Source organism: Vigna radiata, chromosome 1 (assembly GCF_000741045.1).
Source record: "Vigna radiata var. radiata cultivar VC1973A chromosome 1, Vradiata_ver6, whole genome shotgun sequence".
Taxonomy (NCBI): Eukaryota; Viridiplantae; Streptophyta; class Magnoliopsida; order Fabales; family Fabaceae; genus Vigna; species Vigna radiata.
Window position 1 is genome coordinate 36,183,698 of NC_028351.1, and position 62,625 is coordinate 36,246,322.

At 30.2% G+C, this 62,625-nt stretch overlaps 3 protein-coding genes across 4 annotated transcripts; 1 reads left to right on the plus strand and 2 right to left on the minus strand.

The window, feature by feature from the left end:
- The first annotated feature begins 23,523 nt into the window (after nucleotides 1-23,523).
- Nucleotides 23,524-25,024, plus strand: LOC106763447 (CEN-like protein 1). The gene is made up of 4 exons (XM_014647637.2): nucleotides 23,524-23,955; nucleotides 24,060-24,121; nucleotides 24,209-24,249; nucleotides 24,472-25,024. The coding sequence occupies exons 1-4, from the start codon at nucleotides 23,683-23,685 to the stop codon at nucleotides 24,687-24,689; spliced, it is 594 nt and encodes a 197-aa protein (XP_014503123.1). The 5' UTR covers nucleotides 23,524-23,682; the 3' UTR covers nucleotides 24,690-25,024.
- Nucleotides 25,025-29,643: 4,619 nt separating this feature from the next.
- LOC106774001 (E3 ubiquitin-protein ligase XBAT33-like) lies at nucleotides 29,644-42,925 on the minus strand. Of its 2 annotated transcripts, XM_014660784.2 has the most exons (10): nucleotides 42,328-42,923; nucleotides 42,117-42,176; nucleotides 41,745-41,816; nucleotides 41,296-41,477; nucleotides 40,421-40,581; nucleotides 40,276-40,334; nucleotides 40,149-40,195; nucleotides 39,910-40,053; nucleotides 31,274-31,365; nucleotides 29,645-30,734 (listed from the first exon to the last, which is right to left on the minus strand). In XM_014660784.2, exons 1-10 carry the CDS (start codon nucleotides 42,502-42,504, stop codon nucleotides 30,190-30,192), a joined length of 1,539 nt encoding a protein of 512 aa, XP_014516270.1. In that variant the 5' UTR covers nucleotides 42,505-42,923; the 3' UTR covers nucleotides 29,645-30,189. The 2 variants fall into 2 exon arrangements, with proteins under 2 accessions (XP_014516279.1, XP_014516270.1); XM_014660793.2 differs by lacking the exon at nucleotides 41,745-41,816 and having other exon boundaries at nucleotides 29,644-30,734; nucleotides 42,328-42,925.
- A 14,948-nt stretch (nucleotides 42,926-57,873) lies between these two features.
- LOC106774641 (protein ROOT PRIMORDIUM DEFECTIVE 1) lies at nucleotides 57,874-59,534 on the minus strand. Its single transcript, XM_022784405.1, has one exon. The coding sequence runs from the start codon at nucleotides 59,362-59,364 to the stop codon at nucleotides 57,982-57,984; it is 1,383 nt and encodes a 460-aa protein (XP_022640126.1). The 5' UTR covers nucleotides 59,365-59,534; the 3' UTR covers nucleotides 57,874-57,981.
- Between the last annotated feature and the right edge of the window lie 3,091 nt (nucleotides 59,535-62,625).

Here is a 62,625-nt window from a genome sequence, read left to right on the forward strand (position 1 = left end):
ACAGGGACCTTGTAATCGCTTACCAGTGAAAAAATCTCATTTTGTACCAAAATTTCAGTAACGCTCCCTAGACATGGCTTAAGTGCTCCCCATGAGTCCTTACCTGTGTTTTTCCAAAGTTTTCTTGATTGATCAACCATGTTGGCCATGGTTGGCCATGGTTGAAGGTGTTCCTTTTTTACACAACTTCCATGCAATCAACAACAACCAATTTAGTAAACCTATTGTTTTAGTCCTAGTCCTCACCAGTACAAGGACAAATCAATTCTCAAAAAGAGACCCAACAAGGTGATCAGTAAACTTACTCAACCAAAAACACAGACAATGAAAATGAATATTAAGAATAATTAATGAGGAATATTATAGTCGTATTGATTTTTTGTCTCAGAAGTTGACATGTACATACAACCAAACAATACACTTTGAATAGTATAATTTTGTACAATGTTTATTCATTTCATATAAAAGAAGAATCTAAATTAAGAATACTTTTCTAATGCTATAGTAATCCAAAATGTTGCAGTGTTTGAATTCTTCGAACGTTGGAGAACAGTTCATTACTTGTAACTGGTGGCGAGTGTGGAGGGGATGGCGATGGGCGACTTCGAGGTCCCCCCTGTCGAAGACAAAGCCGTAAGTTTCTTGTGAGCGCGATCTGCCATTTAGGGTTATTAAGGTTTTGAAAAGGGGTAGAAGGTTAAATGGGTTGGAGGTTATTAGATCTTTGAAATGGGGAAGTAGGTCACATGGGTATTTATTTCGAAGGGGTAGTGGGTGATAGCAGAAACTGTCAGCGAAACTCACGAAGGAACAACGGCGACAACGAAAAAGCGAAACCTTTCGAGAAAAGACGCCAACGGTAGACCCAAGCGAGACTTCCTCCGAGCACTTCAATGGCGGACAGTGATATACGACTTCCTCCAAAGACAACGGTGACCCAAGCTCGAACGAACAACGGTAGACAAAGAGCACTTCGGTGATGGAGCGAGAGTTTCAAATGGAGAATGAAAAAACTGATGAGAGATCTTCGTAGGGATGAAAGACGCCAACAAGGTTTCAACAATTTTCTTTCCAAAAACGCCCTTAAAAACAAAATTAAACATTTTTAAAAAATCATTTCAAACACCCAATGACAAAACAACACATGTCGTTGTTAAATTGTTGTTAAATTTACGTTGTTGAAAAAACGATTCCCTTAGAAAATATAGCACAAAGCAACTTATCAAATATTGTAAGTTTCTATTATATGACCATTTTCCATTTTAAAGTAAAACAAGTTTTTATTTACTTTCTTTGGAAATGTCAATCTGAATACCACGAATTTGGAGGAAATTATTTATATATGCTTAAATGCCTCAACAGGTGAAATCATATCTTGGTTGCAGTAGAACTGTCGTACTTTAGCAGTTATTATTTTTTTTTTTGGGTTAAATATGTTTTTATTCCCTATACTTTGAGGAGATTTTGGTTTTAGTCCCTCTTTCAAATTAAGGTACAATTTAGTCCTCTAACTTTGGGAAACTTTGGTTTTAGTCCTCCAAAACTAACTCCGTTAAAAATTTGCTGATGTGTCTAACGGAAGCTGACACCATTTTTCATTTCCCACATTTTCTCCCTCTCTCTCTCTCTCTCTCATTTGCATGTGCACGTAATCCTAAGTATGCTACCTTCTAAGTGATAATATTTATGGTCATCAATTTATGGTTTGGCCCATGAACTTGACCCAAGGGTTTTGCCTTCCTCCAACTCAGAAATAATAGGGGTCTACCAATGATGCTCTCATTCTACACGAGCCAGCCTAACCAGCCTTCCAGAAACCTAGGATCTCCTGCGAAAATGGCAACCCAGGGAGGGGTTTGCCTCTGTTGCGCACCACCACGTCTTCGAACCAGCCATCGCGCCACCTCCTTCTACCAGTCTCGGCGTCATCGGCGACACCACGCCTCACCGGATTCATCTATAAGAGCTAAGAAAGTATCCAAATCCATAATCGCAGAAAGAAGAAAAGGAAGAATCAATGTATCAAGTTACTCTTCGTGCACGAGTTCCGCATTGCTATTTTCATTATTGTTGCTACATCTGCTTCCCAATATCTCTATCACAATCATATCTCCATCCCCTCTGCATGGGCACGCCCTGCATAATAAAGCTGTAAAAGTTTCCTATTCGGTCTTTCTACTTCGAAGTCACAAAGCAACACGAGCCTCTGATTTTCTATAGCACTCGACACCTCTGTTCATCTCCTCAACCTGCACCCAGAAAAGAAACAATACAAAACACAAAATTAAATAAGCTTTACCAATCGAATTCCAATTCCAATAACCTTCATTAAGGCTCAAGTTCTTTCATTTCTTAGCATCCATCGGGTCACCATCATCAACTCTAACTTATACCATCACCAAACCAAACCAATTTCTCGCAGCCACCAATCCCCTGTTCACCCCAAATCACCAATGAAATCGAATCGAAAATCTCACACAGAGAACACCACAGTGTATTCCATCCACCCCTCACTTGCGGCAAACAAAAATCAAATTAACACCTTAATGTTTGTTTCGTTATTATGAGTTACGAGAGTCGCATGAGTGTGCTTAGAGCACAGAAACTGAACAGAAGAGGGAGTAAGGTTTGCCCTTGCCGGCAACGAGGAACCCCCTTAGACCTAGATTCGGTCCGCGAGAGGAGGCAAGGATGAGTGTCTAAGTCAGAGTGGTTGGGCGCGTTTCTTCTCGGCTTGGTACTGTGAAGGATGTTGGCGTGGGAGGGAAACCCTTCATTGCGGAGAGCGAACCAGGACTTGAAGCCATCGAGGAAAAGGTGGATGCCATCAAAGTGGTTGACGGTGGCGAGTTTGGTGACGGTGAGGGAGAAAGCACAACCCGGGTCGAACAACGGCGGTGACGTCCAGTTTCTCTAACGGTAGCGGTTTCGAATTCGAAGAAGAAGAAGGAGGGTTCGTGCTCGACGCTTCCGGTGAGGGTTGGCGTCGCCGACGATGATGCGAGATGAACCTCGACGACGGTGTAGAGTGGCGATTTAATGGCTGGCTCTGGTTGCGAAACATTGTAAATAACGTTTTTGAAGGTTGAGGAGGTTGGGTTGGAAGATGGAAGAAAGACGAAGGAGAGAGAAGGAGAAAAGGTGAGAGAAAAAAATGGTCTCAGTTTCCGTTAGACACATCAGCAAATATTTAACGAAGTTAGTTTTGGAAGACTAAAACCAAAGTTTCCCAAAGTTAGAGGACTAAATTGTACCTTAATTTGAAAGAGAGACTAAAACCAAAATCGCCTCAAAGTATAGGGACTAAAAACATATTTAACCCTTTTGTTTTTTGTGCAAAACCTGTATTGATAGGAAGATGTCGAGATTCAACACGAGTTTGGTTCCTCATGGTTTTATGGTTTTATGGGATGTCACTTGACCTCACATTGGACGTCAAAATATTTCGGTTAAAATGGGACGAGGATAACCGCTTGTGTGTTGACTCTACTGAACGTTCTCCATGCTCCAAGCTCCAATCAATCAATCGGTCCAAAAAAGGAGGTGACCTGCTAGATACACTTCGACGCTCAAGTCAGAAATTTTTTCTATAGGTTTTTTGGAAATCAACGATGAGTAAAAGTAAGTTTACCTCAAAAGTAAAAAGTAAAACCTTAGTTTATAAGAATATGAACAATTAATTTACTTCTTAATGATCATTAAGACAAATCTTAACCATTTGACGTAATCGTACATTAATTACATAGTTAATTCTGTTCAATGATTGTCGAGACCAAACAATGAGATGCTTTCTATTTTAGATTTGAAAATATAATTGAGAATACATTTTTAATTTGTAAACATATGTCAGAATAAAATATAATTTAAAATACCTTTTTAGATTCATAAATATATTTCAGATTACGTATTTTAAAAATGTACATTAATTGAACCACTTTATCTAAAGGTTTTCTATCATGGTATTTTTTTTAAAAATTTTAATTTGGAGGTGTTTATTATAATTAGTCAAAACACATCATTATGTATGTATTTTAATTTTTTATTTTTATAATAACAGAAAATAATATAATTATAATTACAAAATTAAGTAAAATTAATTTTTACAATTTTATTATAAATATTTTTATTTATTTTTCAGATAAGTTTTTATTATAAATAGTTCTTTTATTTTAAAAATTATTTAATTTAAAAACAATAGTTAAGTTTAAAAAATTTAATTAAATAATAAAATTATTAAGGCCATTATTTTAGTTTTAAAAAATGGTTATTTTTTTAAGAATAAAATTAGATAAAAAAATATGTACATAAAAAAGGATAAACTCCATTTATATAAACAAAAATAAATTAAAATCATAATCATAAACGTAAATATAAATTAATTTTATAATTTTATAATATATACTTTTTATTTATTTTTAAGTAATTTTTTTATTATTATAAAAAGTTATTTTAATTTAACATGTTAAATAGGAAAGATGTTAAAATTAAAATATCATGTTAAAATATAAAGAAAAAAGAAATATATAAGTTTAAAAGTATTTAGATGCTTCTTAACATTCGTTTCAAGATTATAATGAATTTGTTTTATACATTAATAAATATTACAACAAATACAATGACACATTTAAAAAATATTAAATCAATAATAATTTAAATTTAAACAAAAACATTTGATTTTTTCATGATATTAAATTATTATATTATAATTAATTAAATATATTTATGATAAAATTACATTTACAAAAGCAAGTTAGAAAATGAAAGTTATTATATAAAAAATAATTATAATAATATTTTACGTTATAAAAAATAACAGATAAAAATATTAAAAAATAAAAATATCAAATGTGTGTTTTAGAAAGAATTTGATATACTATTAAATAAAATTTTACAAAATTAAAAAAATGTATACTTAACAATATTATAATATATAAATTACCTTGAAAATTTAAAAAGAAAAAATAGATATTAAATTAGTCAAAAATTTCTATATATTGGACTAGTCTAATCGTAGAAAAATAAAAAAAGTTGCGCAAAACAAAAAGTTTTTATAATAAAAACAAAGTAAAGAATAAAATAAAATTAAAAAAAAAGATAAGTTTTTATATTAATTAAAAAAAATTATTTATATGATTGAATGCAACTTAATAGTCAAATATTCTCATATGAAAAAAATAAACAATAAATAAAAATATTAAGATGAAGTAAAAATAAATGAATGTGATTCCGAAAACATATTTGATTCCCTTAAATTAGTAATACAATATTTAACATAACTACAAAAAGGAAAAATGTATCATCAAGATTATAATATGTAAAAAAAAATATATATCTAAAAAATGTGAGTAGATTTTGTAAATATATAACAAGCCAAACAATTAAATGAAAGAGAAAAAAGTATATAAAAAATGTTAGAGACAATTATACATTCATACATACATATATATATATATGATAATTTTAAATTATCTAATATATTATTAATAAATATTGGAATGAATACGAGAATAGAACAAATATGTAAATATTTATTTTCATTCTTATACTCAATTGAAAATCAAAATCTAATATTACTTATATTCATATCTATATCTAATTAAGACAAAGATTTTCCGATAAAACGAGAATAATTTAAAAGAAAACCTATAGAAACATATTTATTTATCATTTCAAATAAAAAAGATGACTTTCTTTTATATAATGGTATATACTACAAATTATACTATTTAAAATGTTATCCTTAAATTGTATGATATATAATTTTATTATATAAAATTTTTATTTCAGATTGTACTATGGAAAAATAACACGAAAATTAGTGTGACATTTCCAAGTGATAAATATTTTTTTATAAAAAAGAAAAACTTATAACCAAAAAACTTAACTAACTTTATCACCTATATAACAATTTTTTTTTCCGAATTCAATGTTAGAAAAAATAGCAGGACAACAGTGAAACTTGATTGAATAATAACATCAGAAGGGTGAAATGGGCATTAAACAAATGGGAACTGTAGAAAAACAATATGGGGTGCAAGAAGACATTGTCTTAATACTTTTGAGTTTCGGGGCAAGGATGATAACCTAACCCAAACGGAAAGTAATTTCCATCAAATTTTAGTTGCTAGAAATTGTTTTCATTTACAAAAAGGACTTTTATCGGAAAAAAAGTAGTTGATAAATACTGAAAAAAAAACTGTAACTGACTTAATAAAATATTATTACATTGATGTTATATTAATAGTGGTTAGTGTACTAAAAATAAATAAAATAACGTCCAAATAAGTAATTTTTATGGCACTTAATTATCTCTTTAAAACAATCTACATCACAGTTAACAGCCTGTAAAATAAAAAATATAAAGAATGAAAATGGGTCAACTTATGTGTAAAGTTGGTAGGTAATTTATATGTAACCATCTATGTGTAAAGTTGGTAGGTAATTTATATGTAACCAATTTTCCGTATGTAACCAATTACATACAAATTTTATATACGGAAAATTGGTAGCTAAACATCTACGTGTAAAGTCTCTATGTAATTTATAAATTTGTATGTTGAGTTTATATGTGATATGTACATTATTTATATATTGAAATCTATATGTAAATATAAGTAGATAATTCACATTTTTTTTATAATGATTTTGATGATAATTTTAGATATATATGTCATACATGATTATTTTATTTATATTTATATGATAATATTATTAATACAATTATGTGCTAAGTTAAGAAAATTAGACATCGCTTTAATTATATATTGCATATAATAGTGATGTAAATTTAAGTTATGTGGTTGTGTGATAATATGGAATGAAATATTTGTTATTATAAATGTAAAGCATACATATGTGATGTAATGGTAATCTTTGGTGGGGAAACTTTGGAAATTGATCCTCATAGCACTTTAACGCTGTGTTTGTTTGAACAAATTGTACTGTTCAAGCGAATTTGCGAGCGATGAATTCAAACGATTTCGTGTTCGCTTGTGCTGAAATGCAGCGATGGAAAAGCGCTGATTTGCGGGATTGCACTGTGCAGACCATCCTCGTTGTTGGGAGAAAATTTGCACTAATTTAGGTGTTAAAGACTGAAATACCCTGTACGATTATTAAAATTACAACCCAATATCTTCAGCCCTGCATAACATTTGAAAATGATATTTGATTCTTAACTTCATAAACCGATTCCAAGAAGGAACTGAAAAGCAGAATATAAAAATGTCATGCAGTATGCTTGAAGCAAGGAGGTGTATCCGGTTACAGCCTCGCGTATCCAGATACAACTTTCAGAAGATCTGCGAAGGGAGAAGTATCCGGTTACAGCGTCACGTATCCAGTTCTAGGTTTGAGAAGGATCTGCGAAGGAGATGTATCCGGTTACAGCCCTCGCGTATCCGGTTCAACCTTTCAGAAGATCTGGCGAAGGAGGTGTATTCGGTGCCTCGCGTATAGGGCTCCATCTTTCAGACGAAGGTGTGTTCGGTTACAGCCTCCTCTATCCGGTTCCAGGCGACGTTGAAGCGTACTCGCGTTCCTTGCTCTGGCGCAACAAGTGGTTATCATCTTCTTCGCTTGGCTGTCAAAGTTGCACACATGGTAGTAGACGCCGATGCGGGAGTTGGGGTTGTGGGCAGAGAGGGTGACCTGCATGGTGAGAGAGAGAGAGTGTTGGGGATATGGGAAGAGAGGTGCTTGCAGAAGAAAGGGGAATGCATTCCAATGTTGAGCCAAATGTAAAGAGGCTTTTGCATGGGAAGACACGTGCAAAATTTGAGGCTTCACAGGTTCACATTGAATCAGAAATGCATTTTGGTAAAGCAAAGTGGTTAAATACTGGGAGGTTATTTTAAAACATCTCCACATTTATAAAGCCAAATATTTCCCGTCACATTAATCTCCAATTCTTTTCCATGGCTTTAGGGAATGATTGGCTTTGACTATTATTAAATTACAATAAAAAATAAATTCATTTTACTAAAATAATATTTTTACAATATTAAAATTAAGGCTTAAACCCTCCCTTTATCCTAATATTGTGTGAAAAATCTCAGTTTGGTCCTCAAGTTTTGAACTGTCGCAATTAGGTCATAATTTTTGGAAAAGTGCACATATTTTACCCCAACCGTTAACTGGTTTCAGACGGCGTTATTTGATGTTGAGATGTATTTTTTATTTTAGGCTTAATCCCTCCCCTGGTTCTTATGTTTGTGTGAAAATCTCAGTTCGGTCCTCAAGTTTTTTCTTAAGACCTTATGAAATGCAAACATTTTACAACATACATTTTATCCCAACCGTTAAGTGTATTGAGACGGCGTTAACTTTGAACTGAGTTGTAACTTTTTTTTTATGATTTAAAATCATTAAATCCACGTGGCTATGTTTTTTTTTCTTTCCCATCACTAATCACATTTCATTCATTCCTCCACCCCCAAACCCTCAAAGCCCTCGACTGACACCTTTTCTCCCTCTCAAACTAAAAAATGTCGCCGTTGTCGACAATTCAAAAATTATGACCCAATTGAGACAGTTCAAAACTTGAGGACCGAACTGAGATTTTCACACAAACATAAGGACCAAGAGAGGGATTAAGCCTAAAATAAAAAATACATCTCAACATCAATTAACGCCGTTTGAGACAACTTAACGGTTAGGGTAAAATGTGTGCATTTTTACAAAAATTATGACCTAATTGAGACAGTTCAAAACTTGAGGACCGAACTGAGATTTTCACACAAATATTAGAACCAAGGGAGGGTTTAAGCCTAAAATTAATTTTAATAATTAATATTAATTTTTTACTCTTTATAAACTATTTTACAATTAAATATAACATTAACAATTATCATTTTATATTACTTTAATAACTAAAGATATTTTGGTAATCTTCAATTTCTACCAATTAAACTAATTTTTTAAATCTATCACATCAATCAAATTCTACACTAATTCTCACAAACTTTACCCTCAAATCTACTCTCAATTACCCACAATCCACTCAAAAAAACAACAAAAAAATTACTCTCAAATCCACTCAAATCACCTCTCCCAAATCATCTCCTCCAAATCAGTTTAAAATAACACAACCTAAGAGCTAGCCTTTAAGAGATTGTGAAAAATTATTCACTATTAACATTAATTTATAAATACTTTTTCCAATATATATATTTTGAAATATTTTAAAATAACGAGACTTATTAAACCTTATTAAATCATATTTCTTTTTACATATATTGCTTCTAGGTAAAAAATGAATTTTACATATTTATATATAGATATTAAATGAGTAATTAAACTTACTTTTTTTAAAATTATCTAGAACTTTGCTTACACACTTTTTGAGGTTTAGAAAACGTTGATTATAAATTGATTTTTACAGTACTTTCAAAAATTAATATAAACAAATAAATTAAAATTCAAACATATCGTTGTATTTTTTCAATTTTTTAAATACTAAATTGTGTATTTTTAGAACAATTAATTTTTCAGAAATGTCTATTTATTTTAAAAAGAATTATTAAAATATTAAAAAATATAATTATTGTTTCGTCAGTAAATAATTGTTTGAAAGCAAAATAAATTAAATATAGGCATAAGATGATTAATAAACACATTTTCCATAGATATTAACAATAGAAAAAAAATACAAAAATACATTCAGGCAAAACAAAATACTACCTTAAAATTGATTTGATGGATGAAAGTACTAATGAACAATCATACATGTTAGTTAGTTTATGTGGAAAAACAATTATAATAATTTTCATTTTCTTTTTTAAATTAATGATGAATTTAGTTTCTAAAATTATGCCTTTAACCGTCCTAAAATTAGTTAAATGAAATTATATTTTAAATTAGAAGATTATATTTACGAATTTAAAAATATAGAATAAAATCAAAATTTGATAATAAAAAATTATTGAGATTGAAACATGTTTTTTCCTGTATCATTTGCATATGAGATGGTGACAGCCATTTCATGTCTGAAGAAACAGACAGAACAATGTAATAAAAAAAATATTACGAGGAAAAATAGAAAGCAGAAAATATGATAAATTATTGGTAGTGGTTAATGAATTTTTCTTGCTGTTCGTTTGTGCTTATTCCTTTTCTTTTTCTTTGCGTGTTCTTCTGTGTGTTTCTGAAGAATATATACATCAACCCATTAATTTGTGATAAAGCTTTTTTCTTCTTCTGACAACTAATACAACAGTCGCAGAAATAGCATCTCTGATTATGGAAATAAAATTCCATAATTTTATATGATAATTGTACATGCACTTAAAATTATTCTTACACGTCTCTCCTATACAATCGTTTATTTCTCCTTTATTTCTATTTCTTTTATTAATATATATATATATATATATATATATATATATATATTATGAATCATTGAAGTAGTGAATAACAAATTAATTTCTGTGCTAGAAATTTGGATTCTAGGTTAGATATTTAGTGTTCTCTGTATGTTGGAAGTAATGTACTTTGAAAACATGTAAGATGAATAACAACAAAAATTCAACAAATAATCTAGATTCGATCGTGTGTAATTAGAATAAAATTTTAATGTTTTGGATTAGTAAATGTTTTAAGATGCATAGCTGTCACAACCAGGATCGCGACGGGACGGCGAACCGAAAAACAAACGGTTTTAGAAAATATTTTGGGAGTCGTCACCATAGTTTATTATGGAAAAACTATGAAAAACCCCTAAAATAAAAGTATGGTCTACGAAAACAGATTTTTAGGTTCGGGAATCGGTTACGCGTAAGAAAGGTATTAGCACCCTAGCACACCTGCCCAAAGGCAGTACCTTTAATTAAATGTATAAAATCAACGTGGTTTTCCAAAATAAATAATTTTCCCCAAAAAAATAAAAATGAAATTAAACTAAAATAAAATTATTAGGAAACAAAAAAATATTTTTTGTTTTATGAACCCGACAAGATTGACCTTGGTCCTACGTATATCCATTAATGGACAATCAGGGATGACGTAGTTCTTTATGTAGAAAAAGGTTTGTGAGTTTGTTAAAAAAAATGGATTGATTTATATTTTTGAAAAGCCTAGAAATAAGGGATCACGTAATTTTGATAAAAAGATTTAGTTTAACAAAAATTAACCTTTTTTTTTGTTTTAAATAATTTTGTATTTTTCGTGTTAAAAATATGGTGGAAAAAGAAGAAAAGAAACTGGCCATAGGTCGACGCGTACTTATATTTAAAAAATCATGATTTTAAGAAAACATTGTCTGTGATTTGGAAGAAAACTTTAAAGTATAATAAAAGGAGAAGAATAGGAGTGTAGACATACCTTTTTAGCTTCTGGAATTCCCTTAGTGCTTCCTCAGTGATTGTTGTTCACAAAACCTTTACGTGTGAGAACATATTTTTTCTCTATACTCTCTCCTTCAATCTCTAATATTTCTAAGTGTTTTTCTCTATTTTTTCCGTCCCTTTTCCCTTCCACAGTGTGTATTTATAGGTACATATTGTAATATTAATGTGATCTTACCTTAATGGCGAATTAATTGACAATGGACAAAATAGGGAAAAAATGGTCTTGATTGCAATCAAATAAATGACAAAGATTGTAATTATTGTCAGACAATATAATTCAAATTATTACCATATTAAACTAATATTTCAAAAACATTCTAAAGTGAAGTGTCCTGCATTAAGGAATATTATTTTATTATTTTCTTTTTCCTTTTTTTTCTTTACCCACCATTAATTATTATTCTCTTATTATTTAATTTTGATTATTTACTTTTCCGGACGAAATTGGGTGTTGACAATAGCAATACTATTTTTTAAATTATTTTATTTGTGTAATGTGAAACCCCAATTACAATAAAAAATACCCTTTTTCAATTTAAAAAAAAAAATACGCATAGACCCTCTTTTCCTTTTTTTTTTTTTTTTCAAGTTCATTTTCAACTTTCTTTTTAACCCTCTCCTTAGCCCTAACTCTTCCTTCTCTTCTTGCTTAGAGTTCTTCCTAATAAAGTTTTGGAAAACCCAACACCCCAACATCATCAAGAGTTGTAGGGGTAAGGAGAAATTTCTATTTTTCTTTTTCTCCTTCTTGTTTCAGTTTGGGGTTCACATGCAATTGCTTCTTGTTCCCTTGCATGATAGAATACTTCCTTAGGATTTTCTTTTAATCCTGCCTCCAAAGGACCTGTAGATTTCTAATAGATTTCTAATGTGGTTCTCTTATTTCTCATTCTAGTAACTCTATTAAGGGTTGAGTGTTGGTGTCATAAGAGGAAGAGCTAGTAAGAAGGTAAGACACTACAAGAAAATTATGATTTACTTACAAATAGATACACTTATAGGTAAATTAGTTGTTATGTACAGATTTTATTTACATATATAAAATATTGAGTTATATATGAATTTTTCTGTAAGTAATGTCAAAATATTTTTTTGCCGATTTTTTGTATATAAAATCTATATATAATTTTAGGGTGTTAGAGTAGGAAATTTTTGGAAAGATATTATTCGTAGGTAATGATATAGATTCATAGGTGAGTGAGAAAAAATTACTTATTAATTTTACATATGGATTTAGAAATAATTAATTATTAGAAATTAAAACTCAAAACATGTTTATTCTCTCTTGCGCTCACCACTCTCACACTCACAATTCTCGTCATTCACTCACTCACAAAGAAGAACATCTTCATTCACTATTACACTAACTCATTGTCATCGTCACTCATTCTCACTCACCATTGTTCATCTTCATTCTTTGTAAGTTTCTTAATCTTCTTTGTTCAACCTTACTTTCTCTTGTGCTCACCATTTTCGTCTAGTGTTGAATTACAAAGAAGAAGTTCATTTTTCTTGTGCTCACTCATTAATCGTTCTTCTAGAATTCATTCGTTCTTCATTTAGTTGTTAAGTAATCTTCTTCGTTCATATCTAAATTCCTAAAACCTTAAATCCCTTTCTTCTTTTATACAATGGCCACATAACGCTCTATTGTGTAGTTTGCATGTTATGTGTGAAAAATGTTGTTGCATTATTACGAGATTTTGATTGATGTAGGGATGTTGTGTTTTGGGAAGACTAAGAGTATTATGAAGGTATGTTTCGTTGTTTTAGTGTTTTTTATTTGTCATTGTTTAGTTGCAAAGAAAAATTGTTCATTCATTGAAAATTGTTGATAAGAATGAGGGTAGGAAGCTTAAATGGATTGTGAATCAAAACTCTATGAAGAGAAGTGATTTATTGTTTGTTTTACCACTTTATTGGGTGGCTTGAATAAATTAATTCAACGTTCACGATGTTGAATAGTCAAAGGTTTGTAGTGCTTGATGTCACAAGAAGGGTAATGCTTGAAATGGTGAAGTCATTTATGTCATTTTTTATGTGGACTGTAATGTATGGATTCAAAAGTAATGTTTGTAAGATTTATGATGAGGTAGTGAACAAAGGACGATAAGTGATTGGATATATTGCAACCAAGTCATTGGTTATTTTTACCTTGTACCTTGCTTTGTATTTGCATATTGTGGGTAGTAGTAGGATTGTTTTGTCTATTTAGAATGATGTTTCAGCCTAGGTCTTAATTGTAATGTAGTTGGCATATAATGTAGAAAAATCGAATCTTTTAGTTAGATAACATATATATGTTACCAAGTATTAAATTTTAGTTCATATTTCACTAGGTGAACAAGAAAAAGAATCAGGTTGTAATGTTCAATGTCACGCCCCATTTAATGTTCCACTTTAGTGGAGTACACGTGTCGCGTCCCTTCAGTTTTCTCATGTAAGGGGGAGACAAGCCTTCCAGCCCATTTAATTCCTCGCCCTCGGTAGACGTGTGGCAGTAGAAAGAATATGAGTTTCCAGAAAGTGGAAGCCAAGTGGCAAGTAGGGAGTAGACCGAACGTTTTTAGTGGAGGCAGTATTTAAGGTGAAATTTTAAATCTGATGTCACTTTCTGCATGCAACCCTTCCTCTTCATCCTCCAGAAACTCCATTTCTCCTCCTTCTCTCTAAAACCTTAGAACTTCTCTCTAGATTTCTGATCATCCTATTCCTCTGATCACCAACCTGTCTTCAGATTAATTCTTCCCGGAGACAAGAGCTTCCATTTGCACCGATCAGATTTTCGTTCTGAACCGGTAAGTGTTTTTTGGCCTTTGAAGCTTCTTTGTATTCTTGCATGCACATACACTTTAAGCTTGCATGTGATTGTTAAGCCATTTCTCTGAATCCAATTTTCGTGTAATCAGACCTTGGACTTTAAAAAAAAAACCATAGAAGTAGCTGTTGTCAAAGACTTAGAAGCCTAGCTGGAATTAGAGGTAAAGGAAGCTTATAAGATTTAATTATGATTACTTTGTATGTATGGATGCATGATTTAATGTGTGTATATGTTTGATGATTTTAATGTTATGTTGAAATACTGTATACTACTATATGATATGTTTGATCTTGGTTCTGTACTTAGTATAAATGTAATAAACTTAGTGAAATTCTGGAGTCTGTGACCGAAGGTCATTAGACCATTCGGTCCTCCCCTAAATCATTCGGTCTTGATTGAATACTCTTCTATAGAGAATCAGTTGATGACCGATCGACCTTGTGATGCTCATCTTGAGTGATACTTATTTTTCTTAATCTGGTCTTTTAATAAGTCAAGGAGGTCTTTCCTCTCGGTTTTAATAGATATCGTATGTTTCAAAACGTTCGGTCATAAACCAAGCGTCCGGTCATACAAGTGCTCGGTCTTAGATTGGCACTTAACTTAAGAAGTATTCGGTTTCATGTTATTATTATTCATCTAAAGAACGTTCGGTCATGTGAAGCACTCGATCATAGATCTAGTGCTCGGTCTTATGAGATGTCCAGTCATAAACTAGTATTGCTATGATTTAAAAGTACTCGGTCTTACACCAAGTACTCGGTCTTGAAGTGCTCGGTCATAGACTAGCCTTTGGTCATTTTAGTGGTCAGTCTTATACTAGCGCTTGATCTTTAAAATACTCGGTTTATAATATTATTTAATTAGAAAAGTGCTCAGTCTTATACTGACATTTGTTTTCCCCAAAGAGTGTTCGGTTTTGCACTGGCACTCGATATATTGAAGAGAACTCTTTTGATCTTAAAGACATTTGGTCTGAACTATATAATACATGGCTTCATTAAAGTTTAAATCAGTTGTTGAGCGTTCGGTCATCTTCATAAATCATTTATAAGTTTTGCTTGGCTTTGGATAGTACTCGGTTCTTCTCAATGTTAGACCGTTCGGTCACTTACTAAAGTAGTCTTTGATAATCAGTTTTCCCTCAATGTTAGACCGTTCGGTCATTCCCTTAATAGTTTCTATTCTTCTGAATGTGATAGTATGTACTCTTTTAAATTGGTTGAATTTGGTTAAGTAAGAGAATTCCAAGGGAGGAATGTCTCATAATTGGTGATGATTGGTAAAGTATGAACATGGTCAGACTCTACTGTCGCTTTGTTCCTGATATTCTGTGATGACGCTTTCTCATGTAGAGAAAGGTTATTCATGCGTGGAAATGACAAGAGGTCTGTGGTCATAAGACCAGATGATTATTTGAGGACTAACCTCGGGTGGCAGCTGATGAGTTATGCCAGCTACTACACCACACCGGGTGCTAGAAACGTCGAGCTACATGGTTCATACAGTCTGGACAGTGTCTAAGTGGTCGGTTATGATAGTTTGAACGTTTGGTTTATACAGATATGCAAGTATGAGGATTTTATGAATGTAATGTTGTTTGTACTATTTGGTTTTCATGTTTATATGTACGCTGGAAATGATTAATTAAATTTATATAAGCTTACCCTTATCTTTTTTGTCATTGTCTTATTGTCGTTCAGTATTTGGTCGTTCGGTTGTTCTCTTCACTGCGATGATCATCCCTTGGGTGTGAGCAGAAAGCGTTATTTAAGATTCGTTAGAGGCTGTTTCATAGACCGCTCAGCTCGAAGATAGCGTGCCTAAGGATAGTGTAGGACCATCTGGTCCTTAGTTAGATTTCTCTTCTTGTAATGTTTAGAACACCGTTCGGTTGTTTATATTTTGTAAAACCGTTCGGCATAGCATTTTGTATCACCGTTCGGTCTTAGTGAACCCTTGACCGTTCGGTATCATGTGTACATTTTGTTCTTGTAAAAAGTTTTAATTCAATATGATATTTCATATTTCTTATTCATCTAAGTGTTTATTCCTTACCGTTCTCCTTTATTATTTATGTTAACTCCTAGAATAAATTATAGCTTTTGTTATATATTTATTGGGATGTTACATTCAAGTTATTGCTTTTAGTCTATTCTCCATATCCAAAAATAATGGTAGTGATTTGATTCAATTTGCTCAAATTTACTTTGCTTCAATGTTGGATAAATATAAATGTAACACCTAAAAAAACTTGAATGATTATTTTATACTTCTTTCTTGAACGGAAAACTAAGTTAGTTGTTTCAGCCTACCTAAAAAAACTTAATATATATTGTTATAGTTAAAACGTATTCATCTACAATAATACATGAATAATGATTTTGTTGGCACTAGTTAGTACTATAATAAGTAATATTCTTCCATCTATTTTTTGTGATTTGTAAATAATAGTCCTCTAATTAGCCTTCAATCCTTGGTTTGTCAATAATATGTGGTTTATCAATATAATAAGACGATTGTTTTCTCTGTTTGGGAGAGATAAAGCTTGTTTCGCGTAAGAAGTCGGGAAATTGAGTTTGTTCCAAGTTAGAACTCGGGAAACCAAGCTTGTTCCGAGTTAAAACTCAGGAAACCGAGTTTCTATTAGCAAGAAACGTAAAAGAGTGGATGATTGAAATTGTTTTCTTCTTGTTTAGTTGTTTTCAAGAATGGATAAGTTTAGTTTAGAATCTCTCAAGAGGTCGTAGCTTGTGTCACTAGTGCAAAAACCGCTTATAACGTCACGCATTTAACGTCGAACCACTCAATAGCCAACATTAAAAATGACCGATGGTATTTTTGTAAATAAATGCAATTATTAAACGTCGTTTAGAATTGTAATTCGACGTAAAAGAATATAAAACGTCGAACGCCCCAGCGTTAGATGTTAAAAGGTTACTGAGTTAAAAAAAATTGAGCGGGAGATTGAAAATTCATTCACTTTATCTTAGCGTGCAGGACCCTTTTCTCTGCTTAAACTTTTTTCGGACGAAGTTTGACGACCATCACATATAATCTTTCTTTCATTTGATACAAATGCATGTTAATTAACTACTTTAGGTATGATTTTCATTTGTTTTCACTGATTATTTCCGTGTTTTTGTCCTTCATAAGTGTATTATGTTTTCTCTCTCACTGGTGGCAACACTTTATTCTAATTAGTTTTCGTTTTCGTTTTCATTATCGTTTTGAAGAACTTATTTGTTAATAACTTGTTTGTTATTTTTTTGTTGAACTTTGTTTGATGTTGTTGTTGTTTAGTTGAACTTGTTTGTTATTATTGTTTGATGTTTGATTGAACTTCTTTGTTATTTGTTATTGTTCTTTGATTGATCCTATATTATTGGTCATAGTTCATGCTTTATAAAATACCAAAAACTGAAAATTGTTGTTTTTTCTGCTTTTGAGGTCTCGTAGAGCTGTAAAAAAGGATCACAATTATTTAAAAAATAAATAAATAAAAAATTGATTAACGTCATATATTGATAAAATTCGACGTCATTTAACATCGTATATTGTCAAAATTTGACATTAAATAACGTCGTATATTGACAAAATATTCGACGTGAAAGACCAAAAATATTTGACGTTATATGTTGTTTTTGTACTAATGTGTTATTAATGGTAGGTCTTGTTGGAAGTCCCACGTCGACTAGAGATAAGGCCAATTTATAATATATAAGTGGGGTGCAGACCTCACCTTACAAGCCGATTTTGTGGGATGAGTTAGGCCTAAAACTCACTTCTAACACGGTATCAGAGCTATGGTTAGAACCTATCCTAGCGATATTTGTTGGGCAGATTGTTCCACCCGCTATTGGGCCGTTATCGGACCACCCATTAATATCTAGTCTCACGCTCGATATGTATATACATCGGCGTGAGGAGGTGTGTTGGAAGTCCCACATCGACTAGAGATAAGGCCAATTTATAATATATAAGTGGGGTGCAAACCTCACCTTACAAGCCGGTTTTGTGGGATGAGTTAGGCCTAAAACCCACTTCTAACAAGTCTTTCGAGGTTGTTTATTATCCAAGAGCTAGTTCCCCGGCAAAAAAAATTTATTGGATATTCTCACGAATCACAGCTTCAGTGTCTAAGCAATTACATCAATTCGGATATTGAGTTTAGAAATCTTTGAATCTTGCGTATATAAATGTGTGATGATATGATCATGTAATAACTTGACAGTTCAATTACATAAATTATGGTTAGTTAGAGCTCATAATATTAGCTTATTATTTTAGCTTGTGGTGATTTGTGTTTCTTTTCTTATGCAATGATCACTATTATATTAACGTGAGCAGGGGATACTGAAAGTTCGAATAAAGAAAATATAAATATAGTAGAGTCTCTAAAAACATTTGGATTGTATTTCCTTTTTGTTTGAAGACGATTGTCCTGAATATAAAGTAGAAATGTTTTAACCTTATATATTTTGAAAATTTAGAAAACTATGAAAAGTATTATATATTTTAAATACTCAATGGTCAAAGACTATGATATTATTAATATATATATCCCTTTATCAAATTCTAATTTCTGAAAATATAAACCTTTTACATGTAATCTGATTTTTAAAAGAAAACTTTATATTCAAAAAGTTCCATATTCACATCCATGCATTTATTGATTTTATTTCGGAGACATCCTCATACCTCATTCTTTTATTTATATAAAGACGTTTGTTTTACATTTTGTTGACGGGTTTTCCTCTTAGATGATAGTTTTAATTACTTATATTCTTTATGTTAGTTAGGTTGCCTCAATCTAGTTTATAACATTTTTTAATTAATTCTTTCTGATTATGAAATTTTCTTTCTAAATTTGGATATATACTTACTTTTCTATTTGAATCAATTAACACATTTTTTGTTATAACTTATAATTCTTTTTAAACTAAAAAAAAATATATAACGAGATAAATTTTAGTCACTTTCGCATACTACGGGAATGAAATGATTAAATTAATTTGTTTCCTCTTACTCGTCATGAGAATTCGCAGAATATATAATAGCCAAAAAAAAAAGTAGTTAATTTTGTAGAAAAGGGTTCATCATGCTATTTTTTTTTTATTGAATGTTAACCATCTCTTTTAACCTGAACCGGCCACCTGTGAGACATGAATCTAGCAGAAATTGATTCTACTAGAACAATTGACATGTCCATTCTCCAAACATAACTCACAATTTATTCATCAATTACTATGACACAAGAATTTGGATGATAGACTTGATGCTAAAGTTGCATACTTTTAGCATCTATAGTATTTTATTGTGATAATCCTAAAAGTTTCATTGGAAATGTACTATATATACATATATATATATATATATATATATATATATATATATATATATATATATATAATATTAACAGTAATGATACATATGATTTGTGGAAAAAAAGATAACGTGAAACAAAGAATATAAATATGTTTTGTGGATTTTGTCAAAGGTCTCATATTGATATATTCAAATTTAAAATATAGTATATATGAATATGGAATAGAAAAATGTTGTGTCGATGTTGTATGGGAGTTTGACATCAAGTTATATGGTTGAATAATGTTGTTAGTTGGAATTCATGAGTTAATTTTGTCTATCACGAGTTTGAGTCGAGTTGAATTAATTTTTTTTTTTTTTGAAATTTTGATACAGTTCAGTTTTGAATTTGACTCATTAAGAATCCAACTCACCCAGGTTGAATCCGTGGTAAGCTAGCCGGTTCATCAAACCATGTAACTTTTTTAATAAATACTTTTTTTTAGGTTAGTCATTTTACAAAATATTGAAACGAAGGATGAAGTGAATTATTTTTTTATGGAATAATTATACAACATGAAAAATTCACAAATCAATGCTTTGTAACTCAATTTTTATGCAGAAACAAATTTGAATCATTATGAACTCATTAAAATTTTTGTTGAGAGATTTTGTTATATATTTGTATGAATGAAATCTTATATTTGATTGATCATAAATCTAATTTGAAACTCTTCCCCTTCATTTATATTTGAATTTTTTGTTATTTTTCCATAGAAAAAGAAAAACTAGTACTTAAGTAAGTAGTGAGTCAACTCGTTTAACCCACCAACCCGTGGTGGGTCGAGTTGGATTCAATTTTTTTTCGGTTCACTAATAAGTGACGGATTGAGTTAACTCACTAAATGACCAACCCGTGGTGGATCGAGCCGGATGGGTCAAATAACTCGTTTTAACAACTCTATGGTTAAATTTAAACATGTAATTAAAAACATTTTATATATTTTTGCATGTAGTATTACTTTTAATTTAATTATTGTAATTAATATAATTTTCGATCAATAATTATAAAAATTATTTGTTATCTTATTTACATGTAGAATCTTAATGTTAGTCATCAGATAATGTAATGTTAGGATTTCTTTTATATATATATGCACTAATATTACTATTAGATTAATATATCATCCTCTTATTTTCAATAAATTTCATTTTTAGTATCACTGTACACTCAAGTCTTGAGTCTTCAAGGCTATTGATCCAATAAAAACCATGACATCCGTTTTATTTGTTATATATGTACACTATTATCATCGTATTAATACATCACTCTCATACCTTCAATATATTTCTTTCTTAGTATCACAACAACAAAAATTTATTCTTTGTATCTTACACTTGAAATATATATTTGACATAAAAGATATGTTGGAGATTCTATATGAATTAAATATAAAAACAAACTAGAGGATACAAACTTTATTTTATATTTTATAAGTGAATTTTATTGTATTGAATTAGACTTAATAGTATAAATATGATTTGAGTGTTGAATTTAAAGAAAACCGTAGCTAGAAGTGATGATGAAATATGTCTTGATCAGAATTTTACTTAGGTACATGAAAACCTAGTATGCTGGTTGAAGAAAACTATGGCAACTAATACGTGTACGATCCATTATGATACTAAGCTTGGTTCCATTCATTGTAGATAAAATTTCTAGAATTCCACAATTGAAAGAAAGTGGATTCCAATGTGAATAACTTACATATGCTACATGCATTTAACACGTATACAATTTCAGGGAAACTATTGAGAGCGATTACTTTGTCTTTTATCGCTTACATAAGATTTATCTTTTAGGTTAAGTTTTATTCTCTTCATAACATCCATTTGTGTGTATATAAAGGTAATAATAAAGGATAATGATACTTTCACAATTTTTCTGACAACATTTTAATATTATTTATATGTTATTATGTGATTGGTCTATAGTAGTTTTTGTATTTATTATTGTTGATTGTGAAATAATTTTAAACCAATTACAAAATGACACGTAAATGATATTAAAATGTTGTCAAAAAAATATTGTCAAAGTATCATTATCTAATAATAAAGACTCCACACCATGTTATATTTTCTATTTATCGTAAATTTAGAGATTTTTTTTCTTCATATTTTGCAATATTTTTTCAAAACCATTTCTACTTTTACATGATGTTTGCTTATGAGTCACGTTAACGTGAAGCTACGTGTTGTAGAGTATGGAAAACGTTAATCTTTTTTCTTCTCCAAACACCACGCAGTAAATTTTGAATATGGAAACAAGTTACCAAACCCAAAATCGATTATGACCTAAACGTGATTTTGGTGCCAAAACCAACTTCCACTTCTAATTGACAAACTCATAATATGTACGTGGATTTTTCTTACCACCAATATTTGAAACTTTTTCTTATATGGATATAAACTTTTTTTTTTAATTTTTATATACTCTCAAAAATAGGATTGAACATTAAATAATTTAAACATTATATTTAAAATTAGTATAAAATTTTAATAAGTATATGTACATATGAGAAGTTAAGAAATTGTTCACAATATTTTGAATGCAATTCACAACACTTTCTTGCCATAAAATATCTATCATCTCAAATAAAATATTAGTTATAATAATCAAGAAGTCTAAGATGGTGTCATGCGTGGTTCCCTAACAAAATTACAATGTGATTTTGTAAGGTTTTTTTTTAGGACCCTTTTCAATAATATATATATAAATAATTTTTCAAAAATTTATCTGTATTAGAATTTGAACTTTTAAATTTTAACACTCAATATTTAATAAATATTTTTTTTTAATTTGCTCTTAGAGTAATTTCTTTAATTACCTTTTAAATTAATGGTACTGATATATAATCATCTTATTCATCTATTGTAATAATATGAAAATTAACATGTCAATATTGTAAATTCAGAAGCAACTTAAGTTGTTAAAATAAGTTTGATACGATGAGCTAGTACGAACGGTCCTCAAAATAGGTCAAGTTAAATCAAACAAATAATGACCTAAATTGAAGTAGATCTATTTTGACCTATTCTATTTAACATCTAGACAAATTTAGGTTAAAGGAAAATCTTATGGATCAACTTACTTTTAAAAATTATTATTATAATTAAAAAATATTTTATCAAAATATGTAAGAAATCAAAGTTTATAATTCAAATCATTATATCTTTATACTGAAATTAATATTATTGACTTCTTTTAAATATTAAGTATTTTATTTATTCTTTTAAATTTAAAACTATTTCAATAAAAATTATCTTTTAGATCGGTTTGAGTATCAAGCTAACCAAAATATTTTGACTCCTTTAAATTATAAATTAGATTAGACTAACATAATTTTTCTATTGAACATTTGGGCAAGCTGGATCATCCGTTGTTTCTATAATAAATAAATATATATATATATATATATATATATATATATATATATATATATATATATATATATATATCACAAAATAATATTTTCATTTAAAATATAAAATAATGTAAAATGAAAATATATTATTTTAAATTCATTTTACATTATTTTATATTTTAAATGAAAATATTATTTTGTGATATATATATATATATATATATATTAAATGTTTCAAACTAAAAATTCAGAAGTATACATGAAAATTTTTCTTTAATGACTTTGTTTTAATGTATATTTTATTTGTGAACAAATTTTCAACTAGATTTTATTTGTCCACTGAATTTAAAATAAAAATGGTAAACTTGATAAGATTTATTTTCATTGATATGATAAATCATGTGCATGCACCTTGTGAAAAAGTTGAATTCTCATTCGCCAAAGATATAATAATGTATTGGGACAAATAGCACAAATTCTTCAGTCTGCTTCAGCCAATACGTTAAGGACACATAGTAGATTCTACCGTTTATCAGACATAAAAACTGATATACACAATACAACATGAAGCTTTTGAGAGCAATCACTTGTGATAAATAAACGTGTAGCATTTTCATCATCTAGAGCATGTTCCCTTGACAATTTTGAAGAACCAAAATTTCTTACTTAAACAGTGTGTTCTTTCCCAAAATAGACAAGCTTGTATGGAATCTCTCTTTATGCTTCTAATCCAAGCAAAGTTCATGGTTTATTTCCCTTCATAAACCCTTTTGGCACCTATAAAATGCCTTCAAAATCTCACTTCTCATATGCCCTTCTTCTCAAAGTTTCCCTTCTCTCTGCAGTTTCATTCCAATTCATGTCTAGGCTCATGGAACCACTTTCTGTGGGAAGAGTGATAGGAGAAGTGGTTGACATTTTCAGCCCAAGTGTGAGAATGAATGTGACATATTCCACCAAGGAAGTTGCTAATGGTCATGAGTTAATGCCTTCTACTGTTATGGCCAAGCCACGCGTGGAGATTGGTGGTGATGACATGAGAACTGCTTATACCTTGGTAAAATAATCACTCATTCACCCTATAGCTATGTGTTTCATCATATATATGTCTCTATCAGTACCAGTTAACTCAGGATATTTATGTATCAAATGGAACATTAGATCATGACAGACCCAGATGCTCCAAGTCCTAGTGATCCATATCTAAGGGAACATCTTCACTGGTTTGTGTATAATCAAACTCTCTATGGTATTTTTTCTATATTCTTTGCACTTTCAGTTCCATTATTAACTTAGTGAGAATTTGCCAGGATGGTTACAGATATCCCTGGCACCACAGATGTCTCTTTTGGTTAGTCACTCTCTTACCCCCACACTATATTCTTATTATTATCAGTATTTCTTAATCTAAGGATAATGTTTATTATATACTAGATATACCTTTACCACCATATGTAATATTATTTGTGAGGTTTAATAGCAGAAATAAAAAGGAATATAATTTTTAAAGATGCTTGTAAAAAGGCCATTTTTGTTAACAAAGGGAACTGTTAAAGTAATAATATTCTTACAGGAAAAGATATTATGGCGTATGAGAGTCCAAAACCAGTAATAGGAATCCACAGATATGTGTTCATCTTGTTCAAGCAGAGAGGAAGACAAACAGTGAGAGCTCCTTCTTCAAGAGACCATTTCAACACAAGGAGATTCTCGCAAGAGAATGGCCTTGGTCTACCAGTTGCTGCAGTTTACTTCAATGCTCAGAGAGAGACTGCTGCAAGGAGAAGGTGATTCCAGAAGAAGAAGAAAACAAAAGGGTTTCAGTAAATAAAGTTATAACTCGTTTCAATCTCAAAGTGTTTGAGATTTGTTTCATCTGGTTTTCTTAGGGTTTGGCATGGTTGAACAATAAGGTTAGGTGTGTTTTCATGAAATCTCTTCCTCTCTTCTGTTTTTCTCTTACAATTTTCTTTGAGAGGTTGGTGGTGTTTAAAAGGTAGTAGATATTCTTGATGTACTTTGTACTTATAGCTATTCTAGGTTATGAGAAGTTGGGGACCAAACTAGTCTTATGTTTCTTTTAAGGATCTATGATTTGTTATAGTAAAGAACATAGTTTTACCAGAGCTGTTACTAACATTTTTCATGCTCTATCAGTTCAATTTCTTCACCATTCAAACCAGTATTGCTATCACATGCATATCTATGATTTCTTTTGGTTAAATTTATATATATCTAATCATCAATGGTAGAACAAGAGTTTCACATAGCACTTGCTGTGGATAAAAACTCCTCAAAATAGTTCATTAAGCAATAATCCATTACTGTTGTAGACAGTGATGAAGTTAAAGTACGAAGAAAAGAAAGTGAAGTCTACAACACAAAAGGACAAAAAATGGTGATATGAAGTTGAAGCTTTAAACTTGATGGATAATCTTTTATCCTTGTCGTTTTCGAGTAGTATTAATTTTTCTTTCGAAAAAACCAAAAGATTTTTATGACAAGTACATTTTTCGACATTTTGATTTGTATTCATTAATAACACACTCTATAATTTATGTTTTTTGATCCATCATCACGACTTCTTGATGGAATTAACCTTAGTTAAAAAAAATTCACATTTAAAAACTATATATATTTGTCTCTATGTATTTTGTACAAATTAAATTTAAAATATTTACACAAACCTGCCAACAGAACAATGATATGCCTATTAACCGATATGGTTTGTAAAACATAATTTATTTATCTTGAATGTTTGTAATATATAAAATGAAATAATATGTTCGGATATATTTAAATTAAAAATAATTTAAATACGTTTTTTTTCTAATTATTTATTTTTTAAATACAAATCGTGATGTTATTTCAATATATTTAAGAGATAAAAAATAAAAATTCTCATATCACTAATTTAGATTGAAAGAGAGATATATTTAAATTGTTATAATTTCTAACTCCTAAACTATATGAATTTAGTGAAAGACAGACAATATTTATTCAAGTATATGAAATCTTTAAGCAAATGTAAAACTTATCAAAAGTTGTTTCAACTAATTAATCAATCTATGGTGAGTATAATTGTGTATTTAATGTGAGACCCACATACAAAAGATACGCAAAATCATATTGAATGATATTGCATGAAATATCTAGCAAAAGAAACATAAGAGACATTTAATTATAGTATGATTGTGATTGTTTTGAATTATTGATATGATGAATAAGATATGTATATAGAAATGGGGCATGAGTATAATTTGGTTTGCAGGCATTCTCTGAAAAGTGTGGAATGGTTATTATTATGCATATTCTATGGAAAACAATGGAAGAAAGAAAGAAAAGCTTGGTAAGAGACAAGACACCCAACACAGCAAACAAAATAATAATTGCCCTTATAAAGAGAGGGTGCGTGTCGTGCTCTCTATGGATACGGATTTCAAACGTGGCAAGATGTCATTAGTTGGATATGACTTCCAACTAAATTACACAAATTCAAATACTCTTTCAATTCTCTATGCATTGACCTCCTCACTTACTTAGTGGGGCCATTAATGTTGATGTTAATTATAGCATGAAGGAAATAATAATACATGATATACTTTTATATTCATTTGACACATTCATTTGACACAATATACAAAAATAAAATGGTTTAAAAAGTATAAAATTTTGTACTTTTTTAAAAAAGAAGAGAGTAAAAAGTAAGGATAGTGTCAAATGAATGTAAAAAATTTAGGTGTGTCAAATAATCGTTTCTCACATGAAGGCTTGTACCACACAACAAATTATGTTTTTGTTGGAAATTCTACGTCTACAAATATGTTTTGTAAGGTTGAGTTAAGTTTAAAATTCATTTCTAACTGTTTTTCTTATTTTAAGTTATCACACATTACTAAGTAGAGCAAAATTTAATAAGAGTTCAATCATTGATAAATTTTATGACAAAAAAAAATGACATATACAACTTAAATAAGAATTGTCATGAATTTGTTCATTTTTTTTCCACACCTATAATAAAAAAAATTTATGTGCTCAAATTTGTGTTTTTGCTATGTAACATGCTTTATTTAAAGGAATTGAAAGGAGTTTGGTTGGTAATTACTTGCGTGTTTCTGTTTTCTCTTTGTGGAATCGATGATGTCATAAGAATTTTAGTAGAATTATTAAATCATAAGAAAAGGGGAAAAATGTATATGCATGTATTATTGAGTGGTTTGACACTAAGAAGTAGGTAACACATATGCGATATTTACTAAAAGAGTGGAAAACATTTTAAAATAATTCTACTATTTTTGGATATTGATAGAACTCTATTTTTGGTATTCAATGAATTCAGCAGTTTATCTATTAATACAATCATAAATAGCTCTCTGTGCACTAATTGTGTATTGACATTTTATCTATTCAATATATTTGTTTTTGCTGATAATATATTTAGTTTTGTTTTTAAATTAAGAAACGTAATTCACAACTCAAATTATAAAGAAATTAAGTTACATTTTCTACATTAATAAAAAAAATAAAAATATTTGCGAACTCTAATATAAAATAATGATATTTAAATTACTAGGGCCGCGTCTAGATTATTTTTTGAAAGATATTAAATTGTAATTTCAAAAATTAGGATAAAGTATGCTTTGATCTTAAAATATTTTGAAATGTTAGTTTTAGTTTTTATGAAAAGTTATTATGTTATTTTGAAATTTGTTTAAGTCTTTGAAAAATCTTTTAATAGATTTTAAAATTCGTTATAATCTTTTTAATAAATTTCAAAATTGAAATCGTGAAAAATTCTTTAATAAATTTTAAAATTTGTTAAAACATAAAAAATGGGATATAGAGTTTTTATATTGTAAATGATAGTTTTAAAATTTTAAAAAGAATTTGAAAGTGTAAGATGAAATGGTTAGTGATACAAAAAGAAGTAGCCCTACGTAGAAGAGATTCATTTTAAAGTTGTAAGAAAATTAATAAGCACAACAGTTTACTCACTAATTCGAAAAAAGATTCTAACAAAACAACCAAATTTGAGTATGTATATTAATTTTGATGTTATTATTTATATAAATCAATGATTAAAACAAAAGGTCACTTCGTTCAAAACAAGTTGAGCTATAAGACAACACTTGATAGACCAACGCTAAACTAATAGATAATATAGTAAGAGATTGTCTATCCATAGTTTCTTTAGAAAAGTTCTCAAAGAAAGTATTATTTATATCTCCTTACTATAATTATTTTTTTTAGGAAGAAGGATTAATTAATTGACTCTAGGATTAATTTTAAAGATTTATTTTGTACCATCACTTGTAGTCTAATACAAATATTATAAGCAAATTATATAACGATAAAAATTATATCATGTTTTACTTTTCCTAATCTCAATATTCATGTTATTTTGCATTTTTTTAATTTTCTACATAACTAAATTAATAAAAGACAAATATATTTTTCAAGTGAACAAGATATTAAGGATGACAAAAAAATTTGTGCTCACATATATGCACGGATAAAATTCGCAACGGATAGTTAGAACTTGTATATATTTACTATCCGCAGATTGCAGGTATTTTAATATCTGTTTATAAACGGATCGGATACAGATACTATATTATCCGGTCCGTGGATCCTGTTGCCCACTAAAAATATTAAAATTACATTTTCATCCTTATATTTAAATTAGATTTTATTCTTCTGTAATTCAAAATACAAAATTAGATCACTAAAATTATATCCTTAGTCTTTCATAACTGATTCACGTTTCAGTACATCTATGTATGATATGATAGTTTTTCTTAAGAGGATGTAATATGCTATTAAAGTTATAAAAATAAAACCACACACGGATTCACGTTTCAGTATTTTATAGGCAAATTCAAGTAATAAAATATTACAAACTTTATGCCTTTGAGAAAATCTAACAGTGGCAACAAATCCTTATTTAATGTCTTCAATATTGCATATGGTTTAAAAAATGAAATAATTCTAGATACCATGCATTACACTGAAACGTTGAAGTAAAATGATACATATTTATTCATTATTTTAAAGTTTTAGTTCTTATTAAGACCTCTCTTCTTATAATGTTAAATCTTTTTTTTTTCTTAGAACAATTATTTTTAAAATTACTTATATTTGAATACATGTTTTAATATTATTTTGTATTAATTTAAATTTATGTTTTAATTTTTATTTATTTATCTATTAATTTTATTTTGATATATATTTTAAATATTATTTGTATTATTTTTACAATTTAATTTATATTTCATTTAAAAACTTATAAAATAATTTTTTTTTAAATATTTTTGGGTTAAAAACACGGATGTTTGTGAGTTGAAAAAAATTTACAATTTTTTTATAAAAATAACGAGTCGAATAATAAATACAATTTTATCTAGTGAATCAGATTATAAAGTAGACAATATTATTCATGTCCGAAAAATAGACAATATTCATGGATCTCTAGTATCATAGTGTTCTTTTACTATATATATTAAATTACTAAAAGTAACATTATCAAATGAAAACCTTTTTTAAAAACTTGGTTAAAACATTAGTAGCTTTCGCTTATATAACTATTTGTCCGAATATTTAAAGAAATATGTAACATTTTACTTTTAGTTTATCCAAAATCAATCTTCATAATATCACATAAGAATAACCTTTAATATATAAATAAATAATATAAAAAGAGAGAAAGATTTGGACTTAAATCAATCTTATACTAAATTATAAAGTAAAATTTACAGTCATTTATATATAATAATTTAATTATATCTCTAACTGGTTGAACAAGGACTCTGCATAACATCAGTGTCGATAGGATAAACATTCTCCAGTTCACAAGTAGATCTAATACAGATCCAGCAACAAGCTGTTACAGTACTCAAACTTGTTCTTGTAAACCTTTAAAGATAAATTACAACAAAATATACTACACAGAAACAAATCTGATACATGCATGCCAAAACAGAACAGAGGGTGTTTTTCTTCTTTCTCCTCCTTTGAAAGAACACTTTGTTTCCTATGATAAAAATGAAATCCAACTAAATAGCAAAATAGCAACGAGCTCATATTCATTCTACTAAAAATATCGTATCTGGGCACCAAAAAGGTGGTGGGATTCTGACATGCCAGATTATCTATCACTCTCACATATACATACAATGGATTTTCACCATATGAGACTGCTTAATAAGATAAACTATAGACTCCTTATTGATTGATCTAAGATTGTATGAAGTGTATCCACAAAATAAGAATGGCCATGCACCAACCTATTATGTCAAGCATTTATTTCTGAATTGCATTGATGCTCCCTGCTGTAACTTCTTCTACCCCAAAACATGCCTGAACATGTTGTCTTATCCAGCCTTGGACCTTCCATTTTATCGCGATCCATCGTCAAGGATGCTTGCGAGCGGCGAACCGGTTCATCTGGCGTTGCTGCTTCCCGGGATTCAAATGTAGGGCAAGGACCATCATTGCAAGTGCAGAGAGGAATAGCTACAGAAGGAAATGGAGTACAAGTGACAGGGCAAAGCATCTCTGATGGAACTGAAGCTACACGGTTCCTTCGAATCTCAGGAGTATGAGAAACAGAAGAGTTATCTTGGTCACGTGGGTGTAGCATGCATGGGGTACATAGGCTGAGAGACACGTGCATTTTGTTTTCTTTTGCTTGGGAACCTGGTAACTTCACAAAAGAGACAATTCCATGTCTGCAAAGAGGGCAAGGGATAGAGCCAGGAGGACCACAAGTTTCAGAAGAAACATTGCTCGTTGAACAAAGATAGAGTGCACATCTTACACAAAGCTCATGTCCACATCCTGCATGTAAAACGCTTGAAATCAATTACACTGTGAAAGAATCCACAAAAAGTAGTAAGCTTTTAAAAGTTTTTGAAAATTTGTTCAAGAAAGTTTCTGAGTGCTGAGTTATTTGCCTATCGTTTCATTATGTTCATCTTTTCTGTAGTTTGTGTGTCTTTGGAATTCAATTGATGAGTTTATCACAAAGTTGGCCTTAATGAACGTAGTTATTGTTGTGCCACCATCTTCTATAAACACTAATGAAAAACATTTTCTAGGTGTTTATAGTTCATAGATTTCCAAACCATATTCTGGAAATATATATTAAAAGTATCTACTGAGAAAACAATGATCAAATACGTTTTAGTTTTAAGAGATAAAAACTTTCTTGAAAAAACCAAACAAGACCTTAGTATTTCATGTTGAATGCATAGAGTGATTATTTGATCTAGCCTAGTGAACCTTCAATTTGTCTGAGTGTGCCTGTGCAGTTCATCAAATATCCTCTTGTAGACAAGCAGACAAAAATAAACAGTCCAGAAGATTGAATTCAGTACCTTCAGCAGCCACAGAACATGACCTCTCCAGGCAGACAGCACAAACATCAACTTCACTGGAAGAGGTTGCAGCTGATTGCAATCCACAGTCTCTGCAGTTATTCAAATCAGTCTTGCATTTGCATCCAGAATAAACAACAGAGACATGTTTTAGCATCTAATTCTAAGATGGTATATCAGGAAAAGGACAACATTGGCAAAAAAAAAGTAATTCTAAGATGAGACAAATTTCATACTAATGAAGTATCAAGGATAGACATGGGTTTTTACTCCGGAGATAGGGACAGGTATAGTCAAACTCGTAATCGTCCCATTGTCAGCCCTATTATCAACATGGTTGCAATCTAAGGTTTGTGACTTGGATCATTGTGAAGGACTTTGACCATTAAGTTTACTATTATTACTAAAACCATCATGAAGGGAATATGAGAGAAAGGAAAGCATATTGTTTTGTATTGTTGTAAAATAATGTATGAACAAATTTAAGATAGAATCATGCGATGATAACAAGAATGAACATGATAAGCCATAGGATAACTATTGTAAATAGTGGATTATTACGGTAAAAATATTTCCAATATCTCAATAGTGATTAGGAGAATATTATTTTAGAAATTTCCTATTTAAAGTTGGTCCAAGAGTTTCTGTTTTTGGGAGTCCCATTTCCATTGCCATAGTAACAACCACCACCAGCATTGAGGTCAATGGTGGACCATAAAGATGTGCCATGAATTCCTTTGTGTTTTTCGTTGTAGGCATAGAAGGCTTTACATTCTCTATCATGGACATGCACATCAAGTTTAGGGACAGCCTATTAGACCTATGTCAAGCCTAAAAAGAAACTTTTCATCACTTGAACTGGTCTCCATAATGGTTGGGGGCATTTCATCCATAATAATGGTCATATCCAAATCAAACAAACCCACTTGGAACTGGATTTATTCTAATCCATCAGCATAGTTTAGCCTATTAAACTTGACCATATTGTTGCTCAAACCAAATAAATTCATGGAAGCTCAATCCAATATATAAGCTCATACATTAATGCTTCGATAAAATTAATGGTATCAAACAAAATAATTACACTAGTCATGTATTTAAGTTCACTTTTGAGTGACACTTAAACTGATAGATTCATACAATTAAAATGTTAAAATAAATAACTTTAATGGACGATAAATTATATTTAAGTCTACATGTATGTTATCTTTGGATATACAAATATATTTATTAAGTATGTCAAATATCTCCATAAAGTTATTAATAATTATAAACAATGGTTCACCTTTGGAGTAATCTTATAAAGCAATTAATATATTCATAATTTAATATCTTTTGTTTTTACTCTGGAGCTAATTAAATCATAAATTTGATATTAGAAAGTTACCATACAATTAATTATTAAAGTTGGGCATTTAAACTACTTCCAGTACACACCCAATGGGATTCCAAATTTACATTATGTCATGCTTATTGTCATGCATTATTTCCATTGGAGTGGATGCACTTTTCAATCAAATATCGTACCATTTAATATTCATTTGCATTCCAATTAAACTTCAATGCACAGGGAAAATATAAGGCATCTTTGCTATTAAAATATTGCAGAATACAATTTACAAGCTACAGCAAGAACCAATTAAATTTCGGAAACCAAAAACCCTACATTCACATGGGGTAACAAAGCTAATAAATTGTAATTAAATTCCTCTAACAGTTTAGGCATACAATTTCACTATAGACAGAGAAAAATATAAAATCCATAATTTCAAAATTTGGATTTCTATAATTAAGAAAAAAAAATCGAGAATCATAAAATCCAGTAACCTGGCTCCAATTGTAAGCAATTTCTAATTTCAATTGAATGAAGACATACAGGATCTTGAATTTCATGATTCTCACATACATAATTATGAAGGAAAAGAACTTACCTGATCCATTGCAAAGTTCTCCTAATCAATTGTTTTCCCTTCTCTTACTTCTCATAGATGGTTTCTTGATAATATAAAAATTATTGGCTAGGAAGTCCCCTTCTATCAAGATCATTGTTTCTCTATCTTTTCAAGAACATAACTCTTGTTCTATATTTTTAGGAACGTAACCATTATCTATCTTTTCAGTAACCATTTTATAGAAATAAAAATTGTCTCTATTTTATTAAAGTTTGTAAAATATCATAAAATAGAGATAGTTTTTATTTCTGAAAAATGGTTAATTTCTGAAAAGATAAAGAATGGCTAAGTTCCTAAAAAGATAAAAGAAAAAGGGGTTACATTCCTAAAAAGATAGAACAAGAGTTATGTCCTTGAAAAGATAGAGAATTCGCGACTTTGACAGAAAGAGACTTCCTAATAGTTAATTTCTATATCTTCAAGAAGTCATCTAAGAGAAGTAAGACAAGAAAAAACAACTTACTAGGAGAACTTTGCAATGGATTGATATAAGTTCTTTTCCTTCATAATTATGTATCTAAGAATTGTGAGAATCATAAAATTCAAGATAGTGTATATTTTCATTCAATTGAAATTATAGAAATTGATTACAATTGGTATCAGGGTCAGGTTACTAGATTTTATGATTCTCCATGAATAGGATTTTTTTCCAATTATAGAAACCCTAATTTTGAAATTATGAATTTTAGGGATTTTATATTTTTCACTGCATGTAGTGAAATAATATGGGTAAATTATTACAGGGATTTAATTGCAATTTATTAGCTTTGTTTTAAAACATATGAGACACAAAGTGTGAATTGACGTGATTGTAGGGCTTTTGATTTCCAAAATTTAATTGGTTCTAGCTGTATCATATAAATTGTAATATGAAATATTTTAATATCATAAGGATGTCTTATAATTAGAATGCAAACTGAAATTAATAGTTACTGTTAAGTGATTGAAAGTGGGAAGTTTAGTTGGAACGCAAATGTATATTAAATGTTATGTTTAGTTGATTGAAAAGTGCATCCACCGACAATAATGCATTATGGAATTCCACTGGATGTGTATAGATATATAGATATGACATGCATGAGGTAATGTATTGATTTGGAATTCCATTGGGTGTGTATTGTGAGTAGTTTAAATGCTCAACTTTAAGAATCAATTGTATGGTAACTTTGTAATATCAAATTTTAAAAGTTATCCAAAGATGAACCATTGCTTATAATTAATGACATTAAAGTGAGATATTTGACATACTTAGTAAATATGTTTGTGTATGATTGATTATCCATTAAAATATATTTATTTTAACATCTTAATTGTATGAAACCTATCAGTTTAAGTGTCACCAAAAGTGAACTTAAATGCATGACTAGTGTAACTATTTTGTTTGAATCCATTAATTTTATCAAAACATTAATGTATGAACTTGTATATAGGATCCAGTTTCCATGAATTTATTTGGTTTGAGCAATTGTGTGGTCAAGTTTAATGGGCTAAACTATATTGATTGGTCAGAACAAATCCAGTTCCAATTAGGTGTGTTTGACTTGGATATAGTTATTATTATAATGAAATGCCCCCATCCATTACGGAGACCGGTACAAGTGATGAGAAGTTTCTTTATGAAGCTTGGCATAGGTGTAATAGATTGTCCCTAAACTTGATGCACATGTCTATGGAGAGAATGTAAAGCCTTTTATGCCTAAAACGGAAAACGCAAAGGAATTCATGAAAATAATCAAAGAGTACTCACAATCAGACATAACTAACAAGTCTATTGTGGAAACTCTTATAAGTGAGCTAACAACTAAAAGGTTTGACTGGTCAAAGCCATTCATAACCATGTAATTGGAATGGCTAATATAGCAACAAGGTTGAAGTCAATGGGAATGGAGATGAATGAGTCTTTTCTAGTACAGTTTATCATGAACTCTCTTCCTCCTGAATTCGGCCAGTTCCAAGTAAATTATAACACTCTTAAAGATAAATGAAACTTTTAAGAAACAATTCTGGTCCTTTTAGATAATTCCCTTATTCACTTTCTGTGGCTTTTTCTATCTTGTTATTCTTTCCTAATTTGGTTTTGCTGAAGCTAACACCTTCATTAGTTGCGAGATGGATAGAATGATCTTTCCTTTTCTTCAACCTCCCTTTCTCTTGTACCAAGATGACCTTGATTTCTTAAAAGTTTCATTTATCTTTAAGAGTGTTATAATTTACTTGAAACTGGCCAAATTCAGGAGGAAGAAAGTTCATGATAAACTGTACTAGAAAATACTCATTCACCTCCATTCCCATTGACTTCCCAGTTCAACATTCATTTCATGCACTACATTTACTACCAATAACATGTTCAACATTAACCAGGGATTCTAAAAAATTAACATCAAGATTTAAACGATATAAATCATTCAATAAAGTACCAGAACCATAATAGTACAAAAGTTTATACAAATTAAAAATACCATTTCCAATCCTAAAATTAACACCTAAATAATCCAACTTTGCAACAAAAATCAAATTCCTAGCATAGGAACATGGAGACACTTTTGAAGATCTAGACAATAATTAATGTCTAGAATCAATCTATAAGTCCTAATTCCTTCTATCCATGCCTTCATTTTGTTCCCCATATATAAATACTTTTCAGTTCCTTTTATAGGCTGGATTGAAAGGAATCGCCTCAAAATATTAGAGACATGAGTGGTAGCTCTAGAATCAAACTACCAGGCATTACTAGGTACTTCATTATGATTTGATTCAAAACTTACATAAACATAAAAAGTACCTTTCTTTTCGAAATAAGATTTTCTTTTCAGACAATCTTTCTTGAAGTGATCCACTTTCTTGCAAAAGAAACAATTCTGGTCCTTTTGGATAATACCCTTATTCACTTTCTGTGGCTTTGTCTATCTTGTTATTCTTTTCTGATTTGGCTTTGCTGAAACTAGCACCTTCATTAGTTGCGAGATGGATAGAATGATCTTTTATTTTCTTCAACCTCCCTTCCTCTTGTATCAAGATGACCTTGATTTCTTAAAAGTTCCATTTATCTTTAAGGGTGTTATAATTTACTTGTAACTGGCCAAATTCAGGAGGAAGAGAGTTCATGATAAACTGTACTAGAAAATACTCATTCACCTCCATTCCCATTGACTTCCTAGTTCCAAATAAATTATAACACTCTTAAAAATAAATGGAACTTTTAAGAAATCAAGGTCATGTCAATACGAGAGGAAGGGAGGTTGAAGAAAATGAAAGATCATTTTATCCATCTCGCAACTAATGAAGGTGCTAGTTTCAGTAAAGCCAAATCAGAAAAGAATAACAAGATAGACAAAGCCACAGAAAGTGAATAAGGGCAGTATCCAAAAGGACCAGAATTGTTTGTTTTGCAAGAAAGTGGATCACTTCAAGAAAGATTGTCCGAAAAGAAAATCTTATTTCGAAAAGAAAGGTACTTTTTATGTTTATGTAAGTTTTGAATCAAATCATAATGAAGTACCTAGTAATGCCTGGTAGTTTGATTCTAGAGCTACCACTCATGTCTCTAATATTTTGAGGCGATTCCTTTCAATCCAGCCTATAAAAGGAACTGAAAAGTATTTATATATGGGGAACAGAATGAAGGCATGGATAGAAGGAATTAGGACTTATAGATTGATTCTAGACATTAATTATTGTCTAGATCTTCAAAAGTGTCTCCATGTTCCTATGCTAGGAATTTGATTTTTGTTGCAAAGTTGGATTATTTAGGTGTTAATTTTAGGATTGGAAATGGTATTTTTAATTTGTATAAACTTTTGTACTATTATGGTTCTGGTACTTTATTGAATGGTTTATATTGTTTAAATCTTGATGTTAATTTTTCAGAATCCCTGGTTAATGTTGAACATGTTATTGGTAGTAAATGTAGTGCATGAAATGAATGTTTTGCTTTCTTATGGCATAAAAGCCTTGTTCACATATCCAAAGAAAGGATGTTAAGGTTAGTGAAAAATGAAGTTTTACCTCAATTGGATTTTGATGACTGGATGTATGTATTGATTGTATTAAGGGTAAACAAACAAAACACATATCAAAGAATCCTACCACAAGAAGCGGTTAACTTCTTTAACCAATATTTGTGGTCCTTTTGACATTAAATCTTGGGGTGGTGAAAAATATTTTATCTCCTTTATTGATGACTTCTCACGTTATTGTTATATATATCTATTGCATGAAAAATCTCAATCATAGAACGTCCTTGAGGTGTTCATAAATGAGGTGGAAAAGCATTTGGATAGAAAAGTAAAAGTGGTGAGATCTGATAGAGGTGGTAAATATTATGGGAATGCAAATGAGAGCGGACAATGTCCAAGTCCATTTGCGAAGTATCTTGAAAGTCGGGATATATATGCACAATATACAATGTCCGGTACACCACAACAAAATGGTGTAGCAGAAAGGCGGAATCATATTCTTATGGATATGGTTAGGAGTATGTTAAGTAATAGCAATATTCCTTTATCTTTGTGGACGGATTCACTAAAGATTGTTGTATATCTACTTAAAAAGGTTCCTAGCAAAGCAGTTCCTAAAACTCCTTATGAACTATGGACTGGAAGGAAACCTAATTTACGACATCTTAATGTTTAGGGTTGTCCAGCAGAGGTAAGGTTATACAATCCCCATGAAAAGAAACTTGATGCAAGAACCATTAATGGTTACTTCATTGGTTATCCAGAAAAATCTGTTAAGAAATGCATTTTAAGTCTAACTCAACCCCACAAAACTGGCTTGTAAGGTGAGGTTTGCACTCACTTATATACTCTAAATTGGCCTTATCTCTAGTCAAGGTGGGACTTCCAACACACCCCCTCATGTTGAAGTATATATATCTCGAATGTGAGATTAGACATTAATGGGTGGTCTGATAGCGGCTGAAACAATATGCCTAACAAACAACAAATATCGCTAGGATAGGCTCTAACCTGGCTCTGATACCATGTTAAGAAGTGGATTTTAAACCTAACTCAACCCCACAAAACCGGCTTTTAAGATGAGGTTTGCACCCACTTATATACTCTAAATTGGCCTTATCTGTAGTCGATGTGAGACTTCCAACAAAATCAAAGTGATATAGGTTTTATTGCCCTAACCATAGTACAAGAATATTTAGTCTAGTAATGCTTGGTTCATTGAAAATGAACAATTTAGTGGGAATGAGGAATCACAAACATTGGACATTTAAGATAATACTAGTAGTGTTTCTACACCAAATTTCTCTTCTCAAGTTGTTATCCCTCTTGTTGTATCAGTCTCACAACAAGTAGAGACAACAAGTTAATGTTCCAATCCCACAAAATGAACATATAAATGTTGAGCCAACTGACAATGAGCAAGTCACAAATGAACAAGTGATAGAAGAACCACAAGAAGCAGCACTAAGAAGGTTTGTAATGCAGAAAAGACCTACTATTTCGAATGACTATGTGGTTTACTCTGTTGAACATGAACGTGACTTAAGCATTGATGAGGATCCAGCCTCTTTCATACAAGCCATAGAAAGTAACAATTCAAAGAATTGATTGAATGTTATGAGAGATGAACTGACATCAATGGATGACAATAAAGTATGGGATTTAGTTGAATTGCCTAAGGGTTCAAAAGGAGTGACAAGTTTTGAAAACCCTCAGAGATATAAGAAGTTTGGGTTCCACTGATTGCCATAATAGAGCACACTATTGGAAATCTGCTTGTTTCCACTGATCAGCTTTTTCAGCAGGCACATGGCCTCCATTTCGCTCAAGGTGGTCATAATGCCCTTGACCAAGGAACCACATTTCAACGACAACAGACCATGATAGATAATTTTTTCCATTTATCTTCTCAAAGGTAATGGATGGACTTCCAGAGAAAGAAAGAATATTGTTAGACGCCACCTTTGAAGATGAATCACACCAACGAGGAACGAGAAAACTCTAAGGGTTTAGACGGTCGACGAATGACAGCGACGGTGGACGGCTAGTGGCAGCAGACGATCGGCAGCAGACGGTCGGCAACGGTGAGCAGCGACGGTGGACAGTCGGCAGGTGACAACCGATGGTGGATGGTTGGTGGCGGGTGGCAGCGGGTGGTGGCAGACAACAACACCGGACAGATGCGAGACAGAAACCAGAGCGGGATCGACCCGCTCTGATACCAAGTTCAATATAGTGAAAACTCCCTTGTGTTCAATATACACATAGGGTCCTTTATTTATAATAGAACAAATATAGGCTAAGTCCAAAATACAAATAAAAAATAATGACAAACTAACTAATAAAGATAAAAGATAAAGATAATATATTTAACAGGTATGTTTATCTATTGATTGGAGGAACAATTTCTTGGAAAAGTGCAAAACAATCAGTCAGCCAAGTCATTTATTGTTTTTTATCTACTTAATGAATAATTTGAAGAGCCTAAGCCATTTCCCCAAAGTATTATTTATCAACTTCACATTTCCATATGCACAAATAAAAACTAATAATGTATACTTATTTATGAGATAGAAAAACAGTGAAAAGTATGAAATCTCAGCGTCTCACATTTAGCATGTCTGGAATTGGACAAAGTCCATCACAATGGAATGAATATTTCTGTTAGAAAAAAAATTATTTATCATTTTCACTAACTAGATTGTAGACATATTCACTGTAAAATTACCTGGCAATGTTGAGCACACTCATGAGAGGCAAGGACAAATAATTTGAAGAAGGAAATGTCAATATTGTGGCTTGAGAAGTGGGTGCCAGCAATGGTTCAAGCCAATGACGTCCCCACATCCTAGCAACATCAAGTGGAAGCCATCTAGAGAAAAAAAAAAATTAAATTCATATGATTAAATCATTTATGTTACAGGCTTGCAAAAGTTTGCACTGAAATCTCCATTTAAAGTAACCTACCCATTGCAATTCAAAGCCGTCCGACTGGCACCTCTTGCGAGGAGGATCTGAAAGAATAAAAGCATCATGACATGTTCAAAGGAAAAGACCAAATAGAATATCAAATCAAAGTTGAAGAAATTCTTGCCTGACAGCATTTCAAATTGCCTCCACAAGCAGCATAATGCAATGGAGTACTTCCAGCCCCTATATCAATGCACATCAGTAAATTTCAATGAGAAAAAAAAAAAAACCTACCATACATTTGTCAGAAAATTAAACAAAAAAATTACCAATTAAATCCATTGAGGTTCCATAATGAAATGTTGCAGCTGACACATTAGCATCAAGATCAAGTAGCAGTTGTACACAATCAAAGTACCCATTTAATGCAGCCATATGCAGGGCAGTAATACCAGCATCAGCTGTTTTATTTACAAACCTCGACAGCACACTGCACTGGAATGAAGTAAATAAACAGCAAGATAATATACAAATATTTGTAACTTTGCAGGATAGTCATGCCTTAAAACATTCTTAACATCAATAAAACTATAAGAAAACTCAAGAGGGTGTAATCAGGTTGAATTGGGTTAGGGTTTGAACCATTAAAAAACCAAACCAATTAAACAATAATTGGTTGAATCTGGTTGGGTTCTCTGATTTTTATACCACAACTCAAACCAAAACCACCCATTCTCCATCGGGTTGGTTAATTTTAATGATCGAGTTGTACTATAAAATAATAATACTAATATTAAAAATAATAATAATAGATATTGTGCATTTTGAGATATATGGTATTCATTTTGAAATATATGGTGTGAAGATGTTCATTTCAAGTTGGTTTAATTCAGGTTAGCAAACTCTTGATTGATGATTATGCAAGCCAAACCAGTTACCTGAACCAAACTATAAAGATCAGGTTGTGTCGGGTTAAGTAAAAAAGTTAATCATAGCTCTCACAACTAATATTCTTATCTAACACATAAATAGTGCACCATACAACACAACAGGTAAATGTCTATAAATACTAATAAGATTGTGACATTAATATAAGAACATTTTAATACAAGCATGTCACCGACGGTGAAAATATCACATGTGAAATTCACTGCACTGGTAAAATACCGTTCTAAAAATAAGATAATGAAAAGAAAGGGCACACCTTTGTTCATGTGTGTTTTTCACATTTGATCCATCAATTTCTGCGTCCATGCGAGCATGTAAAGATTCAAAAGGAGCACTTGGAACAAAATCTGCAACAACAAGTCTGATGCATCTTGCATGTCCATTGATGGCTGCAAAGTGTAGAGCTGTCCTCCCACTGAGATAATCTGCTTTCATAACCTGTTGTCAAATTGGCTACAATCTAGTTATTCTTGAAAAGAAACTTTAACAATGTAAACAGGAAAATACTCTTGAAAACCAATAATTCCCTACCCATCTAACACATAGAATCAACTCTCAACAACCAACCCTATGTCCTATTGCCTCCATATGATACAACAGTTCAAATATAACTAAAAAAGACAGGAAGAGGGAGAAAAAAGAACAGTGAAGAGATTGAATTTCTCCCACATGAAGACGGTAAATAAGTGAAGTACTCATACTCACATTACATCTGAAGAGCAGAAGAGTTTGTACAACTTCCCAATGACCATATCTACAAGCTTGCATCAATGCCGTCTTCAGATCAAGGATAAAAGCAAACCAAAATCTCATTTAGTGAACCATATGTTGAGTCAGTACACAATACACATGCATCAAAAAGAAAAGCAACAGAAATCCAAATAAAATTGTGCAACCTTCAGAACATAACCTTCCAACACCGAAGTTCACCTAAATTCATAACACCATTGCAATCAAACAGACTAAATTCATCAAATCAAAACCAACACCCACAAGACTAATAATATCCAAGCCCCAAAATCAACCTTTCATGTTAAGCACACATTTAAAAATAAAACACCAAAACGGAAACCGTACCTGCCCACAATAATTTCTTGAACTCACATCAGCTCCATTTTCAAGCAGCAATGCCACAATCTAACAGAAACCCATATTTAAAAATCAAAAAGCAAAAACACAGAAGCTTAGAAAATCAAAAGGGGGTCGACGAAAACAGTAAAGACAGAAACTTCGAAAGATAAAAATAAGAAAAACGAAAAAAGGGTGGTTGAAAAATTGAAATTGAAACCTCATTATGGCCTTTAGAAGCTGCAAAATGAAGAGGCGAATTGAGACCCCCAAAAGTGGAGTACTTTGCAAGACCAGGGTTGCATTCTAGAAGCATCTTCGCCTCAACCAAATCGCCGTCTCTCGCCGCCGACACCAACCTCTCACCGGACGCCGAGCACCCAAATGAATTCCCCATCTCTCTCTCACTCTCTCTGTGAGATCAAATCTTCACAAAAGAGCCTCCGGGCCAAAAAAGAAACAAAATCCAACCAAAGGCAGCAGAATCTAAACGCAATGGGGTTTAAATGTATGTGTGTATTTATGTTGTGAAGAAAAATTGGAAACTTTGCTTCTGGATTGGATGGAGACTCTGTGTGGTGACGTGGCAGCCTTTCTCTCTCTCTCTCTCTGTTTATCTAATACCTGTGTGAAACAGAGAAGGGTAAAACAAAAGGGAAGAAAAAGGCAAAGGTTGAAGGTGGTAGCTAAGAATGTGCTTGAGGTCGGTGTTAATGGTGGTGCTGTGCGGAGCGAAACAAAAGGGAAAGAGAAGTGTGACACAAAATGAAGGCTCTTTCTCTCTCTCTCTTGTTTGTGTTATTATTATGTTCTTTCCTTCTACGTGGGTTCTTGTTGCTTTGACTTTTTATTTGTCACTATTTGTTCCATACATTGGTTAAAATTGTTGTTGTTATTCATATGATTTGTAGTTTTTTCTTTTTCTTAGTCGCAGTGAATTTTGCATATTATATTCTATATTTTTTTTTTCTGTTCTAACAGTTTACTGACATTTAAGAAATAATATGTATGTTAAGTAACAGATAAAAAAAATATTTTTCACTTTAGTCTTCTATAACAAATTAGATTTAAATTTGTTTCAGTTTTCAATATATGATTTATTTTATCACGTAAAATCTTTTTCTTCCAATAATGCTTGGTAGGATTATATAACTTTTATTTAAGTCCTGAAAAAACTATTTATTTGTATTTTATTTATAAATTATAATATTATGTCAATGTCTAAAATAATTTTAGATTTTTTTGGTCTCTTAATTTATTTTCGATGATGACCACTCATACGTTTCTATTATATGATGGAAATAATGAAAATATAAAATGAACACTATAAACACAAAATCATTGTTTGCAATTATTGGCTATACCATTAATATCAACATCCTAATGCTTACATAGTTTTTAAATTCGTTTAATTTTAACAAATAAATTATATCTTTCCTTCAGTAATTCAGTTTTATTCATAACTAAAAAGGAGAGGAAAAAGTACTTTATAAATCCCGTTTGATGTGGTTACAAATTTTTGGATTTTTTTCAAACTTAAATTTGAAAACAAAACTGAATTAAATAAAAAAAAAGGTTAATATTTTTATAAAAAATTAAAATTATTATAACTCAGTTTTGAAAGTAGAAAAAGAAAGTTTTTTAATTCAAGTTTTAAGTTTTTACAATTTGGTTATTTCTTTTTTCTTCGATTTGATTATAGTTGTTGGAGTATTCAACAATTTTTAAAAACTAATGTGTTAGGTGATTTTAAATTCTTGTTTTAAAATGCAATTTGCAAAACAATGCCCTTTAAAAAAATGGAACTGAAAGAGATTTTATTTTATTAATTTTAAATATTTTTACATTCGTTTTTTTAAACAAAATCATGTTAAATATTCTTATCAACTCTGATATATATATTATTTATGCTGATATTTCAAAATCATTTGTCACACATAAAAATTTATTAAAAATAAAACAAAATAAAAAATACAAAGCATGAGGGATCATATTATACTCATGATCATGAGACATACGTAAACCTTTTTTATTATGAAAAAAATTTAAATATAGATAAAACATTAAGTTATATTATTTTCTATAAATTTAACTTATCAATAAAATGATTTTCTTCCCAAAAAAATATGAAAAACTTTGAACTATATATGCATAGAAAAATGTAAATAATAATGTTTTTTTCTTTTAAAAATCAAAGAAATTACTCGTTGATTCAAAACACCACAGCAAATTAAAGAAGAATTACTTTTTCATCAAAGTTTTTGAAAACTCTTCCTCCAAGCATGCTCCAAAGCATAAAACCATTTCTATTTTTTTAACCTCTAAGTCAATAAGTAAATGATCATACAACAATCTTTAAAGAACCAAAGTTTCAACTAGTGACACTCCATCCAATCAAATCAAGTTTTCCCAATCCACGTGTTTCATGTCAAAAAAGTAAAATGTTTTTGCAATTTTTTTTAGAAAGCATACTAGTATTTTCCAAAATTCAATTAGACACATCCTTATGTCTTTAACCACTGAAGAAAAAAAATCACACAAATAAACAACAACAAAAAAAACAAGTTTCAATGAATACTTAACTAGGTCAAACTAATAACATAATATAACATCACTCTATCAAAATAAAAGAATTTTTACCAATTTAGATGTATTTACATTCATTTTCAAAAGTAAATTATTAAGTGGATCTAACAAAGACATGTTTTATTATTTTTACCAATTACTTTTCTTAAAATCATTATTTATTTTCTTCATATCGCATTAATTATTCTACTTTTCCTTTTTATTTTACACGAAGTGTTCTTTTTAATTTCCTTTTAAATCTCTAAATTCTTCAAAGATTTCCAAACATAAACGTTGGGATTATTATAACAAAACCTATGTCTTTAATTTCATTAGATTTTTTTCAAATAGTATAAGATAACAAAAAAAAAAAATATATATATATATATATATATATTACAATCCTTAAAAAATAATATATAATATGATCTTATTAGAGAGTGTATATAAACTTATTTAAAGTTCTCACCACTCGTATAAATAATCCGAAACAACATCTAAACTATTACAATCTCAACTTAAACCACTCTAAGTAATTATGATAGATATGAAAATTATTATTGTTGAAAATAGTTAGTTCCAAAAAAATAAATAAAGACTGAATAGGTGGAGAAACAACAAAAGCATCATAATAAATATGTTGGTAACATTTGTTAGTAAATTAAAATTTATATTATCAACATATATTTAATCGATAAAATATGTCAATAAAATTCATTGGTAAAATAATGTTTTTTTTTATCAGTAAATTTGTTAGTAAAAAAATGATAAAATTTGTGTAAAGTGATGTAATTTTTTCTTATAACTTAAGTAGAAACAAGTAAGAATAAGAAAAAAAAAAGAATATAAGAATAAGAGGGAATAAGAGAAGTAGTAGAAGGCGAAAGAAAAGAAGGTGAAGCTGGAGCTGATGGTAGTGGTGGAGATATACACTAGTACAAAAACATTATTTAACGTCGGTTATTTTGGGCTTTTAACGTCTATTCATAAATCGACGTCTAAATCGGTGACGTCAATGGGACGTCCGACATCCTAATCACAGACGTCTATAATGACGTCAGTTAGTGCCCACGAACGATGTCAATAAACGTCGGCACTGGTTTGAATGAACGTCTAAAGGCACTAATTAGACGTCGGATAAAGCATTAACCGACGTCGAAGAGCACATATAGACATTTAACATGACAAAGACTGACGTCTAAGAGCACATATAGACGTCGGTTTTTGCATTAACCGATGTCTAAACAGTGATTGTGTTTTAGTGCAGTTTTGTTCCCGTCTTTGGATAGCCTAGTAGCACAATCTCCTTTTGCTAGTTTCCCCCAAAAAAAGCTTGCGTCTTTTGAATTTCTTATGGTCCCTTCAATCCAAAACCGAACCTGGGTGGTTGCTTAGTTCCATTTTTCATTCGCAAGAGGAAAAAATCACGGTGAAACGAAAACTAGACAACGACCCAGGGTCGTTTTTGGGTTGAAACGATCAAAAGAAATTCAAAAGATGACGCTATTTCCGGGAGGCAGCTAGCAAAGGGAAAATGTGTTACTACGTTATCCTAAGAAAGGAACAAAATTGCACTAAAAACACAACACAAAGAAAGCAAATTTTAATCAGTTGAACCATAAGATAATCGATGAAAGACTAAACAAACGGTAAGCATAAAAAAAAAACAAGCACCTGGGATGCAATGTCGCAAGAGAGAAAAAGAGAGGAGGAAGACGATAAAGATATCAGAAACAACAATAGAATGCCGCAACAAAAAGAAGACGTGCCGAAAGGGAGAAAAAGAAGAGTGTCGCGAGAAAAAAAGGAGAAAAGGAAGAGGAAGATATCAGAAACTAAATGCCGCGAAGAGTTTGCGGTCTATTTAAAATGAAATTGGGCGTCGGTTTCTCCAGATAACCGACGTCTATATGACTATAGACGTCAGTTCTGTTACTAATTTGACGTCCAAGTTAAATTTTCAACTGACCTTTTGAATCCCACTAGACGTCGGTAACAATGGGAACCGACGTCTAGGAAGCTGAAACGATTGACATTTAATTTCCTGTCAGGGGTGTTGACGACAGTTGTGATGGGGCGCCGACGTCTATAATGATGCACATCATTACTTATAGGCATATAGACGTCAGTGCCCCTTCTAGCCAACGTCTATGGCCCTCGAATTTGGTGAATATAATTAATTACAGGCACGTAGACGTCGCGTGCACAGATCTCCGACGTCTAAATTGAAGATTTTTTATCTTCCCGCCTTCCATTCAGGCCATAGACGTCGTCTATTGACTAAGCGACGTCTAAGCGCTTGGGAATTAGGTGAAAGCATTAATTGCAGCCCTATAGACGTTGGCCCCCCATGAACACCGACGTCACGGGACTGTCTTCTGACCTACCTCAGGCCATTAGACGTCTATTTACAGCAGTTGGGACGTCTACAATATCATAGATGTCGCATTGTCTGGAATTCGATGTCTATGTTACCAAGCTATTTACGGTAATGCCACCGTCCACTCATATACGTCAGATTATCAACAAACCGACGTCTATTGGGTGACGTTAAACAACGTTTTTGCACTAGTGATAATAAAGATGGTCACGAAGACGCGACGTAGGTTGAAGAATAATGATGACAACTAGAGTTAGAGAAGGAAGAGGAAGAAAGAGAGAAAGAAAAAGAGAAAAGAGAGGAGGAGAAGGCCACCGTGAAGACATTAATGATAATGGAGTGGGAGGAGGAAAAGGAGAAGAAGAGAAAAAAAAGAAGAAAATGAGGAAAAGAAACAAGAATGCAACACAATTGTCAATTTAATTGAAAATTTTTACTTAACATTCAAAATCTGTCAATATTTACATACCATAATTTATTAATGGATTTGCTATTGTTAGTAATTTTTGATAAATTTGTTGATTTATTGATAAAATTTATTGATGATCATTTTACTAATAAACCTTTTATTATCGGTAATCGATTAATAAACTCAAATTACCTCTAGATTCTTTTTTGTAGTGAAAGAACATATTCCTTAAAAATAAATTTATTAATTTTGTAAACACTAATGAAATAAAGTTTATAAAGTTAAAAATTATCTTTAAGATGTTATAAAATGACAAATATTCAAGTTAAAAAAATATTTCAAATGTATTTTTACTTGATTTCTCTAAATTATAAAATATTTTCTTTTCATACGCTGATAAAAACTATATAATACAGCATTTAAAGAAGAAAATCGAAAAAAAAAAAAATAAACTAATAATAATTCAAACTTAGAGATAAATATTTTATCTTTTTTGAATTTTGATTTATATTCAGTGATGATAAAAAAATGTAGATGTTAAATTATTATTTTATATTATGTTCAAATTTAATTTTTAGTCACTAGGTTTTACGTTAGTATAGATTAATTTGTAATTTCATAATAATTATATTTATTAATTAAAATAACAATTATCAATATTATTATTTAGTATTTTTCTAATAACTAAAATTTAATAAACATTTTTAAAAAGTAGAAGCAAAATTGAATAGTGCAATACTTCATTAAACCTATAAATTAAATATATTATAAGAGAATAGGTATGACAAAGGTCAGATTGTACGTGGATAATGTCTATTTGTTATCCGTTACAAAAATTTCCATTTGTTATGACTTGATTATCCGTCACATAAAATATTATAAATATTATTATATATATATATATATGGGTTTGCTAACTCTTGATTTTCAGTTAGTATATTTTAGTAATGTGTACCGGGTTTCAGTAGACAAAAATACTCTTATATATTATGAATTCTAAGTTTTAAGGTTTAGGGTATTTTAATAATTTTCATTCTCAAAATTAAAAAAAAAAAAAATAAAACAAAACCCTTACCCACCTCTCCCATTCCTCTGAATTCTTTCTCTTTCATCTCTTTCACTCCAACCTTTTCTCTGTCATCCCTACTTTAGCCCGAATTTTCAGAAACACACTTGTCTTATTTTAATAATTTTCATTCTCAAAACTAAAAAAAGAAACCTCAAACCCTTACTCACCTCCCTTCATTCCTCTCAACCCTTTCTCTTTCATCTCACTCAAACATTTTCTCTGTCATTTGCACTAGCCCTAACTCAAAAAACACTCATTATTAAACAATTTACTTTTGTAAAGAATTGAGTCATTGACATATTCACCTTCCGAAAAAAGTTCATTCATAATCTCTTTAATTTCATTATCTTCACTATATATATTACAACCAACAGGTACAACTTGCACCAAGACTTATGAGCATCATTCCTTTACATTCTGAGACTACTACGTAACATTGCTTTGTGGCCATTTAATTTTTTTGGTAGAAATTCATTAACTTTTTTTTCTTTTATTAAAGAAAAAACAAATCAAAATACAATAAAATTCTCAACGATAAAATCAAATAATAAAAATTCTAAATCTTGAAATTTTATTTAAAATTATATAAAGAAAAAATTAGGTGCTTTAATTTTTTTATTTATGTAAGTATTTTTTTTCTCTAACTTTATTTAATAATGAGTGTTTTTTTAGTTGAAACTAGTGCAGAGATGACGGAGAAAATGTTTGAGTGAGAGAGATGAAGGAGAAAGGGTTGAGAGGAATGTAGGAGTTGAGTAAGAGTTTGGTTTTTTTTTTTTAAGTTTTGAGAATGAAAATTATTAAAATAAGGCAAGTCTTTCTGATTTTTTTTTCAAATGGAGCTACTACAGGAATGACAGAGAAAAGGTTGGAGTAAAAGAGATGAAAGAGAAAGAGTTCGGAGGAATGAGAAAGGTGGATAAGGGTTTGGGGGGTTCTTTTTTTATTTTTTTAATTTTGAGAATGAAAATTATTAAAATATCCTCAATCTTAAAACTTAGAATTCATGATATAAGGGTATTTTTGTCTACTGAAACCGATACACATTGTTAAAATGTACCAACTGAAAAACAAGCGTATGCAAGTTAGCAAACCCCATATATATATCAGCAGATATTTAAAAAAAAATATATTTTATAAATTTTTAAAATAAAATTGAAATAAATTTAAAAAATATAAAATATAATATAAATTATATTTTAATTTAATTTAATAAAATATAAATTAATTTTAATTTTATTTTTAATAATGGATATGTAAATAATATAATACCTCTACTCAATTTATTTATAAATAGATATTTAAATACTCACTATCCACAAATATCAACTAATCAAATATTTTTATCCTATAGGATTTTTCTAATTATTTTTTATCATCAAAATTCTAATAGACAAAGTCAAAAGTCATTTTAAGTTATATAATTTGTTCAAAGACGTCATCAATAAAAGAAATTAAATGAAATAATTAATCCCATTTTTCTCAAAAAAAGTCAAACGATTAATCATCTACCAACTCCTAACGTGTGGTTTCAAGCATCACTGTTGCTTTCACCGAATTCTTTTTATATTACTAATCATCAAACTATATTTTCATCCATATTTTCTAAACTACATTATCTAACAACTTTGTTATAAATAGAATATAATATTTTTTACTAATTAAGAATTAAGTTTAAAATATTCTTAAGAAAAAAAAACCTAAGATCTTCAATGCATCACATATAAAAGAATAGGTACTCCTATCATTGATCAATTCACTTCAACTTAAAAAAACAAAACATTAATACATATTTCGATCTTAATCAAAACAAGTTGTGTTTTTATTCATGGATTTAAACCAAATCTCATTTATACTCAATTCTCTTGGTATCATTATTTCTGGCTTTCATTGGTGAAAAAATAAGAATAAAATCCATGAATCATAATAAATTAACTGATAACATAATCATAATAAAAATAAGATATATTATCACATAATTTTATATTATAATTATAATATGTAACATGATAATAAACTTGTAAATAAGTTAAATTCAGGCCAAACAACCAAAGAAAAATTAACTTGATTTCAAATTAAACTTACTTCAAATTTTTTATAATCTATATTGAAATATCTATTTGATAAATTTGGAAACAATAATATAATATTATCGTATATTATGAATAGTGATATAAATGACCATTCTTGACTAATTATGTAATATGATTTCCACTGAAGTATGTTAAAATTTGTTGTGCAATTGATATGCTATGCCAACTAAAACTGGAATGTGTAATGTGATGCTAAAATAAGTCAAATGTTTCATCAACCAAGGATGTTGTTTATTGGATGAGTTTGGTCCAACTAAATAGTCAATCCTTACCAATATTTTAATTAGGCTTTTTGAATTTTAACATTGATTAAGCCATCTAGTACAAACTAATTAATGGTAGGTGAGATCAGGAAAACAAAAAGACACACTTTCAAAAATTATACATTCATATATATATTTAAGTCATAAAAATTTCATGTAATAGTAGATAATGATATTTTATCAACTTTTTTTTAACAATTTTTTTTATAACAGGTGTCATCATTTTATTGTTATGTTTGAATTTATTCAAAAAAGATATTTGAAACGGACCAATCACCAATTGTCACATATACGTTGTCAAAAAGTTATAAAAAAAAAGAGTTGTTAAAAAAACTTTTCCAAAAAAATAAATAACTTTGGTAATATATATTTCATACTAAATCATGAAAATATAAATATATTAACTTGTTAGACAAAATATACAAATTCAAGTTCAAAAATTCTACTATCATAATAAGTTTAAATATTAATTTTATTCTTATTTTTGTTGAGTTGGATCAATTCAATCTAAATATATTTTTAATTTAATTTTTATGAATTTAGTTCAGTTTAGTTATTTTTTTTAATATTGTTTAAATAATTAACAAAAAGTCAACTATATATATCATACGTCACTTCATGATTTTTTGATTTTTTTTAAATGTTTTCATGTCAATCAAACATATTGCCACATCAAAGGCAATAATAATGTTATATTTAATTTGATTTTTATATTTATTATTTTTTTCAACTTAATTTTATTTAAAAAAAACATCAATTTTGTTCCCTCTAAATTAAAACCAAATCTATATAAATATTATATTTATTAAAATTCACATTTTTATTAAATATTTTTGGTTTAGGGTTATAGTTAATTTAAAATAAAAATGCAAAATTTAATGGTAGAGGCTACTATCAATGGTTTAAAATTTTAAGATGTTAAAAATCATATAAAGTATTTAATAAAAATTAAAGTTAGCACATTTTATAATATTAAAAGAAATCATTATAATTATTATTATGAAAAACAAACAAAAAATTTAAAAATAGTTATTTCAACAAATAAATAAATAAATTTAAATTTGACAGTTTTATTTTATTATCGATTAATATAATGTTGGATGCTATTTTTATTTAATAGTTGATATGATTTTTAATACTCCATGTGATTTTTAACCTCTTAAAATTTTAAATCAATGTATTAGTCTCACTTTTAAGACTTTCACTCTAATTTTAAATAAACTATAATCCTAAATTAGAAATATTTAATAAAAATTTGAATTTTAATAAGAATATTAGTATAAAATTAAATAAAAATTAAATTTGATATTAATTCCATAAGGAACAAAATTGATTTATTTAAAAAAACAATTAAGACTGAATTGAACAAAATTTAGGAATATTGAGACCAAATTAAATACAAGACACTGTCAAATGACACTACTACTATCACGGTGTTGGATTGAATTTTAAAAAAATAATTAAAATAAAAAACAAAAGAATCACAAACTTGACACATGACAAACATTGTTCAGTATCCAATAAATTATTTAAACGATATTAGTAAAAAAAGACTAAATTGAACAAAATTAACGAAAATTAAGACCAAATTGAAAAAAAATATATATATATATAGACTAAATTGAACAAACTCAAAAAAAAGTAGAAACCAAATTAATATACAAGTCTTATAATAATATAAAATAGACTTAATTACTCAAATTATTTCCACTTTGATGACAATGTGTCAAGTTTTTAATAAAAGTTTCAATTGTGTACTATTGAAAAAGTGTCATAATTAAGTTTTTTTTAAAAAAAAAATTCTAACTATATTAATAGCATGTCACATTTCATTTTATGATTTTTTTTTTAATTTTTTAATTTTTATTTTTGTAAAAAAAAATTGTTGTCATGTATGAGATCTATAATGTGACATGAACACTAAAATAATAATTTTTATCTCAATTTAAAAAAAGATAATGTTAAGAAAATTTTGGATTAAATTGAAATCAAGACACTCCCAACACGTAACAATATCTTTTCACTGTGACATTAACAGTATCATATGTTACATCAGCTTACACTTGATAACAAAGACTTTTATAAAAAAGATTAAAAAACTATGTAATAACACATTATATTAATTATTAGTTTTTAAACCAACTCATTTTGAGATATTTTTTCAAAAGTTAGAATATAATTAGAATTTATTTAAAAGTGAGATTTGATGCAATACCACTAAAGTAGAGATTATATATATGTGACATTATTTAACTAACTCAAAATCTTATACACACCAAACCTAAGGTAATAAAGTATTGATAATTCTATTAGAGATTTTAAATTTATTTTTATAAATTTATGATATCAAATTTCATATAATAAAACATTAAATGAAAATGTAGTGAATTATTATCTTTAATTTACATCTTATAAATGAGTGACAGTAGCGAGTGGTTTAATCTTTAATCAACTTTAATTTACATATTAGATATTATAAAACGTGCTCAAAATTAGAAAGCTAAACATTTTTGTTAAATATCCTACAATCAAGTAAACATTTTATTTTGTAAAAATATAAAGAAAATTAATTACATGTTAATAGAAAGATAGATAAAGACATTTCCGTAGGGGCAAGTCATGATAATGAAATTTGAGTCATCTGTATAGTATAAAGTTGAAATGTTGTCATCGTTACTATTAAATAAAAACAAAAAGATATTTAAATTAAAAGCAACTTGGAATCTTGACTCATGCCCAAAGAGCAAGCATGCAAGTTAAGATATTTTGTCTTCTAAGGTGACTTCAATACCAAACCCTAATTAAATTTTAATAATGTTGACATTTGATTGAGCTAATCACCAAATTAAGGACGATATTGTGAATTCCAAAACATACATTATTTATATAACAAGTGGGCAAATTGTGTATTGAATAAACAATTTTTTTACCTACATATACTTTGTTTATTTTTGTTGGATGAGAAAAACATTAGTAGGATTGACCATACAGATTAAGAAAACAGCATGCATTTCTTCTATTACAACTAGGAATTTTGAAGAGTTAATGAAAAAACTAAATAAATATATTTTTTATTTTGGGCTACGGTTGATAAGATATTGTCCGCTTTGAGCTAAATCCTCAGGATTTACTTTTGATATCATTCTAAAAGTTCTGTTATCAATGGAAGTATCTTATGTGTATATAAACTCATGTTCATCTCTTATTTTTTCTGATGTGGGATTTTGTTTATACCCAACATCCTCCCCTCAAACAAAGGACCACCTCCTCTACAGCGGAAGTCTTCTTTCTTATCCTCGAGTACACCATGGTCAACACTTCTCTCTCATAATCCATGGTCAAACACTGAGCATCTCTTACTCTCCACCTCTCATGATTCACTTCCAGATTATCGGCCACTGGCTCACTTTCCAGGACTTCACCTCATCGTAGAGAAACGTACTTGTCTGAGCCCGGTCACCAGACCTGAACCATGGACTTTGATACCATGTTCGTTTTCTCTTCTCTTTGTCCAAATTGTAATCATTAAAATCAAGCTTTTTATTTTTTCTTCTTGATTTAATGGGGAAAAAAACGTAGATATGATTTGAATATGCCAACTTTTAACTGCTAATATAAGAATTCGATGCAGGCAAAAGGCTATGAAATTGAGAACATATATAAAGGTGAAAGAGTGATTAATTATATGTATATAGTGCACGAAGATAAGAATCAGTGTTCTTATCACTAACCCTTTTGAGATTCTTTTTATAATCTTTTTATCCTCCAAAGCAACAACTTTCAAGAAGACGCGTTGTTTATGGATGATTCCATTTTCAGTCATGACTCGTGCTTCAATAGTTAATCAAATCAACATGGCTTATATATTATTTTTGTTTTGAGTAGTCGCTTTAATCGATAAAATTCAAATAATATTTTAAAATATCACCATCTTGCATATTTATGGTCGTCTTCTCTTTATGCTTTACTGCAATATATCTCACTTTATTAGCTAATTTTAACGAGTATTTTAATGTTAATTAGATATAAGATAATTTTATAATATATAAATAAATGTAAATAAATTAGTTTTATAAGATTGAATTAAATTCAAAATTTATTTTTTAATATGATAAGTTTTACGTTAAGTAAAAATAAGAAACTAAAATAATATATAAAAGTGAAGATTTGTTAATCAATTATTTTAAAATTTTGAATTTACATATAATACATGAAGTAATTATCTTCAATTAATTGTGAAATGTTGATTATTCTCATGCCTTGCCTAAAGCAACAATAATGCGTGTTCATCGATTTAACTTCTTATAGATTTCAACCTCCTAAGTATATTATAATAAATAACATGCAAATTGATGAATGACGTGTGGTTTGTGTACAAAACTTTTTTACTTTATAATTATTATAATTTCCTAATAAACCGAGAAGGATAGGAAATCGTAAAGAAACAGGAAATCGGAAAGAAACAATGGCTTTTAGGAAGTTTTAGAGCCAAAAACATCACATTAATAAAAGAAAAGGTAACACCAAATAGCATCATTTGATTGAGACGTCCACAAAAAATACTCCTTAAGCTTGAGCTGTTCAGTCTTAAGGCTACATCCATCAGATAATCATTGAATGAATGCATTGCTTTAAAGACATTGTTAAAAACTCTTTCATTGTTCTATGAATGTATTTTTTTTTTTTTTTAATTTTGTTATTTGTAAGTTATAAATTATCAGCTGACTTTTTATATTTTTCCCTCTTATACACTAAAAAAACAATTATATTTTGCATGCAATCTATTTATATATAAATCCATATTGTGTGTGTGTTTTTCCCGATGAAAATGGTAATTTCTTCCTAAGCAACATTTATAGTTTAGATGTGGATGGCTTCATGTTATGGCCTCAATGGAACTGTCACGTAAATTCTCAACAACATTGATTGAGGATTCCCTTAGCCATTGAATTTCATGTAACATTTAAAGTGAGAGGTTTGAGTGCATGAAGAAATTATACTTAAATAGGTTGTCAGATTTTCACGTTTTGGACATTTACAAAAACTGCACCGAATTGATTTGGGCCTTTGTTGATCCATAATTCCATGCCAAAAATACCTGCAAAATCAGCTGATTGTTAAACTTAATTAACTTATTTCCTCACTGATAATAAGAGATCATTAATTAAATAAAATGTGAAAGGTATTTTTTTTTTAATTTTCAATTGTATTCAACTGGAAACGAACCAATTAAAAGAGTGCATTACTAAACCAAACCAAACCACGAGATGCCTTTTGACTACAGAACCTAACAAGCTTATTTCAAACAAACTGGTTTGATGCAGTGAGCTAGTTCAGAGTATATACTAAATGATTGAATCTAAATTAGAACCAGGAAAAGATGTGAACTGGTTTAAATCGGTTTAAAATCTGTTCTGCATTGGTTTAAACTGCTACATTCTAAACTATTTCAAAAAAGTTCGGTTCCCATAGTCATTTTGAATACATTCCTCAAGTGCACGTCACAGAACTGCGTCCTAGCATTGTCAGACAAACAACATCCTAGATATTCTTGAAATCCTCAGTCTGAATAATCCTCACAAACACCTGTTCAAATTTTTACAATTCATGATCGTTTGGGTTTCCAAACTGGAAGACACGTTTGTAATACAAATTGTTAGCTGCACATAATTTGTAGATACATAAGCATATATCAAAGCAATAATAAATATAATTACAATGCGAAAAACAGTATAAATATAATTATGAATGCATACATGCAAGCAGAATGAAGTAAGCCACCAGTGTCTGGTGATCAGGTTCGGTTCTGGCTCCCTATAATAGCTTTATGGAATGGATAAATTACTCAATAAACAAACAAATGATTACCAAATGGGGTACCACTCCCGGAAATTTATTACGAGAAGTGGACTCGCCCAAATCTCCATAATCTACATGATGCCTTATAGATATAAAGGTATATTCGCTGTGTTAATTTCAGCAAGTAATGATTAAACTAAGTAACATGGCAAAAAATGTACTGAACCAACACCAACCATCCAAAAATATTTAATTCAGCACCCCTATCCCAAACATCTTTCACAACAGGTATCTCAGTCTTCCCCTGAATGAAAGTAACCTAACAGAGAAGAATAGGTTTAATTTGCGGTCAATCATAACAGAGATGCATAGATTTGATGGCTAAGATTCAATTTCAAACTCATTTGTGAATACAATACAAACTGGCTAACCAAACAGGTCAAAGAATTTGTTTTATGAAAAAAATGGTTTGGGTTTATAACTATGTTTGAGGAATTTGGTAGTTATGGAATTTTTTGGTTTGATCTTCTATCTCGCCGCAGGAAACTAGAAGATTTTGTTTTGGTGACCCTACAAAACAAATATAGTGCAGACCATTCGTTAAATACATGACAGCTATCCATTGCCAGCTTCTTAAAGATACCTATGTCTAGAAGTAGTAAAATTAGTACCAAAATTCAGAAGGTACTGTAAATGGCTTGTATTTATCCAACTGCAGATTAGTTGCCACAGACCTCACTGAACATCCATCCGAGTGAGGCACTTGATTTTCTAACACGATGCATCAAGGTTAAAGCTGTTATTTCTTTGATTTATGTTGCCATCTATAAAAATAATCTATATGTACAGGTATATACTGGTGAAAAAAGAATTGATGATCACATCCAAAGCCAATTCCTCTCCATAAATGAGACAATTTAATCCAACCTTCAGGAAGAGCTAGGCTAAAGATCTCAGTCGCATCAAATGTCAACTTTAGTAAAACCTTCAGGAAGAGCCAGTTTCACATAAGACCAGTATTGCTCCCCTCCTACATTGTAGGAGTGTCCACACTTTTCATAAGGAACCCAGTAGGTCTGACTAAATCACTATAGATCAAGCTGGGTTAATCATCACAAATCATATTACTTCAGTTAAGATGCAGAAAAAACAGGAATCTTAAGTCCTCATTTTCTATTGCTCAAAAACTTTCGGAAGTTAGAATTCAAAATTTCAGAATTCAGAACTGTATCAAGAGACTTTTCTCAATTGGAAAATTGAAGGAAATGTAGCTCAAATAGGTTCCCAAATACTCAGCTATGATGTCCTTTGCAGTGATGCACTATCGATAAAATCATCACCCTCATCTCCTAAATCAACATCAGAACCTATATCTGACGTCAAATCATCCTCTGCATCTTTATCCAGCCCCACACCATTTTCCCCCTTAAAGTCTTCACAGGCATCCTCCACATATGTCCTCGTTACCTGCCCCATTTCGTCCTCTAACCTGCTTCTCCTGTACCCAACCAACTCCTTATCAACCTTGGCTTTCCTTGGACTCAACAGCACAAGCTCAGCTAGCTTCCTCCGTGCCAAATACAACTCATTCGGCTCAGTAAGCTCGCCTTTTCTATACGCCTCCCTAAGGAAAACAGTGTGAAGCTTCCCCTGATTCCCCCTAGTGGAGACATAGAAAATACCTTGGTGCTGGAGCAGGAAATCCTTCAACCTCTTGGGCAGGTTCATCGCCATCCGGAAATGTGCAATCCGCTCCAATGTAATTTTCTTCTCCACAGTCAACGACAACAACTCATGAATGGTGGCAACAGCTCTCTTCTCCATCCTCTTCTGCGCCTCAATGGACCTCAAATCATACCCAGAAACATCCTCATACGGGGACCAATAAGGAAGCCTCTGCCACTTCCACATTGCAATCCTAAAATACTTACCTATCTTAAAACCAGGTGGAAAATCAATGATAAAAGAAAATCTAACATCCTCAGCATCACCACCTCTCTCTCTATACTCCCTCTCCCTAACCTCCTCAATCGCACAAGTTGATAACCTAGGGTCTCTCTCCACAACCTCAATGTACTTCATCCTAGTTTCCTTTGCATCAATCAAACGGAAAAACTGAGGGTACCTCAGAACCACGGAGTTTTCGAAGTCGTCGGGAAGCCCGAAGGCGGAGCGTGCGATGCGCACATGCTCGAGGCGGAGCCTGCCTTCGTTCGTCATCAGCAGAAGCTTCCGAAGCCGCGTGACGGCGCGTGGAATCTGTTCCGCGAGCGCCTGGCGCTCCTGCTGAATCTGGAGGATGGCTTTGCGGGTGAGGCGGCAGAAGAGAATGCGCTGGACTGGATGCTCAAAGATTTCGAAGACGTGCGGGAACTTGAGGACGAACGCACCAGCCTCGTAGCGCGTGAAACCGAAGCGGCGCGCGAGGTTTTCGAGGCGCGAGATTGGGAGCGATTGGGTGGGCTCGGCGAGGATGATGCTCTGAAATTTGAGGACCTTGCGCGTTTTCTTCTCCACTTCCATGTAGTTGTCGTAGCCGTGGTCACGAACCCTAAGTTGCTTTTTGGGGATTGCGGTGGATTGCGCGAATTCTCTAAAGAAGTTGAAATTAGGGTTATAAGGTAAATTATCGAGATTGCGCTTGAGAAAGTTGGAGGCTCGACAGGCGAAGCCTCGCATTTTGGGGTTTAGGGTTTTGGTGGTTCTGCTATGGAGAATGAACGATGAAGCAGTGAAGTGTGAAGAAGAAGGATAAAACAAAAGGGAAGGAAAAGGCAAAGGTTGAAGGTGGTAACAATGTGCTTGAGGTCAGTTTGATGGTGGTGCTGTGCGTTAATCCCGTTTGATGTGGTTGCCAATTTTTGGATTTTTTTTTCAAACTTAAATTTTAAAACAAAACTTAATTAAATAAAAAAGGTTTTTATAAAAAATTAAAATTATTATAACTCAGTTTTGAAAGTAGAAAAAGAAAGTAAGTTTTTTAATTCAAGTTTCAAGTTCTTACAATTTTTTTTCTTCGATTTCATTGATTTCATTATAGTTGGAGTATTCAACAATTTTTAAAATTTAATTTGTTAGGTGATTTTAAGTTCTTATTTTAAAATGCAATCTGCAAAACAAATGTCGTTTAAAAAATTGGAACTGAAAGAGATTTTATTTTTACTAAATTTTAAATATGTTTACATTCAGTTTTTTTGAAAAAATCATGTTAAATATTTTTATAAACTCTGATATATTATTTATGTTAATATTTCAAACTTCATCAATTATTTATTACATATAAAAAATTATTAAAAATAAAATAAAATAAAAAATACAAAAAAAACATGAGGAACCATATTATACTTATGATCATGATACATAAGTAAACTATGAAAAAAAAAATTAAATAATACATAAAAGTAAAACTTTAAATTACTTATATTATTCTCCATAAATAAAAGTTAAATTAGATAATTTATCAATAGAAAGATTTCATTCCAAAAAAAAAAAAAAAAACTTTAAACTACATATATGTAGAGAAATGTAAACACTAACATTTTCTTCTTTAAGACTTCAAGGAATCATTTGTTGATTCAAAACACCATTAAAAACTAAAGAAGAATCATTTTCCACTCAAAGTATTTGAAAACTCTTCTTCCAAACATGTTCCAAAGCATAGATGACTTTCATAAATTCAACTTAAATTGAAGTTTGTACCTCTAAAAAAGCTGAAAAGTTATTCATATATTCAACCCAACTTCCTCCAAAAATATAATACATGAAGTTAAATCAAGACAATGCCTAACTGCACCATTAATTTTCACCTTAATCTAATTACAAATCATCCTAACCTTCCTAATTTGAATATTGAAATTTTTTCATTGCCAAAAATTCAGAAAGAGTATTACACATATGCTTCTTAGATTTATTCTCAGTCATACATACTAACTCTTGAAAAATAATAGGAAAATATAATTGGATCTTTAAATCTATTATGATTTCTCATTCTCGAAACATTAAAACAATTGGAATAATGACAGTCACTTTAATTACTTTAAGCAAAAGACTACTAAAAGAAGAAAACTGCAAATCTTGAAACACTTCCCTCAACAATTTCCACAACTATATAACAATAGAACAATAAAAAATAAATTAGAGGAAAACTCAATATTACTACTTTTTTTAACCTCTACACAATATGTAAATGACCATACAACAATTTTCAAAGAACCATAGTTTTAACTGGTGGCATCTCATCCAACCAAATCAACTTTCCCCAATCCACATGTTTTATATCTAAAGAGTAAAATGTTTTTGCAACTTTTTTAGAAATCACATTAGTATTGTCCAAAATTCAATTAGGTCCATCCTTATCCTCATTAGCCACTGAAAAAGAAAAATCACATAAATAAACAACAAAAGAAAACAAATTTCAACAAATACTTCTCTAGATGGAACTAACAACTAATATAACCTTATTATTTCAAAATAAATAGTTTTAGCTAATTTAGATGTATTTGCATTCATTTTCAAAAGTAAATTATTAAATGGTTTTAACAAAGACATTTTTTATTTTTTATTTTTAGCAATTACTTTTCTTAAAATCATTGTATATTTTCTTCATATAACACTAATTATTCACCCTTTATGTGACATCCCAAATATATAATAACCTCAATCATATAATATAGGCGTCATCATTCAAATAAAGAGAACAGTCAGAGTATGACTTGCGATTAATTGAAGGATTACAGTCTCTGACTTGCGATTAATTGAAGGATTACAGTCATCCAGAATGGCCTAGTTTAAAACTTTAATCATAGTAGAGTATTTCAAAATAATCTAATTAGTATCTCAAAATAACATAAGCTAAATAAGTGAAATCCTAAAGAGAGCTAAGTAGCAGCGTTAGCGTCCTCCAGCACTTGCTCCAAGGGGACCTCCTCAACAACATCTGCTCCCATCCAAGTGGATGATCATTGCAAAAGAAAGCATACCCAAGCAACATACAACACAAAAGTAAGGGTGAGCTAGGTAAACAAACAACATACATATAATACAGTCAATCAATGTCATCATGCTTAATTAAACATAAAAAGAACAAGCAAGGCATACCAACCAAACCATGCATCAAATACTCAACGTGACTCATCCGGATTTGGTATAACTGTCTAGCTATTGGTTGTCTTTGCACTTGCATAGTTCAGCTGGCCCATCCCCAACACTATGCAAGGTAAATCCCCCAATCTGTCTATGTCTAAAACTCCAAGACTATAGACGAGGACCTCCCTCTACTCTCACCACTCACACTGTTCTTCTCTATTTGAGCATGAACAATGCTTTGAGTGTAGGGATAGACATACCATTTCAAAGCTCCCAACATTATACAGACAACAANAACATCTCTACAATCACATCCACTCATCTCACCCTGAGATGTTCAACTCACACTCAAGTTCATCAATTCACAGTCATGTTATTTCAAGTCACACGAGTCACCTAGATANACATACATACATGACATTCGGTGGAGCAAACAACGTTAATCAATCCATATACCTTAACTATCCAATCACAAATCACCAAATTTATAACATCTCTCGCAATAAGATACGCATTGCTCAATAACATGAGTTGCTCATAAATCACAAGGCTCANAGCACAATTTCAATACATTNCACACTAAATNTCAATAATAAACATTACCTTGTCACACAAAGTTTTACTACACTATATAAAATATTATGACATAAAGTAAATTCCCCAAACACATAAAATTATTACGAATTTAAACCACAAACCACAATACTTATAAATATTCAACTTTTATTATTTATTCTCTATACATGATAATTCTTCATATTAAATTATGAAAAATATTTATACCAACTCTTAACTTATATGTATATATTGAGAAACGAAACAACGTGTATGTTAGCCAAAAATTTAATCTAACAT

Bases quoted from the DNA above. Each gene is read 5' to 3' on its own strand.
- LOC106774001 (XM_014660784.2), bottom strand. From the start codon at position 42,504: ATGGGGAATTCATTTGGGTGCTCGGCGTCCGGTGAGAGGTTGGTGTCG. The intron at 41,478-41,744 runs GTGAGTATGAGT...ATTTGACAACAG, and splicing joins TTCTGCTCTTCAGATGTAAT to GTTATGAAAGCAGATTATCT. The intron at 30,735-31,273 runs GTACTGAATTCA...TTTTACATGCAG, and splicing joins ATGTTCTGTGGCTGCTGAAG to GATGTGGACATGAGCTTTGT.
- LOC106774641 (XM_022784405.1), bottom strand. From the start codon at position 59,364: ATGCGAGGCTTCGCCTGTCGAGCCTCCAACTTTCTCAAGCGCAATCTC.
- LOC106763447 (XM_014647637.2), top strand. From the start codon at position 23,683: ATGCCTTCAAAATCTCACTTCTCATATGCCCTTCTTCTCAAAGTTTCC. The intron at 23,956-24,059 runs GTAAAATAATCA...ATGGAACATTAG, and splicing joins TGAGAACTGCTTATACCTTG to ATCATGACAGACCCAGATGC. The intron at 24,250-24,471 runs GTTAGTCACTCT...ATATTCTTACAG, and splicing joins CACCACAGATGTCTCTTTTG to GAAAAGATATTATGGCGTAT.